General features: G+C 42.3%; 3 protein-coding genes and 3 long non-coding RNA genes across 6 annotated transcripts; 5 read left to right on the forward strand and 1 right to left on the reverse strand.

Annotated features, from left to right (window-relative positions):
• The first annotated feature begins 847 nt into the window (after positions 1 to 847).
• Positions 848 to 2463, forward strand: LOC117830471 (deleted in malignant brain tumors 1 protein-like). Its single transcript, XM_034708610.1, has 4 exons — positions 848 to 1046; positions 1147 to 1461; positions 1921 to 2239; positions 2319 to 2463. The coding sequence occupies exons 1-4, from the start codon at positions 848 to 850 to the stop codon at positions 2461 to 2463; spliced, it is 978 nt and encodes a 325-aa protein (XP_034564501.1).
• A 221-nt stretch (positions 2464 to 2684) lies between these two features.
• On the forward strand, positions 2685 to 3580 carry LOC117829715. The gene is made up of 3 exons (XR_004634677.1): positions 2685 to 2811; positions 3041 to 3216; positions 3369 to 3580. It is a non-coding gene; the product is annotated as an uncharacterized LOC117829715 (long non-coding RNA).
• Positions 3581 to 25312: 21732 nt separating this feature from the next.
• On the forward strand, positions 25313 to 26958 carry LOC117830411 (macrophage mannose receptor 1-like). The gene is made up of 3 exons (XM_034708519.1): positions 25313 to 25678; positions 25909 to 26084; positions 26241 to 26958. The coding sequence occupies exons 1-3, from the start codon at positions 25467 to 25469 to the stop codon at positions 26291 to 26293; spliced, it is 441 nt and encodes a 146-aa protein (XP_034564410.1). The 5' UTR covers positions 25313 to 25466; the 3' UTR covers positions 26294 to 26958.
• Positions 26959 to 45744: 18786 nt separating this feature from the next.
• LOC117830402 lies at positions 45745 to 46132 on the forward strand. Its single transcript, XR_004634777.1, has 2 exons — positions 45745 to 45858; positions 45969 to 46132. It is a non-coding gene; the product is annotated as an uncharacterized LOC117830402 (long non-coding RNA).
• A 4026-nt stretch (positions 46133 to 50158) lies between these two features.
• LOC117830472 (putative nuclease HARBI1) lies at positions 50159 to 51769 on the forward strand. The gene is made up of 4 exons (XM_034708612.1): positions 50159 to 50576; positions 50679 to 50791; positions 51198 to 51309; positions 51393 to 51769. The coding sequence occupies exons 1-4, from the start codon at positions 50216 to 50218 to the stop codon at positions 51767 to 51769; spliced, it is 963 nt and encodes a 320-aa protein (XP_034564503.1). The 5' UTR covers positions 50159 to 50215.
• A 416-nt stretch (positions 51770 to 52185) lies between these two features.
• Positions 52186 to 52551, reverse strand: LOC117830351. The gene is made up of 3 exons (XR_004634767.1): positions 52474 to 52551; positions 52337 to 52402; positions 52186 to 52213 (listed from the first exon to the last, which is right to left on the reverse strand). It is a non-coding gene; the product is annotated as an uncharacterized LOC117830351 (long non-coding RNA).
• Between the last annotated feature and the right edge of the window lie 19024 nt (positions 52552 to 71575).

Raw genomic sequence — 71575 nt, forward strand, 5'->3', positions numbered from 1 at the left:
AGCTGAACAGACTGGTGAAGAAGGCCAGCTCTGTCCTGGGCTGCCCGCTGGACCCTGTGGAGGTGGTGGCTGACAGGAGGATGATAGCAAAGCTATCTTCTCGGATGGACAACACGTCACACCCCCTCCAGGAGACCAGAACAACACTAAGTAGCTCATTCAGTGACAGACTTCTTCACCCGCGGTGTCTCACGGAGAGATACAGCAGGTCTTTTATTCCTGCAGTGGTCAGACTATATAACCCATAATATACCAATATACAATAACAACCACAACACAGGCCAGTCGAGACTGTGTCATCAGTCCATCACATCAGACACCATATAGAACTCTGAAAACTCTGTTTTTAGTGACCACAAACACAGTTCATGTGCAGACACAAGGGCGCAAGTTGATCTAAACTGTTTACTCCAGCCCTCTCACAGAGTTCTGGACAGGACTCTCTGTCTGTTGTTTCCCACTCCTATTAAGACTCTGTTCCAGCTCATGCACAATGACAGGAACATGAAGGATTTCAAAGTTATCTCTTTCTGGTTCACTGCATGTCACTCCCCATTCTCTCTCTCTTCAGCTGTCCTATCTCATCTAGGCAACCCCCAAAATTCACACACACACACACACACACACACACACACACACACACACACACACACACACACACACACACACACACACACACACACACACACACACACACACTAACCCCCCCATGTATGACTTGTCTCCTGAAGGTGTGCCTATCAGATTGACTGGTGTCGGGTCTGGTCAGTGTAAAGGGAGAGTAGAAATCTTTCATGAAAGGACCTGGGGAACAGTCTGCGGTGACGGATGGGACCTGAACGATGCCATGGTGGTGTGCAGACAGTTGGGCTGTGGTACAGCACTGAGCGCCCCTCTGTCGGCCCACTTTGGTGAAGGAAGCGGACCGATCTGGCTTGATGACGTTGCCTGTTCAGGAAGAGAGAGTTCTTTAACGGACTGTGGACACGGTGAATTCGGCCAACATGACTGTGATCACAGTGATGACGCTGGTGTGGTCTGTTCCGGTGAGACAATAGTAGAGCACATATCATTTAAAGCTGATACTTGTATTTGCTTTTAAAAACCCTTCACCTGGTCGATACTTGATTGATGCTTTGATTCTAGGCGATGACATCAGGTTAGCTGGGTCCAGGTCTACTCGATGCTCTGGAAGGGTTGAAATCTACCATGACCAGACCTGGGGAACAGTCTGTGATGACAGCTGGGACCTGAATGATGCAAACTTGGTGTGCAGACAGTTGGGCTGCGGCACAGCACTGAGTGCCCCTCGGTGGGCCCACTTTGGTGCAGGAAGCGGACCGATCTGGCTCGATGACGTTGCCTGTTCAAGAGAAGAGAGTTCTTTTTCTGACTGTGGACACGGTGGATTCGGCCAACATGACTGTGATCACAGTGACGACGCCGGTGTGGTCTGTTCAGGTGAGAACACTTTTTGATGACGTGTCGATGATCCCCCTCTGATCACAGCTGAGCGAGTTTCACACGAAGCACCTCAGTCCAGTTCAGTTGTATTTATCAAGATAAGCTTTGTGCTTGTTTTCTCTTTGTCATGAACAGAACCAAAGATGGAGGATGGTTTGTAGATGTTGTTGTAAAAGTGACGCTGAATAACCTGAGCAATGATAACTTCAGGGCTTCAGACAGTGTTGCTTTAAGAAGTCGTCATCAAGGGCTTTAGTCTCAGAAGAAGGAGACACTCATTTGCTTCGATGATAATTAAACGTAACCAAGCAATAACCTCCATGTTTATTTGGTTCTCTTGTGTATTACAAACTCTATCAAAGTCAAAGCAGTAGGAAAACCGACATCTTAAAATGTGAAACTGCTTTAAAATCGAACTGCATTGTATGACCTGCTTTTCATTTTGTCTGTACCCAGCTGCCTCTGCACCAAATGTGGCGCCAACTGGAACAGCATCTCAGTCAACAACATATAGTTATCTGTCACCAAGATTAGGAAGACTGTTAGTTGCTAATGCTTCATTAGCAATTGATGGGAATAAAAATCCAGAGCATTATGATGGCTCCTGCACCCATACATCACATGCATACACCCACTGGTGGAGTTTGCTCCTGCCAGCTGTTTACAGGATCACACACATCAGCATCACCAACAGAATGCTCTTTACTCAACGCATCAATGATGCTCAGATCCTCATCGGTACTTCCACAGAGAACAACGGCAACAACAACCCAAGGTAACACTGGAGAGTGTTGTTTACATATTATCAGTAAAACTAGCCGTTATAGTCCTTTAATATCTCTGTCCTTTACCAGATGTGACGGTGTATACGGCATCAACCCTGGAGCTACAAGAACTTTCAACTGTGGAGGAATGATCGGTCAGATGGTCACTGTGAATCTCAAAGGATCAAATAGTGCGTTGTCAATGTGTGAGTTGGAAGTGTATGGAGGTAAGTGACTCAGAACTTGTCCCAATCCAGGAGCTGCAGGCTTGGAGGGCTGCAGCCCCTAGATTGGGATGAAGTTCAGTTTGCTTGTTGCCCGTCTTAACTGTTGCATCTCCAAACCAAATCTGCTGTCGCTCATTTCCAGAAATGGCTGCTCCGTCCTTCAGCGCCGTGGTGATGGGTAGGAGCGTAGCAGTGGTGGAGAAGAAGCTGTGTTGTTCTGATGCTCTGTTCTACTGCAGAGACTTCTACTGGGACCTGCTCAGCATACGCAGTGAGGAGGAGCAGAGGGAGGTGGAGGAGGTGCTAAAGAGCGTCTCCTTCCCCCTCACTGAGCGTGTTTGGTTGGGCCTGCGCAGGTAACAGGACCGTTTCACAAAGGGTGAAGGATGTTCCTCATATTAGTTGTGTTCCTTGGACTATCATTTATTCATGGTATTTAATAAAATGTCTTTATGTTGCTGTCACGATTAAAATCACATCAAATACAGATTGAAAGTGCTTGAGCTCTGCTCAGGCTTGTATGAAAACCTGGTTCCAGTAGCTCTCATGCCACTTTAAAGCTCAGATGTCAAGGCCTCATTTTAGGGACTTGATGGGTGACACCTGGTTCTGGATGTCTGGTGATTCCATGGATTTCAACGACTTGAAGACTCAGTCCACCTGGGACAACACCAGTCCATGTGGTGCCATGGACAGCAGCGATGGCTTCCACTGGGGGGATCGTCCATGTGGAGAGCACCTTAATTTCGTCTGTTTGAAAGGTGAAGGTTCAGCCTTTGTTGTATTCAGACTGTACTTGAAGAGGGTCTGATGGTCTCTGTAGAACAAGGGGGTCAGGTGTAGTAGGAGTGTTTTTAATGAATCAGAATCCTCAGAGTTAGTTGACTTTTCACCTCTTCTTCTGTCTTCACAGACATCCAGAGAGACAACGAGAGATTGGAGTTCTACAGCAGCAGCAGACCATAAACGCAGCACCAAGAGAAAATCACTCTGCTGGACCGTACAACGACCTTTACTGATACGTCAATAATACACCTTCTTCTTTTTGACCTTTTGAAGGTCATAACTTTCTGTGATCATATAAAATGTGATAAAGTACGTCACATACAGAAACCATATAGTTTTGCTGTGGTGTAGCATAGGTTGATCTTGCCTTCAACACAAGCTGTGTCTTCAGTTTAGGATGGTGCGCCCCCCATATAACGGCAGGGAAAACACTGTCCGGTATCAGGCTGTATTCTAATGATGCGTTCACACCAAATGCGAATGATCGCTCGAATAAAGACGCTAGTATGTTTTGTGTTTACTCCCTCAATTCGTGCGTCACAATCGCGTGTAAACGAGTGCTCAAGACGCGAATATGTGCGAGAGGGAGGGGGGCTCCCATGCCGCAGCAGTCTGTTGTTATCAAACAAGGTTGAGCTTGACATTGAATGGGGAAGCTGGTTATGCTAAAGGTGGCAGAGCTAACTTCCTACTACAATTGATAGCTGGTTTCAAGTGACTGACAAAGTTTTTCACAACTCAGCAGATAATCCTCCTCACTCTCTGTCCTCACAGTGAGCTCCTGTTTATACCTGATCCCATAAAAACAGGTAGAGTCACAGAGTTCAGGAAGCTGCTCAGAGATAGAATCAAAGTGTCCCATATATTACAGATGAGTGAATCTCAGCTGGTCCATACGTCACACCTCGCATTACCGGGCGATCTGCATGCTGATTGGCTATCGCGTTGCGATGGAGTTGCTGGAGTTCAGATATTTCAACTTTCGTGAATCATTCGCGCGAATGAAATAAATATAAAATTGCATATTGTTCGGTTCATAGGGTGTATTGAACAGTGACCACTGTATCGAAAGGTTCAATGCAGATACACCTATTGTTGCACCCCTAATATATATATATATATATATATTTCCAAATCAGAGATCCAAATTAATATTCAAAAGTTCATCAGAATTCCTCCTGCTATCACCAAGCTATATATTAGTTGTCTGCTATTGGACATACACTTATCCATCTAGATCATATGTCATCATAACATCCTTCACTAAGTTGTCAGTAATCCATGCTCAAAGGTATCCTTGTCTGTTATTCATCTATTTTGTCTGTTATGCATGTAATCTGTTCATTATCTGTCATTATTATAATCTACTATTAATCATGTTGTTGAAATAAAACTTCATGTATCATCGTTGTCTGTATATTCACTTCAAAAGCAGATGGGCCAATGTGTTTGTCAAGAACTTAATTTAATGGTAATGAGACTGATTTAAATGATTCAACTAATCCGTTTGATTATAGAGGTAATTAAGTGTGATTAGTTCCTCTGATAGAGGTGGTGCCACAAGGTTTATACGAGGAAAAAGTCAATATTATTTTCATATTTGAATAACTGACATTACACAGGGTCCAGGTGTGGCGCAGAATATCCTCCATTCTCTCTATGTCATCAAGTGAAACATCTGTCTGTCATCCTACATCTGTAAAGAAATGTGGCAGGTGAGAAAGGGACAGATTTTCAAATGACTCTACACCATCACACTCAACACGGGCTCCCCACAGGGATGTGTCCTGAGCCCCCTGCTGTACACACTCCTCACATACATGACTGCTCTGCAAGGTACCCGAGCAATCACATAGGGAAGTTTGCAGATGACTGTGGTTGGACTGATCTCCAACAACAAGTCTTTGTACAGGCAGGAGGTGTAGGATCTTGAGGTCTTATGCAGATCTAACAATCTCAGCATCAGTGTGGGGATGACTAAGGAGAAGGTGGTGGATTTTAGGAAGAGAGGCCGCACCCCTCATCATCCCCTCTACCTTACATCAGAGGCGCAGCTGTGGAGACGGTGTCAACCTTCAAATACCTGGGCCTGCACATCTCCAATGACCTCACGTGGTCCACCAACACAGGCAGCACCATAAAGAAGGCCCACCAACGCCTGTACTCTCTGAGGAGGCTGAAGGGGGCTGGCCTCAGCCCTGCTGTCCTGACTTCTTTTTACCAGTGTGTGGTGGAGAGCACACTGACAGCATCCATCACTGTCTGGTATGGGAACTGCTCTGTTGCTGACAGGAAGGCTCTGCAGGGAGTGATCAAATCTGCTCCAAAAACTACAAACAGCAGCCTCCCTTCCCTGGAGGACATATATGTCAGCAGGTGCAGAGGCAGGGCGTCGCACATCACGGAGGACCCTAGCCATCCAGCACACAGACTGTTCACCCCCCTTCCCCTCAGGCAGAAGGCTGCACAGCCTAAAAGCCAGAACAACAAGGCTAAGGTGTAACTTCTTTCCAGAAGCTGTGAGACTTGTAAACTCTCTTTAGGTCTGTTCTCTGCACTTTACCACTGTGACTGCATGCACACATTACTGCACTTTCTCACTGTATTATTTGTGTTTGTTATTCATCAGTGAAAGCAGATATGTATTGTGTATTGTATTTATAGGTCTTTGTTTTTCTGAACTGAGTTGTTAATGTATTCTATTTTTATTAACCAGGATAAATATTATTGTTATTGACATTGTATTGTTTGTTCAGAGTTACTTTTATTCTTAAATAAATAAAATGTGTAAAATATAAATCTTTATCCCACTTTTCTTGAAGTTTATGAATATTGTGATTGGTGGTGGAGCTGACTGCAATACAAGGGGCACCAGCTAAAATTTTAGCCTAGGGCACCAAAGTGGTTTGGGCCGGCTCTGGATGGGAGACAGCCTGGGAATACCAGGAGCTGAAAGCTTTTTACTTCTCTTTACAGACAGCAGAGGGCGCTGCAGTTATTACAATATAAACAAAGCTAAGACACTCCAATAAAATATATTTTCTAATTCTAAAACATTTACATTTTATTGATTTAAGAGGCTATAGTAAAAATGGAATCAAGCTCTTGATTCACTTTCACTACATCTAACTAGAAATCTTTGTTACTCAGAACAAGATGACCTTAAAACAATAAAATATGATCTGACTTGTCACGTTTAAGGAAAGACTTGAGGACCAAAGTACAGATTTTAGGGAAAAAAAGTTTTAATAAACTAAAAGTACCAACAAAAAGTCCAAGAATAAATCCAAATAAAACACAGGGCTCACAAGAAAAGAACCAGAGAACACAGGTTAGACCAGGGGTGTCCAAACTTTTTTTCAAAGAGGGCCACATATGATGTTGTCAGAATACCTCAGGGCCAGTGGCTCCTACTGAGACTTAGGAATCCCAAAAGTTATATATGAAATATTCATTTAATAACAATCATTTAAAAATTTGTCTCAATAAATCAGTAACTAGATAGTCCTCAGTTCTCTACAAGCCATGTACACATGAGCAAACATTATCTTCTTCTGGAGGAAAACGTTTCTCATTAGGGTCGGGCAATGTGGGAAAAGTATTGTATCATTATTTCCCTATGGCAGGATCATGATCTAGATTTCATCACACTTCTTTTTTATGTGGTTTTTAAGACCTTTCTGACAAGCAGGCAACATTTTAAGAACAAAATAATTATTTTCCTGAGTTCTGAACATTTTTGATGCACCAAATTTTGCCTTTTCTGCACAATTTCATAATTTGATCATGTCTTGTGTCCTCTTTTGTGTCTTCTGAAGTTTTAGTGTTCATCAAGAACATTTTCACATCATGATAAAAACATTAATTCGAAAACTTGTCAGCTTTAAGAGTCCTTATGTTTCGTCTTTATTGCAGCCTTGCAGAATTCCCAGAGCTTTGGCTTTAGACAGGTAGTCCATATGAAGCTTTTTGAGACGTTTCTGGATTGACTTTAGTTTTGTTTGTAGAAAGAAACTGTGATGAATTTCTTTGCTATAAATAACACAATTTAAGATGGAAGCTTGGGGCCATAAATAAATGGACCTGGGGCCGCAATTGGCCCCCGGGCCGTACTTTGGACATCCCTGGGTTAGACGTAAAATGATCCAACAAAGGGACAGAGGAAACAGAGCAACTAAATACACCATGGCATGACTATTATTAAAGTCCTGTTTATTTGTTTATCTGTTTATTTGGATCCCAATTAGTTAAAACCAAGGTAGCAACTACTCTTCCTGAGGTCCACTCTTGCAAATATGTACAATCCACACACAAATTATATTAAAAATAAATCCAAGTCAAAAACAAAACAAAACAAAAACACATTACCACAATAATAACATACAATACAGTACAATACAATGCAATGTATGACCAAGCTTGAAAATACAATACTTTTTAATGAAAAGTCATACTATTAATACTCTGACCAAAACAATTAAATACTACCATTACTAATGATAACATCAATAATGACAACAACAATAACCACACCATCACTGTCACTCACTGTCTACCTTAACTTCATACATATATATAATATATAACAAATATATTTAAAGAGAGACTCTGCGACACAAGACACTGCTTTAAAGTCTTTTTTAAAACTTGTAACGGAGGTCCTGTCAGACTCCGTTACGTTAATATGTACCTGGGGAAATTGTTACCTAGACCCTGTTGTTGTGGCATGAGCCAAAGTAAATAATTACATGACATAACATGATTTATAAAATGATAATGCAGAGAAAGGATGCAAAGTTCTTTTATTGTATTCAGCCTGTATTCATGTGTGTGTGTGTGTGTGTGTGTGTGTGTTGACCCCGCAGGCGATCGGTGTGTGTCTGGTTGCCGGTGCGTGATTTGGCCGTACCAACTATGGGGAATAAACAGTGAACAGTAACAGAGTTTGGAGCAGTTATGGTGTTCTGTAGAATGTTTTAGTTGTGTAATTGATAAATGTATGATGGTAGTGATGTTACGAGATGTGCCGAGGCTTCGAAGCGTGTGTCGAGTAACGGAGGGGGCGTTTCCGTGAAGCGTGTATCGAGGCTTGTTTCATTGAGGGGAGGAGCCGAAAATGATGACGTCCGAAGCCTCGCTGCCCGGCTGTACCACGTGACTGCTTCGGCAAGTGGTTCAGATTTTGCTGCGAGGTTTGACAGCAATATAAACCCCTCAGGCTCCGTTCAAAATCTGGGTGTTTGATGGAGAGTTGCGGTCAGTTCAGACTTTGGATAGAGTTTTGATAGTTTGGATACTAGAGTTTTGACAGCGTTTATATAGTTTGGAGAGTTTAGAGAGAGAGAGAGAGAGAGAGAGAGAGATGGTTTGAAGATTTAGGAGTGAAAAGAGGACAGGTAAGACGGAGCCAGCTAGAAAGAGCGGAGTTAGGTGCGGACCTGTAGTCACTCTGGTGCGGTCTTGGCCTAATGGTTAAGTTGCACGCCTATGATACAATTGGCCCGGGTTCTAGCCCAGCCTGCAGCTTTTTCATCGCATTTTTCACCCACTCTTTCCCAGTTTCTACACTGTCCTCTCCTCTATAAATAAAATGAGTCAAAGCCCAAAAAATATAACTTAAAAAAGAAAGAAAGAGGAGGATTTCCCCTGTGTGGTAACATTTTGATTTAATAACTCCTAACTCCTAATAACACAAGCATATTCAGTGCCCTCTTCCTAGTTCCACAATCACTTTCACTGTCCTCTGTCTGCTTAAGCCAATCCCATTTTCCTAAAGTGACAGAAAAATATAATTACACAACCTGCCATATCATATGATACTACCATTTTGGGAAAATTTACACACACAGAATACATTCAAAAATATTGTATCATACACATATATAATAATTTATGTACAGAAATTATTTGGTCATACATTTTTTTGTAATTCATAGTCATTACCATAACAGAAACAAAAATGCAATGCATCACACATTATGTGTTTAAGATCCAGCAGCATGTAATGATAAACCTGGCCAGTAGGTGGTTTCGTGTGCACATGAAGCTTCGAGTAATGAACCCTTTCTCGAACCAATTGGCTCAAGTGGTTCGAAGCCTCATGAGGCTTCATCTCACCATCACTATATGATGGCAACAAACTTACCTGTACCGCTCTGTCTCCACTCCCAGGGTGCACGCGCAAAAGAGTCCCCGGGGAAACAGCAGCCTCTTTATTGTGTAGGGAGGGTTCCACCGGGAGATGTGTATGGGGGGTTGTTAGTGCCAGAGGCTTAGTTTGTTTTATGTCCTTTTTAGATTGTATTGAGGTTGTAAATGTATGGTAAGGACATAAGGGCATAAATAAAACTGGGGATTAATTAATCTTAATATTTGTTTGGTGTTTAGGTGAGTTTTAGAGTGTGTGTATTTTTAGCACCCCTCTTCATGGTAGCACCCAATTGGAGAGGGTATATAAGTGTGGGCTTTGTGTCTTGAGGGAGAGTCTGTCTGTCTTGGGCATGTGGCTGAGTACTCTGTTTTATTCGTGGTGTAAATTGTGCACAGAAAATAAATGCCCACAACTGGGTTTTTGCAATCTTCTGCCTCTGCCTCCTTATATGGTCGTGACCGCTCCGAGGTCTTTCTCACAAAACTGTTTTACTGGTTGAACTGGTAATAGCAGATAGAAGACCAATCCACATCTTCATACCTCTATATGGAACATTTGGGTCCGATACACAGAGTTCATTTTTCAGTGCCGATGGGCATATCTATTGTTTCTTTCTAAGCACCATGTGCAGTCTGCTGGGGCGCGACAGGAAACAAAGAGAGAGAGCAAGCATTGAGAGGAAGAGAGTGGAGTGAGAGATTTGAATGAGGGATAGAAAAAGGAGAGAGCAAAGCATATGGTTAGAGTAATAAAAGTAAGGAGCATTAAGTTACTAACCATGGACCTTTCTGGAGTCCCTGAGCTCCCTTGTCTCGTAGGTTCCTCTGAGCTGCCGTAGACGTCCTCCTGCTGCGGACGTTCCAGACTCCAGCTGATACAGACGTGCTGGACTCCAGCGGCAACAGCTACTACTACTCGTCTCATCACTATCACCTCTCCCTCTCTCTCTTATTCTCCTCTATCCCTCTTTCCAGACCCAACTCGGCTTCAGCAGGTGGCTGTCTAACATGAGTCTGGTTCTGCTCGAGGTTTCTGCCTGTTAAAGGAAATTTGTCCACTCCACTGTAACTAGCTAAATACTGTGAGGTGCAATGCTCATGGTGGATTAAGGTGGGGTCAGACTGAGTCTTATCCTGTCTTGGTGTTGGGTCTCTGTTCATAATTTTTCATAGAGTGGTCTAGACCTGCTCTGTTTGTAAAAGAGTCTTGAGATAACGTTTGTAGTGATTTGGCGCTATACAAATAAAGATTGATCGATTGATTAAGGTGGTTAGTGAGAGGGGAAGAGAACAGCAGGTGAAGTGGAGAAGGGTGTTTGATGGAGGACAAAGTAAGGACACTTCTTTGTGTTTGCTTATTACCTTTGTGAGAAAGTGTGTGTGAGATCTTGGTTCATCTTTTTCTAACAATATTGGTCTGTGGTTTGTTTTGGCAACAAATAAGCCAAGTTGCAGAAACTGTCAGAGGTTAGTTATATTCTAGCACGTAGCAAGAATTTACAACTAAACTTACGTTCTTATTAAGAACTAGACTGACACAGCAAACTAAACAGAACTGCACAGAGTAACTTGGGCTGTGCGATATATTGTTTAGGACGTGGAATATTAAGCACATGACCTGAACCATGTCATGATGCTGCTTGTTGGTTACTTATAATGCTGAGGGAAAATGTCTGGAGATTTACAGTTGAGGCCAAAATGATTAGCCCCCCCAGGAGTTATGGAACATTTTCATTTAATTCTGTCCAACGTTTGAATCATTGATAAAACTTGATATAATCAATCATTCACCGATGCTGTTTAGTAGCTTTGGTACATTTTGGAATGTGAAACACATTTTTAGGACAGCTTTATATCAAATATAGTGAAAAATGGGGTGGTCAAAAATACTAGCCCCATGTGAACTTTTGCTTTCAGAACACACCTGAGCAGTTGGTTTCCTAACATCACCTGTCGGTCAATTGGCCTCCTAACAACACCTGAGCATCCAATCAGCAATGAGCTTTACTTAAAGGACACCAAACAGAGCACTTGAACACGTTATTGAGAGAGACTACTCATACTAACCATGCCAAAGACAAAGGAATTCAGTCTTGAGCTCAGAAAGAAGATAAAGGAGGCTCATAATAAGGAGGAAGGCTATACTGTCATTTCCAGGTGTTTTACAGTGTCTAGAACAGCTGTATGTTGCATCAATGCAAAGTTCAAGGAGTCAAACTCTGTAAGAAACAAACCTAGGTGTGATAGAAAAACGCAAGATTTCAAGAACTCTGGAGAGGAAAGTAGTCAAAGATGTCACCAAGAAGCCCTGGACATCTGCCAAGATGATTGTTGCTGACCTGACCTCCTCTGGAGTTGATTTTTGAAGGAACACAGCTGTTGGGGATCTTCATCGCAGTGGGCTTCAGGTCCATCATCCCCTTCACTTAAAGAACGGCACATCCGGGCCAGACTGAGGTTTACCCGTAAACATTTGAAAGGTAAAGATGAGTTTTGGGAGTCTATACTTTAGTCTGATGGAACTGTTTGGGAACATGGATGGTGATTATGTTTGGTGAGGAAAGGGAGAGTCCTTCAACCCTAAGAACACCGTTCTCACAGTTAAACATGGTGGAGGGAGCATCACGCTACAAACAGACACATATCAGTGATCCAGGTCGACTTCAACAGGACTTTAAGATGATCACTGTGTCAGAAGGTAACAGGACTTTAAGATGATCACTGTGTCAGAAGGTAACAGGACTTTAAGATGATCACTGTGTCAGAAGGTAACAGGACTTTAAGATGATCACTGTGTCAGAAGGTAACAGGACTTTAAGATGATCACTGTGTCAGGAGGTAACAGGACTTTAAGATGATCACTGTGTCAGAAGGTAACAGGACTTTAAGATGATCACTGTGTCAGAAGGTAACAGGACTTTAAGAGGATCACTGTGTCAGAAGGTAACAGGACTTTAAGATGATCACTGTGTCAGAAGGTAACAGGACTTTAAGATGATCACTGAGTCAGAAGGTAACAGGACTTTAAGATGATCACTGTGTCAGAAGGTAACAGGACCTTAAGATGATCACTGTGTCAGAAGGTAACAGGACCTTAAGATGATCACTGTGTCAGAAGGTAACAGGACTTTAAGATGATCACTGAGTCAGAAGGTAACAGGACTTTAAGATGATCACTGTGTCAGAAGGTAACAGGACAACAAAATAGAGCATACTTATTATTAAACTCATCTAAACCTGCAAAAAGTAAACTTTATAGTTTTGTAGCATACTCAGTGATGATAGAAGTATTAAAGTAACATAATACTATCCAAATGAGCAGAAATTCAACCACAGAAAGGCTCTGTGACCCGTTGTTTGTATGAGGTTCTCTCTATGCTGGATCCAGCTGATCCTGGCCGGTCTGAGCTGGCACTACGCTCCAAACACACGTCCCGTGTACCCCCTGTGGTCCTTCGGGGTCTGAGCAGGCTTAGGTTGGCACTAGGTCTTCCAACAAGACAATGACCCAAAGCATACGTCAAAATCAGTCCAACAGTTCTAAAAGGACACTTAAACCAAGGTCCTGGATTCTCCTGCACAGAGCGTAGATCTAAATCCTGTGGAGACTCTGTGGCAGGTGCCCAAAGTGAATGTCCATGCTCAGAAACCATGTACTTTGGACCAGCTGGAACAATTTGCATTGGGAGAATGAGCCAAATCCCTCCAGAGACATGTGCTGACCTTGTAAAGAACTACTTGAAGAGGTTGTTGTCAGGTGTGGCTCAGACAGGGTGAACTATTGACTACTAATGGCCACTGGCTAATAATTTGGGACGTGTCATTTTTACCTTTTCTTGTTTCAATTCATTCCATCAATATAATATCCTAATCAAACATAGTGAACATTTTGACTTTGTTATTTTGTTTGTTTGTGTTGGTGTTTGTTTGTGTTCAAGGAAACTGAGGGCTGCTTTACATGACTTATGGAAATAAAGGGTAGAGGAAACCAAGACAGACACTGTTTGGTTTGTAAATAAATTAATCCTCTTTTTTTCATTTCACTTGCAAACAACCCCCAGTGATTTGCATGCCTTGCGTGTAGGGTTTCCACCTTGGATTTGTAAAATCTCTTCTGATCTTACAGTGTGTGGTGTGCACTACGGAGCACACCTGGCTTTGATCGTAAGGGGGGGATCAGGACAAAAATCAGCCCGATTATTCTGCAGTGTGTACTCGCCTTTAGGAGCAGGAAGCTTGCCAATCCGCGTTTGATTCATTTATCCACCTAATCACTAGCTCTCATTAAAATGGCCTTTTGTTATTTGTCTACTATTTAGATACTAATGTGGCTGATTGGTGGGGGAACCGGGATCCACTGCTGTTTTGCTGAACTACGGTTTTGCTGTTTCATTACACTGCACTGTAACAAATAGACTGTAGAATTTACAATAAACACCTGGCAAAAAAGTTGCCAATAAAGTCTTGTAAATTGTGTTGTTAATTACTGTAAAATAAATTACAGTATATTACAGGATACCTTTTACAGTTGTTTGTTGTATGTATATTACACCAATTTATTGTTTTCTTTTATACATTTTTTTTAATTGTAATCTAATTTACAACATTTTCTTGTGTTCTATTCAAATCACAGAAGTTACCTGGCAACTTAGTTGCCAATGAAAAGCTGTTAATACTTCATAATACCATATATTGCTGTACAATGGTTATAGTTAATTTTTGGTTATTTACATTGGCATATTGTGAAATGTTTTGAATAAGACAAGGCTTGCTGTTATTTTCTTTACCTGTTCAATAAAACCAAAAGTCAGAGCTTCTAAAATATAAAGGTTCTATTAAAACAACAACAGTTTTAAAACACATAATGCTTTCAGAAACGTTGTGTTACTTAAGTTACTGGAAAACAATGCTGCCACTCCAGCGAGGACATTTGGATGTGGTGGCACAACCACCTGACCCTCAATGCTCAGCATCCAAGTGGTTGCTCTGAGAACTTCACCTAAACATAAATGAACATATAGTTTATATGTAAAAATGTTGTTTGATGTCTTTCACATAAAAAATATCAACATGTTAAACTGTAAAGCTAATATACATGTCCTTCATATAGTTATGGTCTTTGCAATGCTTTAAAACAGATTTTTTTTAAATGTATACACTACCTAAGACAATGAGTCGTGGGGAGTCAGGAAGCGCCAGTGTTCCTTCCACATCAGCTGCTGTTGCCAACACCTAAAAGACAAAGAAAATGCATTCAAAATTGAAATAGTCCTTGACCTCAGCTCAACTGTTGAGGGTAACCAGGTCATACCAATGCTCGCTCTGCCTGCTCACAGGGTGAGCCGTGTGACTATGGAGAGAATATTGTGTCTTTAATATGCAATCAAAAATAATGGATTTGAGAACAAAAAACAATTTTGCAAACAAAATTATGATTTGAAAAATATGAAATAATGCTATGAATAAAGGAAATATATTTGTGATTAAAAATGTATCTTTATAAATCCACTCTTTTTTTTGTTACAAACAAAATTATTATTCTCACGAACCACAGATTCGTTTGCGTTTCCAGTTTTTACGTTTGCGTTTCCAGTTTTTGCATTTGCGTTTCTACATAACTGTCATGGGCGGGACCTCCCCTGAGAGATGCAAGAAGCCTCCTGATTGGTCAGTCTCACTCAGAGAGACGGTGTGACAACTTCCGCCCCAACAAGTTGTTGCCGCGAAGGGAGACATATCAACATGGAGAAACAGGTACGTTTTGCGTAACATACCTGTCTATTTTCTGTCTTATTGGTGCTATCAAGGTTACACTTGTCGTTCGTTCTTCCAGTGTTTTTTTCCCCTAACCGTTTTAGATGGCGGTATCAGACATTAACACCTAACACGCTGTGTGCTCGTCATAAGTGACTGACTTTATTACCGCCCGGCTTTAGTGACAGTTATCCTAATTTCATAGTTATCGGCCTGTTTATAAATAAATAAACAAACTTTTTCATTAGATATACTATCAGAACTAATCAGGAGGCGTGTGTGTGGATTGTTGAGGGGTCATTCCTCCTTTAAGTTAAGTAAAAATAAACTAAAAGCATAAAAGGGGCCATATTTTCACTGATCTTCAACCCTTAGGGTTTGATCATGTTTTATTTATCACTGTCGCTGGTACCAGAAAGCAGCATCAGGAAGCGGTTTACTGAGGTAACTGTTATTATGACTGTTTTCACTCATGGAGAATAATTTCCCTTGTCTTCACAGGAGGATGGAGAACCATCCTGAATCCTCATGATCAAACCCTAAGGGTTGAAGATCAGTGAAAATATGGCCCCTTTTATGCTTTTAGTTTCTTTTTACTTAACTTAAAGGAGGAATGACCCCTCAACAATCCACACACACGCCTCCTGATTTGTTCTGATAGTATATCTAATGTATTTTTAATCACAAATATATTTCCTTTATTCATAGCATCATAATTTTGTTTGCAAAATTGTTTTTTGTTCTCAAATCCATTATTTTTGATTGCATATTAAAGACACAATATTCTCTCCATATGTGACCCTGTCGCCGCCACCTGAAGGCTGGTGAGCAGTCTCTGGTGGGACCGCTGCAGACTGCTGCCCTTCCTCTGTGGCAACAAGTTGAGCTTGGACTATTGAACCCCTTTTTCCTGATTTGGAGCAAATGGACTCTGGGGGTTACTTCTTTGTTTTGATTATGTGTTTAACTCGTTTGAATTGAGTATTCCTTTGTCATGTTCATGTTAACTTGACAGAGTTATTTGAGTATTTTGTGTTACTGCCATTAGCATTGTTTTCATTTAATTTGTTTACCTGATTTACCATTTAAATAAGTTATTCAAGTGACTTACTTTTGGTTTAGTTATCTGAAGTTATTTTGGGCAGCTTCAGTATTTTCTGTTCATAATTAATTGATCTTATTTTCCTGTTTGCTGTCCATTATAGAGTTTTGGTTCTGAGTGATTTAGTTATTGTGTGTTTTTCAGTTCTATTAACTGTTTTCTTTTGTTTCTCTCTCTTCCAGTGACTGAGAGTCTGGTGGTGGTGCTGGTGATGTGGGTGGTGGTTCCCTTCTTTCTTTGTGTGCTGGGTGCCCCATTTGAGTTTTTCCACAAGAGTGTGTGTAGGTTCTTCACGTGTGTTTGGGGTGTTTTCAATTTGATTTTCCTCACTGGGATCCTTCTCCTCGACCCATCGCACCTGGTGAGCCTCAGCCACATCCCCTCTATCACCCCCATTTTTATGAATGGATGTTTTCTTCTTTGTTTCCTTATTTTAAAGAGTCATTTTAATAAAAAAAATAATAATAAAATAATTGTTTTATCGTGAACCACGCCTCAAGATCCTCTGTATGTATTTGTTGAACCAGTGCACAATTTATCTGTTTAAATTGTCTTTCATACTTCCCTGGGTGAAATTCCCAGGGTGGCGTTGCCCCAAATAGTGACCTACCCTTGTGCTGCCACACTTGTGAGTTCATGTAGAGCCTGCTGCAGCACTGCTTTCACAGACACACTCACCTCCATGATTGAGGCCTTCAGTGAAGCAAGGCGACTTCATGATCAGCAGCACTTTGTTTTGGTCCTGGTGAACATGCAGCTCATCATTAAAGCCAGAAATCCTCAGTTTTGGTGTTTGTTTGCGTACAAAGAAACTGAGGGCTGCTTTACATGACTTATGGAAATAAAGGGCAGAGGAAACGAAGACAGACACTTTTTGGTTTGCATGTAAACAACCTCCAGTGATTTGCATCCCTTGCGTGTCTCCTGTGTAATATATCTAAGAGCTTCAATTAATGACAGTCAATCTTTGTGCTTCGTGGTGTCAGCAGCATGGTCGGGCCGGAGACGTGCAAGAGTGTTTTCTGTGAGTATGATCTTTAAATGAAATGACAGAACAATCAGATGTGTCAGTGTTTAGTTAGACTGGATTCCTGGTTAACATTCAGAATAGTATAAATGTGTCTGCTGTAGAAAGAGTCCTCTTGAACTTGTTTTCTGTGGACACTAAATCCACACAACTTCACCTTCAGTGTAGCTTAAAGAAATATTCTGTAGACTTTAATATGAAAGTCCTGTTTGGAAATGTGTGCTTGTATCTCACTCTGTTCCACATGCTTCCTTCCTTGAATTTTGGGAACAGCTGTCGAGTAAAGGGAGATAACTAAACGCTCTTTTGAGACTTTATCATCAGATTTACTGTAAAATGATGTAACATGAGAGTGAATGCAAAGTTAATATCAGCTCTAATGGAGTTTTTTTTTCTGTTTTAAAGTTGTGTTCATCCATGTGTTGGTGGTCTCTAGCTTCACAGGTAAGACCCAGCCTATCTCAAAGAATAGAACCTGTATTTAAAGCTGATCTAAATGCTCTGCAGTCTGGTACGGAGGTCTGAGAGACTACAGAGTTAATAAACAGGGTAGGTCCACAGCTAGGGATCGTATATAACCACTTTAAGGTTTTTATACAAAGTACCCATGAGTCTTGAGGATTTAGTTCTGAGTTATTAAGACTCAGTCCACACAAACAGATATTCCTAAAAACTGATTTTTTTCCCTCTATGTTAAGAGATAAAAAAATCCTGTCCACACTAGCTGTGTTTTTGAGTGTTTCTCTGTCCACATGACACGGGTGAAAACACCTGTATAAGCAGGGCAGGGCTGGACTGGGACCAAAAATAGGCCCTGGCACTTTTGGCGATGGCGGCCCACCATGATTATTCACACGCTATGCGAAGGCACATGACATACCAGAGGATATATGTGCACATTGTGTTCATTCAAAAGTAAAAATAAATCACAGCAGCCTACATGGAAGAGAGTAACCATGTCAAAACGTTGATACGCTCTTTCACTACTCACAGAGACTTTCATCTTGGCAGAGACGGCCACAGTGTCACAACATGTCAGAAAGTTTGGCACATTTTGCTGCGTCCACTTGTAGCTTTTTAACCTTTTTTCTCGCAGCTTTTCTGCGAACCTCAGACTGTACTGGAAGAAGAAAATGATTTATAATATTGTATCGTCTGTCCGGACGCTGCAATGATGACGAGCCGATTCGTGAACACAAGAGCTTTATTAACTGGTAACCAACAAAACAAGAATGAATAAATGAATGAATGAATGAATGAACAACTTCTCCTGCGCTCTCACGTCCCTCAAGCTCACACACACTCTCACTCACACACCTCCGCCTCTCCCTCCTACAGCATTCTGTGCCGCTCCCAGCCTTCCTGATGCCTTCACTTACTGTCAACACTGTAGGAATTATGAACATCTGCACTGAACACATTTAACAAACAGTAGCTGTGACAAAACTTTTTTGGTGAAATGATGACAGCCCCAAAAAAGTGTGTCGGCCCACCGGGCATTGCCCTGCAGCCAGATGGCCTGTCCATGCCTGCTGTCAGGTGTAATTATAATTTCAATTCCTTTATGTTCAACTACTTGAGACGCCCCACCTCCTGCTTTCTCACCAAGATACCAGGTCCATTTGTGTTTTAAATTGTGATGTCTAGACCTCTTGAACCTCCTGCCTGGATACAAAACCCTGTCCCGGTGCCGATACCTGCAGCAGACAAAAGGGTGGGATCAAGCAGCAGTTCGGTCTCAAATATGTAGCCCATGCAGAAGTGTTTTAAACTGCAGTTCATCGAGCGTCCACTTGAGGCTGGCTGCAGAAACACAGGAAACCACATACACACCCATTCAAAGAAGACGATCTTTACAGCAGAAATGAACATGTTTACAGCCTGGGTCAAAAAACAGCTTGGGTCTATGCAGCTAATTTCTCTATCGGCACTAGGGATGGGTACCTTTCACATTTGAACCGATACGGTACCGATGCCCGGTACCTGGGAATCGGTACAGGTACTCAACGGTACCAATTTTCGGTACTTTTGTTTTTTATTTGGTAATAAATATTAATTAAAAAAAAAAAATTCTCAAGTTTGTTTAATTTAACATATTTATTTAATTTAACATGAAGTGAACAGAAACAGGATTATATAGGTGATTAGATATATTAGCTGACACGTGCTCGTGTCGTCTAATTGCTCTATCGGGAGTTCGTCCAATCATTCATTCGCCACCGAGCGCAATGATTGGCTGACCGGCCGGATGACCTGTGACCTGCCGAAAGACACACCTCCTGTTTACAGGAGTGCGCGTGACCTGACTGAGATCGTCATCAACAGGATGTTCACTAACACAGAACATCGGATAAACATGTCAGAGAGAGAGAAACCAACGTTATTAAACCAACTTCTGCCCTCAAGTTCTGCCGCTACATAGAGCAAGAAAAGGAAGACTGTGATGGAAAAGGAGACGACTTAAAAACACTGGATGAAGAGACAAACACGAGTCAATATTCGGGATGCATTTCTGCGACGGCTGAAGGATTTGAAGGGTCTCTAAAGCAACGCCATGGTTGCTGATTTTCTCCTGGACAGGTAATCATGTCATTTCATTTGTCTTTGTTCATTGTGTTGTTCATCTATGAGACAGCTAACGATAACTTCGGCTAATGCTATCGGCCGGCTAACAGCTTGTAGCTATGTTTATAGAGACCTGTCTACAGTCTGTTAGCTGGTAACTCTTTATCAAACCTGTATACAGTCTGTTAGCTGGTAGCTCTTCTGTTGCTCTGTATCAGACCTGTATACAGTCTGTTAGCTGGTAGCTCTTCTGTTGCTCTTTATCAGACCTGTGTACAGTCTGTTAGCTGGTAGCTCTTCTGTTGCTCTTTATCAGACCTGTACACAGTCTGTTAGCTGGTAGCTCTTCTGTTGCTCTTTATCAGACCTGTATACAGTCTGTTAGCTGGTAGCTCTTCTGTTGCTCTGTATCAGACCTGTATACAGTCTGTTAGCTGGTAGCTCTTCTGTTGCTCTGTATCAGACCTGTATACAGTCTGTTAGCTGGTAGCTCTTCTGTTGCTCTTTATCAGACCTGTATACAGTCTGTTAGCTGGTAGCTCTTCTGTTGCTCTTTATCAGACCTGTATACAGTCTGTTAGCTGGTAGCTCTTCTGTTGCTCTGTATCAGACCTGTATACAGTCTGTTAGCTGGTAGCTCTTCTGTTGCTCTGTATCAGACCTGTATACAGTCTGTTAGCTGGTAGCTCTTCTGTTGCTCTTTATCAGACCTGTGTACAGTCTGTTAGCTGGTAGCTCTTCTGTTGCTCTTTATCAGACCTGTGTACAGTCTGTTAGCTGGTAGCTCTTCTGTTGCTCTGTATCAGACCTGTATACAGTCTGTTAGCTGGTAGCTCTTCTGTTGCTCTGTATCAGACCTGTATACAGTCTGTTAGCTGGTAGCTCTTCTGTTGCTCTTTATCAGACCTGTATACAGTCTGTTAGCTGGTAGCTCTTCTGTTGCTCTGTATCAGACCTGTATACAGTCTGTTAGCTGGTAGCTCTTCTGTTGCTCTGTATCAGACCTGTATACAGTCTGTTAGCTGGTAGCTCTTCTGTTGCTATTTATCAGACCTGTATACAGTCTGTTAGCTGGTAGCTCTTCTGTTGCTCTTTATCAGACCTGTGTACAGTCTGTTAGCTGGTAGCTCTTCTGTTGCTCTGTATCAGACCTGTATACAGTCTGTTAGCTGGTAGCTCTTCTGTTGCTCTGTATCAGACCTGTATACAGTCTGTTAGCTGGTAGCTCTTCTGTTGCTCTGTATCAGACCTGTATACAGTCTGTTAGCTGGTAGCTCTTCTGTTGCTCTTTATCAGACCTGTATACAGTCTGTTAGCTGGTAGCTCTTCTGTTGCTCTTTATCAGACCTGTATACAGTCTGTTAGCTGGTAGCTCTTTATCAGACCTGTATACAGTCTGTTAGCTGGTAGCTCTTCTGTTGCTCTGTATCAGACCTGTATACAGTCTGTTAGCTGGTAGCTCTTCTGTTGCTCTTTATCAGACCTGTATACAGTCTGTTAGCTGGTAGCTCTTCTGTTGCTCTTTATCAGACCTGTATACAGTCTGTTAGCTGGTAGCTCTTCTGTTGCTCTTTATCAGACCTGTATACAGTCTGTTAGCTGGTAGCTCTTCTGTTGCTCTTTATCAGACCTGTGTACAGTCTGTTAGCTGGTAGCTCTTCTGTTGCTCTGTATCAGACCTGTATACAGTCTGTTAGCTGGTAGCTCTTCTGTTGCTCTGTATCAGACCTGTATACAGTCTGTTAGCTGGTAGCTCTTCTGTTGCTCTGTATCAGACCTGTATACAGTCTGTTAGCTGGTAGCTCTTCTGTTGCTCTGTATCAGACCTGTATACAGTCTGTTAGCTGGTAGCTCTTCTGTTGCTCTTTATCAGACCTGTATACAGTCTGTTAGCTGGTAGCTCTTCTGTTGCTCTTTATCAGACCTGTGTACAGTCTGTTAGCTGGTAGCTCTTCTGTTGCTCTGTATCAGACCTGTATACAGTCTGTTAGCTGGTAGCTCTTCTGTTGCTCTGTATCAGACCTGTATACAGTCTGTTAGCTGGTAGCTCTTCTGTTGCTCTGTATCAGACCTGTATACAGTCTGTTAGCTGGTAGCTCTTCTGTTGCTCTTTATCAGACCTGTGTACAGTCTGTTAGCTGGTAGCTCTTCTGTTGCTCTGTATCAGCATGAATGGGATGTTCATCTATGAGACAGCTAACGATAACTTCGGCTAATGCTAGCAGCCGGCTAACAGCTTGTAGCTATGTTTATAGAGACCTGTATACAGTCTGTTAGCTGGTAGCTCTTTATCAAACCTGTATACAGTCTGTTAGCTGGTAGCTCTTCTGTTGCTCTGTATCAGACCTGTATACAGTCTGTTAGCTGGTAGCTCTTTATCAGACCTGTATACAGTCTGTTAGCTGGTAGCTCTGTATCAGACCTGTATACAGTCTGTTAGCTGGTAGCTCTTCTGTTGCTCTGTATCAGACCTGTATACAGTCTGTTAGCTGGTAGCTCTTCTGTTGCTCTTTATCAGACCTGTATACAGTCTGTTAGCTGGTAGCTCTTCTGTTGCTCTTTATCAGACCTGTATACAGTCTGTTAGCTGGTAGCTCTTCTGTTGCTCTGTATCAGACCTGTATACAGTCTGTTAGCTGGTAGCTCTTCTGTTGCTCTGTATCAGACCTGTATACAGTCTGTTAGCTGGTAGCTCTTCTGTTGCTCTTTATCAGACCTGTATACAGTCTGTTAGCTGGTAGCTCTTCTGTTGCTCTTTATCAGACCTGTGTACAGTCTGTTAGCTGGTAGCTCTTCTGTTGCTCTGTATCAGCATGAATGGGATGTTGTACTAAGTCTAAATGCCGTCTTGTCTGTGTTTTCATAGCAACGAGAAGGAAACATGGACGTCCACACCGTTAAAACACGGGACGCAGAGGCTTGCGTGAGCTGGGGGGGATGCCAAAGAAGAGAACCAGGAGGCTGGATGATCCACGCCAACATGTTTACCTTCAACAGCCATTATGTTTATTTCTGTAATAAATACATTTTCTAATAAAAGTAAATGTAAAACAACTCTTTGATATTGTAATTATTTGTTTATAATGTTGTATGTTACTTGAAATGGATTTAATTATTTTGTAATTTGAAGAGAGAAGGCCAGTGTACATTTAAAGATTTATTTAACAAGTGTATACACAGCACACTCAAGTATTCTTTTACATGAAGATAAATATAAAATATATACAAAGGAACTAAAGGGTCACCATACAAGTATTGTATGTAATCATGTCATAGTTTCATTCACTCTCCACTGAAACCTTTATACTGTCCATGTGGATCTGGGTAAGGGTCATGGATTTTCCAGATACAGTAACAAGGTATTACTCCTCTATGACCTGCACCAAGTGCTCCATGCTGCCAGACAACAACCTGTCTGTGCAGCATGGCGGAACTTTCTGTTGCTGTCCCCAGGATCTGGAGCTCGTCCCCGGTCGTTGCTCTCCCTCTCGCTCGTCTGGCTCTGCCTTGCACTCGACCCCGGCCTCGTCCTCTCCGACCTGAGGTGCTTGGCTCAGGATCGTTATCAGCAGTCATCATGAGAGCTCTAACAAGCACAAAAAAACAGTCAATATGTTGTAGTTCCAACACGAAAATGAAGACTGTCAACAATGGTGAACACTAATAAATATATAGGCACTGTAGCCGTCAGTAACTAAACATCATGACATGCTAAATCAAAATAAACATGGCTAGCCGGAGTTATTAGCCCGGCAGCAACAACTTGCTCTAGCTGTATTTCAGATGATAAAAAACAAACACACGTAAAGCTAACATGCAGGCTATGCTGTGCATTCTAACTAATTACATTATTTTTTAATGTGGTAATATAAGCGGTTTACTTACATGGGAGATAGACGTGTTTTTCCTTTGATGAAAATAAAGTCAATCGCTCGCCGCTCCACAGCTAGCTATCGTGACGTCATCCTCCAGCTGGAGTCTGCCACAGCGCGTTCATGTGTTTGGAGGCGTGTCCCTCCCCTCTCCCTACAGGCTGCTCTGAAGTGAGGGGGAGGGCTCTGTTCGGCTGTGTGCTTTCAAAATCAAGCTAACTGCTGCGGCTTTCTCAGGATCTCCAACTCCAGCTTTAAGATTACAAGTTTTTGCCCAAATAAGGACATGACTGACTTGACTGACAGGCGGGAAAACATAGCTGTTGGGTAGGAGGCTCAAACTCCGCCTCTTTACGTCACACTCTTTTGGTTGATTTCCGCAATTCCAAGATGGCGTCTGCCGACGATTGGCTTCAAAACAGAGCTCAGAAACAGATGGGTGACATCACGGAGACTACGTCCATTATTTACACAGTCTATGAGTGTGACATTCTGAGTAGGGGTGCTGATACCTGCAGCAGACAAAAGGGGGTGAAACATACCTTAAGGGCGTACCTCAGGTATAAATGTTTAGGTCTCCCCATGTTCGGGGTCTTTCTTCATTCTGACCACTCGTGTGTTGATCGACCTTTTCAGCCCTCTCACAGAGTTCTGGACAGGACTCTCTGTCTGTTGTTTCCCACTCCTATTAAGACTCTGTTCCAGCTCATTCACAATGACAGTAACATGAAGGACTTCATCTGTCTATGCAGATGACACATCGCTCTTCTCTTTTACATCAACACTGATCTCTTGTTGAACTCAGGCCATTGAATCAGCAGACAAATTCTCCTTCTGGTTCACTGCATGTCACTCCCCATTCTCTCTCTCTTCAGTTGTCCTATCTCATCTAGGCAACCCCCCAAACACACACACACACACACACACACACACACACACACACACACACACACACACACACACACACTAACCCCCTCCCATGTATGACTTGTCTCCTGAAGGTGTGCCTATCAGATTGACTGGTGTCGGGTCTGGTCAGTGTAAAGGGAGAGTAGAAATCTTGCATGAAAGGACCTGGGGAACAGTCTGTGATGACGGATGGGACCTGAACGATACCATGGTGGTGTGCAGACAGTTGAGCTGTGGTCCAGCACTGAGCGCCCCTCCGTCGGCCCACTTTGGTGAAGGAAGTGGACCAATCTGGCTCGATAACGTTGCCTGTTCAGGAGGAGAGAGTTCTGTAACGGACTGTGGACACAATGGATTCGGCCAAGAAAATTGTGGTCACAGTGAAGACGCCGGTGTGGTCTGTTTAGGTGAGAAAACTTTTTGATGACGTGTCGATGATCCCCCTCTGATCACAGCTGAGCTAGTTTCACACGAAGCACCTCAGTCCAGTTCAGTTGTATTTATCAAGATAAGCTTTGTGCTTGTTTTATCTTTGTCATGAACAGAACCAAAGATGGAGGATGGTTTGTAGATGTTGCTGGAAAAGTGACGCTGAATACCCTGAGCATTGATAACTTCAGGGCTTCAGACAGTGTTGCTTTAAGAAGCCGCCATCAAGGGCTTTAGTCTCTAGTGCGTTGTCAATGTGTGAGTTGGAAGTGTATGGAGGTAAGTGACTCAGTCCCAATCCAGGGGCTGCAGGCTTGGAGGGCTGCAGCCCCTGGATTGGGATGAAGTTCAGTTTGTTTGTTGCCCGTCTTAACTGTTGCATCTCCAAACCAAATCTGCTGTCGCTCATTTCCAGAAATGGCTGCTCCGTCCTTCAGCGCCGTGGTGATGGGTAGGAGCGTAGCAGTGGTGGAGAAGAAGCTGTGTTGGTCTGATGCTCTGTTCTACTGCAGAGACTACTACTGGGACCTGCTCAGCATACGCAGTGAGGAGGAGCAGAGGGAGGTGGAGGAGGTGCTAAAGAGCGTCTCCTTCCCCCTCACTGAGCGTGTTTGGTTGGGCCTGCGCAGGTAACAGGACCGTTTCACAAAGGGTGAAGGATGTTCCTCATATTAGTTGTGTTCCTTGGACTATCATTTATTCATGGTATTTGATAAAATGTCTTTATGTTGCTGTCACGATTAAAATCACATCAAATATGGATTGAAAGTGCTTGAGCTCTGCTCAGGCTTGTATGAAAACCTGGTTCCAGTAGCTCTCATGCCACTTTAAAGCTCAGATGTCAAGGCCTCATTTTTAGGGACTTGATGGGTGACACCTGGTTCTGGATGTCTGGTGATCCCATGGATTTCAACTACTTGGAGACTCAGTCCACCTGGGAAATCACCAGTCCATGCGGTGCCATGGACAGCAGCGACAGCTACCACTGGGGGGATCGTCCATGTGGAGAGCACCTTCATTTCGTCTGTTTGAAAGGTGAAGGTTCAGCCTTTGTTGTATTCAGACTGTACTTGAAGAGGGTCTGGTGGTCTCTATCTGTAGAACAAGGGGGTCAGGTGTAGTAGGAGTGTTTTTAATGAATCAGAATCCTCAGAGTTAGTTGACTTTTCACCTCTTCTTCTGTCTTCACAGACATCCAGAGAGACAACGAGAGATTGGAGTTCTACAGCAGCAGCAGACCATAAACGCAGCACCAAGAGAAAATCACTCTGCTGGACCGTACAACGACCTTTACTGATACGTCAATAATACACCTTCTTCTTTTTGACCTTTTGAAGGTCATAACTTTCTGTGATCATATAAAATGTGATAAAGTACGTCACATGCAGAGACCATATAGTTTTGCTGTGGTGTAGCATAGGTTGATGTTGCCTTCAACACAAGCTGTGTCTTCAGTTTAGGATAGTTAGAAGATTGATTGATTGATTTGTTTATCTTTTGTTGTTGGTCTTCTCAGTCTCTGTTACAGGACTGTTGGGCTAAGGACTTGATGAAGCTTGAGTTGCTCATGATGTTTTTGTAGTGCACAAGTCAATGAACTTAAAAGATTGCACCTTTAAATAAACGTATGTGATTGATAAAATGATGATGCAGAGAAGTTTTAAGGTTAAGGCCCTGTGAGGAGTTTTGAACTGGCTGAGAAACAGACTGAAAATGATACTGATGCCTCTTTAGCACATTCAATAGCAATCAAGTCCATCAGCAGCAACACTGACACCTTCTCCGTTGTCATTTTTGATGCCTGAAACCTCCCTGAGGGGGTAGGTTTCAGGCCAGATGATGGACATCTCGCTTCAGAAACAGACTTTATTCCACTGTTTTCATGGAAAATATCACATTGCCTGATAAAGTCGACTGTTAAAAGACAACAGGAGGAGGTATTTGTTGAAAACACTACTTTTGCATGTATAGGACAAGAGATAAGAGGTATCGCTTTGTCCACAAGGGGGCACCAGAATCAATACAAAACAAAAGTTCCTCACAGCAGCTTTAAAGTACTTTCTTAGTTCTGCTTCTGTAAATCCTGTGTTTCCCACAGTTGTTAGTTCTGGTTAATATGGCCATACCACTTATACATATATACTATATATATACTCTACTCTCTCCATCTTTCTTTCTTTCAATTTTTCAGACTACTTAAAAAAGTATTTCTTTGTTTCTCTCTTTCTTTCTTTCTCCGTCTGTTAGGCAGGTCCTGTGTGCACTTGGTGAGGATGGTGTTTTAGAGGTAAAGGTTTGAAATGAGGAGTTATTGTTGAGTGGTAGTGGGTTGTGTTTGTGTGTGTGTGTGTTATTTATTCACTGTAAAAAATATTGAGATAGATTATTAAGTACTCTATTTTGGACTGTGGCATGAATAAAGTCTGAAAAAAAGTCTCTCTCCGTCTTTCTTTCTTTCTCATTCTGTGTCAAAGGTACAGTAAGAAAGATAAGTCAAAGTGTTAGCTGTTAAACTTCCTGATAGGTCAGGCCAAAATGGCCATTTACAGTTGAGGCCAAAATGATTTGCCCCCCTTGTGAAATGAGATAAAACCCTTGATTTCTCCATGAAAATGACCGTTAAGAACAAGTGTTTATAGTTTATTTGTTTCCAAAACAACAAAGTCAAAATGTTCACTATGTTTGATTAGGATATTATATTGATGTAATGAATTGAAACAAGAGAAGGTAAAAATGACATGTCCAAAATTATTAGCCCCCTGACCATTAGCAGTCAATAGTGCACCCTTTCTGAGCCACACCTGTAACAACCTCTTCAAGTAGTTCTTTACAAGGTTGGCACATGACTCTTTAGATATGCACATTACTTCGACTATGTGACACAAAAGGACAAGAATTTGACGGTGAAGTATAGACTGTGCCCAGGACAGAAACAACTGTCCACCGCAACAAACTCCACGTCCAATCTGTCCAAACACCTGCAGAGGCAACATGCTAATACAAAGCTGGTGGCTAAAGACCCCCCCGATCCAGAGTGATGCACAAGATAACAGCAAGACGCCGGTTAAGCAGCCCAGCCGGTTAACTTGTCCCCGTCGACAGTGGAGTCACCGACTTTTCGCAACATACTGGGCAAAATACAGGTAACCGGGAGCGGACGGGGGATGGCCTAACACCATCACAAACGAAGAGCTCTGGCAAACCACACAACAAGAACAAATAGAAACACAAATAAGACGCAGGAAATGGGGCTGGATCGGGCACACCTTGAGAAAACCATCCTCCAACACAACCAGGCAAGCCTTAACCTGGAACCCCCAGGGGAAAAGAAAGCCGGGAAGACCCAAAAACAGCTGGAAAAGGTCTGTCGAGGCAGAACTCAAGGAGAAAGGAACATCTTGGAAGGAAGCAGAGAAGATCGCTCAATGCCGAACCAGCTGGAAGAAGTTCATAAATGACCTATGCTCCCCCAAGAGCCAAAGGGTTTAAGTCAAGGGAGCGGACGGCCACCGTCAGAAGTAATCGACTATCTGAAGTCAGGGTCAGAGTTTGAGATCCTGCACCATTTCCCAACAATTAAGACTATATCCATGAAATATAACACAGCAACATCTTCGAGTGCACCAGTTGAAAGACTGTTTAGCCTGAGCAGTCTTGTGCTGACTCTGAGGAGGAGTAGGTTGTCTGAGAAAAGGTTTGAAAGACTCCTCCTCATGAGGTATAACCACTTCTTTGAGAAGCATGTTCAGTAAGAAGCCATGATTTGGTGAGTGAGCTACTGTATACGAGTGTTGAGCCTGTTAAATCGAAGTTAATGTTATTTCTCATATGCACAGCTTTTTTTCTTAAAAGGTCTCCTTGTTCAAAATTGTGATAGATGCCAGCATCTCTAATTGCATTGCAATTTTGGTTATTAACATTTCTAGCATATATTAATATGATGTTGCGTGTTTATAAAACAGGTGGTGATTTATTGTATTTTAAAGACACCATGTTTGAAGTTGCTTGTCTCGTGTTCTTAAACAAGAAACAGACATTTAAGAGTTTCCCATTTTTAAAATCATATTGTTTTGAGACCAGCCTACAGTGCCTGTAGCCTATATTTTGACTAGTGATGGCGAGATGAAGCCTCATGAGGCATCGAACCACTTGAGCCAATTGGTTCGAGAAAGGGTTCATTACTCGAAGCTTCATGTGCACACGACACCACCTACTGGCCAAGTGTATAATCGCAGGCAGCTGGATCTTAACCACATGTGTGATGCATTGAATTTGTGTGTCTGTTATGGGGATTACTATGAATTACAAAAAATGTATGACCAAATAATTCATCTACATAAATGATCATATATGTGTATGATAAAATATATTTTGAATGTATGCTGTGTGTAAATTTACCACAAATGGTAGTATCATATGATATGGCAGGTTGTGTAATAATGTTTTTCTGTCACTTTAGGCAGAGGATAGTGAAAGTGCTTGTGGAACTAGGAGAAATCTTCCTCTTCCTAGCTGGCTCCATCTTACCTGTCCTTCTCCCCTCACTCTCCTAAATCTCCAAACTCTCTCTCTCTCTCTCTCTCTCTCCAAACTATCTCCAAACTATATAAACGCTATCCAAACTCCAGTATCCAAACTATCAAAACTCTATCCAAACTCTCAACTGACCGCAACTCTCCTTCAACAACCCACATTTTGAATGGAGCCTGAGGGGTTTATATTGCTGTCAAACCTCCCGGCAAAATCTGAACCACTTCCCGAAGCAGTCACGTGGTACAGCCGTGCAGCGAGGCTTCGGACGTCATCATTTTCGGCTCCTCCCCTCAATGAAGCAAGCCTCGATACACGCTTCGCGGAAACGCCCCCTCCATTACTCGACACACGCTTCGAAGCCTCGGCACATCTCGTAACATCACTCATTTTGACCCATTTTTTCTGTCTAATGATGTTTGAACTGACAACTCTGCTGTTGCATTTATTATATATTAAGGAGCATAAGAGGTAGACCTTGTGTTTCCTTCTTTAACTAGTATTTGTGCTGATGAAGACATATGTAAGATTTAAGTTTATATGCATCTAAGGTCATTTTATGGATTATTGCAAACGTAATGTAACTAGTAGTGTAACTAGTTACTTTTAGCAGATAGTAACTAAGTAAAGTAATATATTACTTTTCTAAAAAGTAACTAGTAATATGTAATGCATTACTTTTTCTGAGTAACAACCCCAACACTGGTCCCGACAGGGTGGGTGGGTATGGTGGAGGTAGGGAAGGGGGGTGGTTTTGAATATAATTTTCCTCTGTTGTTGTTGTTTTTGTTCTTTTAGTGTTACTCGCTACATCTGTTGACTTGTATGTATCTGTGTGTTGTTGTTTTTTTCTTAATTTAATTGAAAAGGAGGAAAATATCTGTAACATTGAATGTTTTATTATTGCCACCTCAATAAAAAAAAATTCAACATAAACCAGCTGACTGCTCAGGTGTGTTTTGACCAAGGGAGAGGTTCCGGTGGCTGGTGGTGAGGCTTTCAGCAGTGTGACTGCCCCCTGGTGGCTGGCTGCAGTATAGGTCAAAAAATCTCCACACGACACTAGTCTGTTGTTATCAAAAAAGGATTGAGCACACGGACATTGAATTGGGAAGTCGGTTATGCTAAAGGGGTCAGAGCTAACTTCCTACTACAACCAAGGGAGAAGTTCCGTTGGCTGGTGGTGAGGCTTTCAGCAGAGTGTCTGCCCCCTGGTGGCTGGCTGCAGTATAGGTCAAAAAGTCAAACTTTAAAAAATAAATACACGTCGTACGAATGTCTCTCACATCCATATGCTGTGGTGATATGTAGTTAGTATCTGAGTGTTTTGTGTTCAAGGCCTCTTTTTCCTGAAAAGTTTATTTTTCGTTAGTTATTAGAGGTTAAAAAACGGGGTTTTACTTCCTGTTTCCTTTGATTCACAGCCGCCGTGGAGTGAAACTTCAAAGGACACACAGCGTCTTGTGATGTCACGCTGTAGGGCGGAGCTTATTACAGTGGCTTCACAGGCTCTGGCTGCACAATGGCGGCGCCCAGGAGCGGGATTTTTTGGCTTCAGAACCGTACAATGGGAAGAGGCGGTCTATGGTTTTGAAAGCAAAAATTCACATGGGGGCTAATATTTTTGACCACCCCGTTTTTCAATATATTTGATATAAAGCTTGCCTAAAAATGTATTTTACTTTCCAAAATGTACCAAAGCTACCAAATAGCACCTTTGAATTATTGATTATATAAAGTTTTATCAATGATGCAAACATTGGGCAGAATTTAAGGAAAATGTTCCATTATTTCTGGGGGGCTAATCATTTTGGCCTCGACTGTATATGAGCAGGAGGAACAGACTGGAGAGTTCTGTGGACACTGATGTCAGGCTGATTTTTTATTGGATGTTGAAAACCCGACTGAGAACAGATTTTAATTTCTACAGTCTGACACAGAAGCTTGACCAGTTTAAAGACACGTGGTGTCTGAATGATGTGCTGTGTTCAGTGGAGGAGGAGAAGCTGCTCTTTGGACATTTACTGAGTTCAACTTGATTTAAATGTTTATTTTGTAATGTGATGATTTTTTGAGCGCTTACTGTTACCACTACTGTTTTTTTGGACCTGTGAGCAAACAAAAGAGCTTTAAAAATAAAAAATCTTTCTTTCTTTCTTTCAAACATGTATTCATACTGCTCTGCTCCTTCAGGTAAAGGGTGTTGTTACTGTACACATTTCTCTTCTTCTACTTCTGAAGCTCACTCTATAAAACACTCAGCTTCCTCCATATGCCTTTCAATCAGTCTGACTTTGTCTCTTAGGGGGCGTGTCCACTGCTGGAGTTCTTAGCGCCAGTAGCGCCCACGACCTCATTTTCTGAGCGTTTCCTGTTGCTGGGTTACCAAAAGTTGCTTCAGGTCACTTCTCTTCTTTTGCAAAGACTTTAACAAAGTAAATGCAGTTACCAAACCTGATGCTGTGTTGACCAGGTTGGTTTGTCAAAGTTTGTAAGTAAGTTTGATCTTCTTAAAGGGTACTTGCGGGTTCCTCTGTCCCCTAGGGCAAAGGAGATCTCAGCTTTCATTACACCCTCTGGTTTGCTTTCCTATGAGGTAATGAGTTTTGGCCTGAGGAATTAATAATAATTATGTCATGTAAACATGTTCTTAAATAATAAAAAAGACTGTATGTTGCTTTATGGAATGCATAACATATGAAATGTAATACAATTATGATTGACATATCTCCAAATACCTTATGTACCTGCTGTATCAATTTTGATACACACATTTCAACATGGTTTGACTATAAATGAAGTAATGAAATATTAATTAGTTTAACATTGCATCAATCCAGTAATTATTCCTCTTGAAGTTTCAGAAACAATTTGAAAGTTTTTTTCTTCCAAACTTTTTTGAAAATTGGTAAAAATACCTGGAGTGGGTCTCTGATCCACAGCTGACATTTTGGATGTCTCTGTGACATCCTTCTGGTGCATGAATTACTCACACCTGGTGGATTATCCATGCACTGCATGTGTCTGATTGTATACATCAGATTTTTTCAGAAACAATATATCACACTGATGATGTAGAGGTCTCAAAAAACTGATGTATCAAATATGATATGCTTGGCGTTACAGGGTTAAGGCTGGAAACAAGTCTGCTGCAGCACTGCTTTCACAGACACACTCACCTCCATGATTGAGGCCTTCAGTGAAGCAAGGCGACTTCATGATCAGCAGCACTTTGTTTTGGTCCTGGTGAACACTGTGTGAACATGCAGCTCATCATTAAAGCCAGAATTCCTCAGTTTTGGTGTTTGTTTGTGTTCATAGAAACTGAGGGCTGCTTTACATGACTTATGGAAATAAAGGGCAGAGGAAACGAAGACAGAAACTTTTTGGTTTGCATTCAAACAACCCCCAGTGATTTGCATCCCTTGTGTGTCTCCTCTGTAATATATCCCTAAGAGCTTCAATTATTTACAGTCAACCTTTGTGCTTCGTGGTGTCAGCAGCATGGTCGGGCCAGAGACGTGCAAGAATGTTTTCTGTGAGTAAATCTTTAAATGAAATGACAGAACAATCAGATGTGTCAGTCTTTAGTTAGACTGGATTCAGAAACCTGGTGTTTGTTGAGGCGAGACTTAATATCCAGCAAGTTTGCCTAAAAGCAGGCATTACCAAACTGATAATCTGCAGGTTTTTGAGTCATCTCAACAAAAGAAAATTAAATAAAACAAAAAAAGATGAGTTAAAAACTGTAAAAGTAAATCTGTGAACTTCCTGGTTAACATTCAGAATAGTATAAATGTGTCTGCTGTAGAAAGAGTCCTCTTGAACTTGTTTTCTGTGGACACTAAATCCACACAACTTCACCTTCAGTGTAGCTTAAAGAAACATTCTGTAGACTTTAATATGAAAGTCCTGTTTGGAAATGTGTGCTTGTATCTCACTCTGTTCCACATGCTTCCTTCCTTGAATTTTGGGAACAGCTGTCGAGTAAAGGGAGATAACTAAACGCTCTTTTGAGACTTTATCATCAGATTTACTGTAAAATGATGTAACATGAGAGTGAATGCAAAGTTAATATCAGCTCTAATGGAGTCTTTTTTTTCTGTTTTAAAGTTGTGTTCATCCATGTGTTGGTGGTCTCTAGCTTCACAGGTAAGACCCAGCCTATCTCAAAGAATAGAACCTGTATTTAAAGCTGATCTAAATGCTCTGTAGTCTGGTACGGAGGTCTGAGAGACTACAGGGTTAATAAACAGGGTAGGTCCACAGCTAGGGATCGTATAAAACCACTTTAAGGTTTTTATACAAAGTACCCATGAGTCTTGAGGATTTGGTTCTGAGTTATTAAGACTCAGTCCACACAAACAGATATTCCTAAAAACTGATTTTTCCTCCTCTATGTTAAGAGAAAAAAAAATCCTGTCCACACTAGCTGTGTTTTTGAGTGTTTCTCTGTCCACACGACACGGGTGAAAACCAATACTTGTGGTTTTATCTTTTTTTTATAAATTTTGAATTGTAAATAAATCAATGTTTTCATCATATTTCTTCAATAACTTCCATGTTTCATGACAGATTGTCCTCAAATCAATATTTGTAATGAATACTCACTTGGAGGAATGAGACACACAAGCATTTGTCCAATATTTATGGTTTTATCTTTTTTTTTCTATAATTATTTAATTCTAAAAAACATTAATATTTTCATCATGTTTCTTCCATAACTTCCATGTTTTATGACTGACCGTGATCAAATCAATATTTAAAATACTCACTTTTCTCTACCTGGTTTCTCTGACTCTCCTGAATCTGTTACCTGTATGGGCGGGGCTTCAGAGTTAATAAAGGCGGCCAGCTCACCCGCTGCAAATCTTTTCGGAACAAGGGCGCTGACTGCAGCATGTGAATGCCCCTGTAGTCCTGATAGTTTGTGCTGTGTGCTTGAAATGTAAATGTCCTTTATTTAAAGCTGGGGTTGGTAATCAGATTTAGATCAACTTTTTGTTATACTGGTTAAAATGATCTTTATGTCCTGATGGCAATCAATACATAATGTGTTCTTAAAAAAGAGCGAAGAAAAGCTGCTATCTACAGCCGGAGTAAACCTGGGAAAACACCAACCAATCAGCTTTTTTGGGTGCCAAAATTTTAAACCATTCAAATCCCGTCCTGCCGTTCTGCCCGCCTCCTGCGTGTACTCCTCGTCCCCGTCTCCTGCCGCTGCTTCCCCTGCCTCTACTGACTGCCCCTCTCGCTCAACCTCGGGCCTGTCCCCTCCGACCAGATGAGGTGGTTTGTTTGGGACTGTAGTCCGGATCAGAGTCTAAAAAGCTCTCACCACGGGGGCTCTGACAAGCAGAAGAATTAATGACATTTACTAAGTCCTACAGAAATGTACATGTATTGTAGCGTCCGTCCGTACGCTGTAGGGATGACGAGCCGATTCGTGAACACGTTGATCTTTAATAACCGGTCACTGTCGGCCGTGATCACGACAACCAACAAAACAACAATCAATGTTTGAATGAATGAAGAACTTCTCCTCTTGTCTCTCCTCTCTCCCGCTCACACAATCTACACCTCTCCTGATGCCTTCACTGACTGTCAACACTGTAGGAATTAAGAACATCTACACTGAACAGGTTTAACAAACAGTAGATCTGTTACAGTATTATTTATGTGTTCTAACTTTTCTCCTGATATCGTGTCACTGGTACAACTGGATAATGCTAGCATGACAGTTGTGAGTGCTAACAGCAGCCATGTTTGTTTGTGTTTTTAACTTTCACTATGAGAATGTTTTGGTGAGGACCGGTTTTGAATCAGTCACCATCATATGGTTGAGAATCAGCGACGCTTGTGCATGTGAGCGGGGGGGGAGTCGTTTTGGAGGAGCTCCGAGGGAGGAGGGGAGGGGTTAGACGGAGTCATGAGGAAATGCTACATTCAAATTCATGCTAGTTTTCCGAGACTGCCAACCCCAGCTTTAAGCCATTTAAGTGACAGTTAATAGGTACATTTTTTCACTCTACTGGTTTACTTTGGTTTTGGTTAAGTCATGTCTTCAACCCTATATTTGCATTTTGATGATGAGAATTGGCATCTTATTTGTGATTTAACTTAACTTGGTGTCAAGATTGATAACCTTTGTTACTCTTCTCCCTTTGTCAGCAAACCAGTTGAACCTGGATAATAACAGGTTGGAATGGAAATCCAGATCTGTGCTCTTTTGTCTGTACCGACACACCATTGAGTTGTAATGATTTCTGGAACTGGTGTAGCCTCCTTACTCTTAAATATGATTCAGACTGTACATGTCTTTATACAGTCCATGTTATTAACACTAAAACAACGACAAAAGTCACCTTTAAAGCCTCTGGAAATGTAAATGGAATATTTAAAATTCATATAGAATATCAAAATGTAATGTTTAATCAAGCTTCAACAAAAATCTGAGTGAAAATAAACATCCACAACTCTGAAAAAACTCTGTTCATAAACATCTTATTTTACAGGTCAGAGCATTTGTCAGGACTGTGTGGGCGTGGCCTAACTCTTTGATTGACAGGTCAAGAGAGAGTTCACAGCCTGCATGTTTGAGCCGTCTGACTCTGAATCTAAAGACATCAAAACTCCAGAACCTGAAAATTATTCATGTACAATGGTCTCTGAGTGCTGAGTCACAAAATACTTCAGAATCAGGACTTCTATCATTTATTAGTTTTTCACTCCGTAGTCTCTGGGGCATCAGGACCATGTGATGCCTGGAGCAGCGGAGGCTGAAGTGTAGTATGTTCACGCAGAGGAGCTCGGCTCAGGGTGTCAGACGGAGCTGTTTGTCTAAACTCTGAGCTGTTTGGGGAAAGTTAGTGAACTGGTCCTGAGGAAAGTTAGTGGACCGGTCCTGGGGAAAGTTAGTGAACCAGACTGGGGAAAGTTAGTGGACTGGTCCTGGGGAAAGTTAGTGAACCGGTCCTGAGGAAAGTTAGTGGACCGGTCCTGGGGAAAGTTAGTGAACCTATCCTGGGGACAGTTAGTGAACTGGTCCTAGGGAAAGTTATGGCCCTTTTCCACTACACAGTTCCAGCCCTACTCGACTCGGCTCTACTAGACTCGACTCTTCTCAGTTTGGGTACCTTTTCCACCAGCCCGAGTACCGACTCAGGGTGGGCGGGGTCGTCATAACACAGCTACGCAAAACTGTGACACAAACACAACAATCACAAACAATGGAGGACATGTAGGCAATGGTGTACAGTATTGCTGCTCAGTCTGTGGCTTTTTTGTCGCAGACCGAGTGAAAGAGGAAAGCAAAAGAGTACTGGTGTCGTTTTTTTTTTAAATGGCTGGTTTTATTCCTGTGTTGGGCATCGGGCCCATGACTCTACGGTGACGACATTCTTAGACCAATCTGTGGACCCTTGGACCCCTGCAGGCTTGGACCCTTGGACCCCTGCAGGCTTGGACCCTTTGACCCCTGCAGGCTTGGACCCTTGGACTCTGCAGGCATGGACCCTTGGACCCCTGCAGGCTCGGACCCTTTGACCCCTGCAGGCTTGGTCCCTTGGACTTTGCAGGCATGGACCCTTGGACCCCTGCAGTCTTGGACCCTTGAACCCCTGCAGGCTTGGACGCTTGGATCCCTGCAGGCTTGGACCCTTAGACTCTGCAAGCATGGACCCTTGGACCCCTGCAGTCTTTTACCCTTGAACCCCTGCAGGCTTGGACCCTTGGACTCTGCAGGCATGGACCCTTGGACCCCTGCAGGCTTGGACCCTTTGACCCCTGCAGGCTTGGTCCCTTGGACTTTGCAGGCATGGACCCTTGGACCCCTGCAGTCTTGGACCCTTGAACCCCTGCAGGCTTGGACGCTTGGATCCCTGCAGGCTTGGACCCTTAGACTCTGCAAGCATGGACCCTTGGACCCCTGCAGTCTTTTACCCTTGAACCCCTGCAGGCTTGGACCCTTGCAGGCTTGGATCCTTTGACCCCTGCAGGCTTGGACCCTTGGACTCTGCAGGCATGGACCCTTGGACCCCTGCAGTCTTGGACCCTTGAACCCCTGCAGGCTTGGGCCCTTGGACCCCTGCAGGCTTGGACCCTTTGACCCCTGCAGGCTTGGACACCTGCAGGCTTGGACCCTTGGATCCCTGCAGTCTTGGAACCTGGACCCTTACAAGCTTTGACCCTTGGAACCCTGCAGGCTTGGACCCTTGGACTCTGCAGGCATGGACCCTTGGACCCCTGCAGTCTTGGACCCTTGAACCCCTGCAGGCTTGGACCCTTGGACCCCTGCAGGCTTGGACCCTTTGACCCCTGCAGGCTTGGACCCTTGGACCCCTGCAGTCTTGGACCTTTGGACCCTTGCAAGCTTTGACCCTTGGAACCCTGCAGGCTTGGACCCTTGGACTCTGCAGGCATGGACCCTTGGACCCCTGCAGTCTTGGACCTTTGAACCCCTGCAGGCTTGGACCCTTGGACCCCTGCAGGCTTGGACCCTTGGACCCCTGCAGGCTTGGACCCTTGGACCCCTGAACTCTGCCAGTGTTCTGAGCGGACTTATCTTTCTTTGGAAAAGGAACAGTTGTGGGAGCAGAGAAATATTTGGAACTGCCAGTGCAGGGTTTTCCCCGTCTCTCTTTGCCCAACTCTCCTGGGTTTAAGTGATGTCATTGGGTAGGCTCTGATTAACGAGGGGCAGTAGACATAGAGGCAAGAGGTTCTAGGGTGGCAATTTCTCTGGTGGTCAGTCTACTGGAATCATGATGTTGCATTTTTTTTCTCTGATGGCTTGAAGTGCTAGACTCAAGCCATCACTATCACTCTTATCATCATCACCTGGTTTCAGAATGTAGTCTATGTCACTGTCGCTGTCATACATCTCTTCTGCTTCCAAATCATCAACATCTTCATCACTGCTTTCCCTGAACAGAATCTCTTCTATTTCCTTCTGGGACATGTACTTCAATGCTAGCTATCTAGATAGATAACATAGCTCTTGGCTGAAAGAAATAATGTGCACAGTTAATTAGCTAGCTAGGTAACGTAGCTTTTAGCTCAATAAAGAAATCTAATCGGCTAACAATTGCCAAGTTGAACAAACCTTAGCTAAGTGTTTCTCACTAGCTGCACGCCTCCTCACCTGCACCCGCTCCAATGACAACATCACCCCCAACCTCCAACATCTTCATTGGCTACCCGTCCCCTACCGCATAAAGTTTAAAATCCTACTCCTCACCCACAAAGCCCTCTACCACCAGGCCCCTTCCTACCTCCCTGACCTCCTCAACCATCACACTCCTTCCCGTAACCTTCATTCCTCACATGCCAACCTCCTGTCTCCACCTCAAAGAACCAAGCACTGAACCTGGGGGGACAGAGCCTTCTCCATAGCCGCCCCCACCCTCTGGAACTCACTCGCAGGATGACAGCTGTAGGTGACAAGGGAAAGTAAAAATGGCAAGCCTGAATGTTGTCACCCTTGAAATGCAGCAAGATCGCCTGATTTTATACACTAACACTATCACCAGGTGAAACCCACCTGAAACCTACTTTACCCTCTATCACTATTGCCGGGTGAAAATCCGGGTGGGAGCTCAGGTTCAGAGTCTGAACTCTCCTCTTATCCGCTCCAGTGTCAGTCTGTCTTTCTTTGCCTGTCTGTCTGTAGAATTGTATCTCTGTCTGCCTCTCTTTGTGTAGATAATTCCTGTGTCAGCCAAATTCAATGTGTTGTCTCTTCCTTCAAGCATTGGTGACACGACCAGGCTTCCATAAGCAATCGTAAAAATGATCTCCGAGGACCACCAAGGTCCACAGCCTCTTCCTGCATCCCAAATCGTCAGAGAACTTGATGTGCATCTGGTACATGGGATTGTAAGACAGACGTTTGAAGACCCAAATGGCACCATCCAGAACTGAAGACCTATCCATGTTGAACTTGCATCTTTGGCTACTGTCAATTTGGGATGCAAGATCTAGGAGCACCTTGCGTGCCGGTTTTAAACTTGTGCATTCAGACACCCTGCAAGAAGACACACACACACACACACACACAAAGAAAAAACATCTTTCATCAGGAATGAGATAACAGAATACTTTCCAAACAATAAAACCAACATCGACTAAATGAAAGACTCAACTAGTGGAGGAATAACTTCACCTTTTCTCATCATTTCAGCCAACCACTTTCTAGACTATTTCCATCCATGGAGTTTGTGGTGTTACTTTTCTTCTTCCAGTGTATTTCATATATTTGGGTTTAGCACAAGCTAAAATAAAGCAACACTGGACCTTGCAAGCCAAGAAAAAATTGCACACTGCATACATTCTGACACACAGCATGTTAGTGAAGTCTGCAGCTCTTAAAATATAGTATTTAAAACCACAGGGCCACTTGCCCTGTTTTGATGTGAATGATGTAAAGGGAAAGCACCACATTTCCAGTCCCTACAGGAAGGTGTGATATCGCAACTATCAATGCAAATTCAAACAATCAGCACGATTTCTGTGCGGCCTTGTAATTTTATGCAATCACTGCAACTTTCCTGCAAATTTGACCAATCACCCGACAAGAAAAAAGCACAATTACCAACTAATATTTCCGCCAAATTTCGTGCAAGTCAGTTTCCTGATGTTTTACATGAAAGCGGGGGTAAACTGTTTTGCAAGGCGCGCAATATTGTGGTGGAACATAAACGTAAGTCCTCTGATGATCGGCACTTTTCAACAGCAAAACATGCACGGAGAACAGGTGAAAAGACAAGTGACGATGACAACGTTGTTATTTATAGATACTCAAATACCCTTACAGTATTAAGCTGGGGTTGGTAATCAGATTTAGATACACTTTTTGTTATACTGGTTAAAATGTTCTTTATGTCCTGATGGCGATCAATACATAATGTGTTCTTACAAAAGAATGAAAAAAAAAACTGCTATCTACAGCCGGAGTAAACCTGGGAAAACACCAACCAATCACCGTTTTTTGGATTTCAGACACAATACTGAGCACACGATGTCATTCACGTGGAACATGTACAGACTGATGAGTCATACAAATATCTTGGAACTGCGTTTGATTCTAAATTGAAGTTTGATGTCAACATGGAGTCTATCGCCAAGAGAAGCCAGCAGAGGATTTACCTGTTGAGGAAGCTGAACTCTTTTAATGTCAGTAAGAGGATTTTAATCAATGTTTATTGTTCTTTTATTGAAAGTCTTTTAACCTATTTATTTTCTCTGCTGGTTCAATGGCTTACCCATTAAGGAGAAGAACAGCCTGCGGAGCATTGTAAAGGTTTGTTCCAAGATCAGGGGACTCAAACAATGAGACTTGTGTCCCCTCTGGGAGAATCAGGTGGTGAAAAAAGCTCAAAACATTATCAGCCAGCCATCACATGTTCTTTCTACTGAGTTGGTACTGATGCCTTCAGCCCGCTGTTTTTATGCACCCCTGAGGAGAACTAATAGTCACTCCAAATCTTCTATCCCGTCTGCTATCAGACTTTTAAACTCAGACAGTAGTCATTTTAAATAACATTGGTAAGACACAGTAGATCATATTGTATTTGAATCTTTATCTTATCTTACTGTTATTTATTACTTTAACTTATTGCTGTCCTTCACAGACCCACTGGTCTCATGTACAGATCCAGTGCTTGACTTGTGACTTGTAGCATGTGTTGCGGCAACACTGTCCAGAGTATGGGGGTGTGGCTGTCGAGCTACAAGTGGGCGGACCTTCCTGGTCACGTGACCAATTGATCAATGAGGCGGTGACGTTGTGGTCTTGATTAGCTCAGGCAGACACCTGCTGGAGAGGCAAGAAGAAAGAGACGCCGTTGTCAGAAGCCGTCGAGAGACATTCTTGTGAAGTTTTCCCCTTTTTTCCGTTAAGTTTTGTCGTGTGTTGTATATGTTAACTTAAATATGAACTGTCATCGGAAACCCTGAGGGGTAACGAGAAGGAAGCAGCGTGAGCTGGTCCCGGGGCTGTGCATGGTGTCCTGGAAAGAAGTCAGCACAGGTAAGGTCCGCCTTTTCCCTTTGCCTTTTGCTCGACAGCTACCTGATTCCTTCTTTAGTATGGCACGGGCAACCAACGCTTGGATGCCCTAGACCGAGCTCGTGCCAGGGTTGTGTTGCCGTGACACATGTTTATATGGTGGATGTGTTGTAAATGTTAAATGTTGGATGGTAAGATATAAATGAATTGCCCTTCTTGGGATCAATAAAGTTGTCTGAATCTGAATCTAAACCCCCTTACGGTGACTAACAGGCCTGAGACTGAATCAAGAAACATGCAAAGATCGAACAGCCTGAGAGTATTCATGCAAGTTACAGCTCTGGATTTACAGTTACAAACATACATGCTCAGAGTGACCTTTTCACTTTACCCCTTGCCGACTGCTTTAGTGTTGTGTCCTTTGGTTTTGTTGTGTCCTCTTCTGGGACTTCTGGGCTTTCATCGTCATCACTAATATCTGGGTTTTCCTCTTCCTCATCATCACTGCTATCTGTGTTTTCCCCAATCTTTGCAGTAGGAGTCCATTCCTCTTCCTCCTCCTCCTCATCATCACCATCTTCCCCTAGCTGCTCCATGTCACTTGAATTCCCATCCATAATCATTTTCAGAGCATCTTCAGCACTGTATTTTTTTGCCATCTAAAAACACACATGCACACAAAAACAGATTGTGATTTTATTTGAATTGGTCAGTTTTTAGTGAAAAGCAGTAAGCAAAAGCAAGTTACAAGCAATCGTATCATGGCAACACCGAACTAGTCATCAATCATCATGATACAGCAAGTTACATATCTAGTTTTTTACTCTAAATGTACCAAATTATGTCATTTAAAAATAAAAAGACTGTTGCTTGATGTTATATATAATGCATGAAATACAATAAAATGACAATTGACTGATTTAGAGTAAAATGACCTTATATACCTGCTGTATCAAATTTGATACGTCATTTTCAACACGGTTTTACTAAAACATAGATTATGAAATTTTAAGTATTTTCACATTGCATCAACCCAGTAACTGTTCCTATTGATTTTTCAGTAAAAAAATTAATGCTTTTCTTACCTTAACCTTTTCAAACTTGGCAAAGTTCTTCTTCAAAAACCACCTCGAACAGCCTGAGAGTATTCATGCAAGTTACAGCTCTGGATTTACAGTTACAAACATACATGCTCAGAGTGTCCGACCATCAGCTTACAGTATCGGTTTATGAATGCTACGGTAACAGTGTGACGTGTGTTACGCTAAAAACGATTCCAAGCTCAAACTCTGTATGACCTAACAAGGAAATTAAAGGGATATTTCAGTTTTTTTGGAGTGGGGTTGTATGAGTTACAGTACACTATTGATCCTGCTAGCCACAATGAGTGCTGGTGAGCTCTTCCCATCTTTAATGAGAAAATTCCCAGAGGACCTGCCGGCAAGATATGCTACAATTCTCTGCGGACGGGGCCTCCTATTTTGCGTAATTTCGCCAAAGTTAAGAAATATGTTCCAGGCACTCATCACGGTGCAAATGCATGAACCAGTAGAAAAAATTTGGAGCTATTCAGTTTGCCGTCAGAACCCCCCCCCCCCTTTGTTTTGGCACTATTTTCGGACGCACCTCGCAGACCGGTGTTCTTCCACTGCATGAGCACGGATACACGCCGATCAGCGATTCTGACAGCGACGATGACGTTCTGTTTACTGTGGATACAAGAGGATTTCTCTATGAACCAGAGTTTATAGAGGAAGAACTCCACATGCAGACCCAACATACCAACGAAGAAGACCACTTCTTGCGTGCCTTGAAGACATCAAGGCATGGATGGCTTTGAACTTTCTAAACTTCAATGAAAAAAAGACAGAAGTAATGGTGTTTGGTCCCAGTGGCCCTTGTGAACTCCCTCCGGTTGATCTGGGCCCTTTGGCCGTCTATTTTAAGTCGAAAGTCTCAAACTTGGGTTTTAAGCTTGACAGTGATTTTAAGATGGATCAGCAGATCAGCTCTATAGTAAAGTCCAGCTTTTTTCACATTAGGCAGCTGGCAAAGGTGAAGCCTTTCCTTGCACGACAGCACTTTGAAACAGTAATCCATGCCTTTGTCACATCCCGGCTGGATTACTGCAATGCACTTTATTTAGGAATCAGTCAGTCCTCCCTCGCACGTCTCCAGTTGGTCCAGAATGCAGCCGCTCGCCTTTTAATTGGAGCACGTAAAAGGGAGCACATAACGCCCATTTTAGCCTCCCTCCACTGGTTGCCTGTGCATTTTAGAGTCCATTTTAAGATTATTTTATTTGTTTTTAAATCTTTAAATGGTCTCGCCCCGCCCTACCTCTCTGAGCTGATCCATCTCTATGCCCCTGCTCGGTGCCTCAGGTCAGCTGATCAGCTGCTCCTGGAGGTACGGAGGTCCAAGGGGAAGCTCAGGGGGATAGGGCTTTTTCTGTCACTGCTCCCAAACTGTGGAACGATCTTCCTTTAGCCGTCAGACAAGCCCCCTCACTGTCCACTTTTAAAACTCGTCTTAAATCCCATTTTTATTCCCTGGCTTTCGACTCAGCATGAGACCCTGCTCTTGTTTCAGTGCCTTTTTATTTTTATTTTTCAACTTTATTTTATCTTATTGTTCTTATTGATTTTATGATTTTATTGTTTGTTTTTATCCATTATGTTTCTGTACAGCACTTTGTGTCCGACTGCTGTTGTTCTTAAAGTGCTTTATAAATAAAGTTGAGTTGAGTTGAGTTGAGAAAGTTCTGTGCTAACGAGTGAGCAGGAGAGATCCCACGTTACCTGGTAGTGCCGGTGTGTAAACTGTGAGCCCATGCCAATGAACCCAGAGAGCTTCTGCTGTCAGGAGAGGGACTTAGTGACAACAATACTTCAGTCTGCATCACTCGTCATCCAGAGTTCCCTGCCTTTCAGGAGGTTTGCTTGTTTGAACAGCCGGGATAAAAACAGGTACGTCCCATGTTTTAGGACCATGTTTTCTTAACTTTGGGGAAATTACGCAAAACAGGAGGCCCCATCAGCAGGGAAAATAGCCCAGCTTGCCGGCCGGTCCTCTGGGAATTTTCTCATTAACGGGGAAGAGCTCACCGGCACTCATTGTGGCTAACAGGAGCAATAGTGTACTGTAACTCATACGACCCCACTTAAAAAAAAACTAAAATATATATTTAAGATGCAACGCAAACATAATCCTAGCTGATTGCCCATTTGTCAGCAGGGCTCAAATCAACCATTCTTAATCTGTGTTAATCATGCTCACCTTAAAGTTATTGAAACTTTTTTATCCGTCTTACCTTTTCTTCTCCTTTCTTTCTTTTCTTTTTGGTATCCTGATGTTTCTTGGGGGAGAGGTGCAGCATCAGTCACAGGGCTCATCACAGCAGTTCAATTGCATCTGTAAACTGGCAGACTAAACCTTTTTGTGCTCATAGCAGGGTGAGAGGGTCCGCTCTGAGTGACCACACAGTTTCAATTTGAGAGTTTCTTATTTTGCTCATATGTTAATCTGATCTTACTTTTCTTGTGACACTTCTAAGTCAGAGAAAATCATTTTAAACCAACAGTACATTTCCAGTTCAGACCCATGAAGCCCCCCTCCTCTGATTGGTCAGTCCCACTGTCCCCTCACTGCAGGATCAGTGGCATTTTTGCATTAAGGGCTGATGCCAATACGTCCCCACCAGAGGGCGCTGTCATGCAAAAGATGAACTTTTCTATTCTAGATGCAGTGCTGTCTTGAATTCATGTTAACAGTAAACTCACCTTGGTTTACTCTATGACATGTTTGCAGTTGTAACATCCTAAATGCAATTTTATATCAAGAAAACCTTAAAAGTGTAGTAGTGTGTGAATTTGTCTTTGTGCCTAATGCAGCTTGTCTGTTTCCACTCCATGGAGCGGATCTGGTCTTGCACCTGCAGTGTCGTGGACTAAACAAACTGCTGCAAATGTATGCATGTGCTCCATTATTGCAAGAGGGGCCTGAAAGCCAGAGGCACCAGAGGCATTCTCGCTGGGTGATTTGACTTGTGTACGGGTGGGCACAGTGTGGTGATTGCAACATGTTTTTGGCTTTAAGTTGGCATTTTTGGAAGTGGTTTTCTTGTGTGGTGTCTCTCTCTCTCTCTTCCTCACAGAGATTGGGCGGCTCCACCTGCACCTTCACACCTGCACCAGATTACTGCAATCACCACCTGCATTTAAGCCTTCTGTGAGGCTTCTCCAGTGCCAGATTATTCCTGCATCTGATGTGGTATTTAGGCCTGTTCTCTAGAGTTCTCTCATGAATGTTCAATTGTTTGAGCTTTCCAGCTTTGTGTGTTTTGTAAGAGTGACTAACTCTGCTGTCGTTCATTCTTCTAGTGCCTCAACGAGACCCCCACGCTGCCACACTCTCTCCCTGGATTCACTCACCAGCCTCCTCCTCCAGCCCTCACGTCTCCTCGTATTCCCTCCTCACTCCTTGGACCCCGGATCCCTTCCCTCCACCCTTTTTTCCCCTTCAATAAATTCACTTAACTGCTTCATCTGCCTCCGGTTGTGCTTTTGGGTCCACATTTAAATACCTGGTTCTTCTAACCGCCACACAATGAGCAGGTCATGCTAGCTCTGTTAGCTAACAAGGGACACATATTTAGTTAATTAACATTAAAGTGCTTCATGATGAGTTGTGTGGACTTTTTAACACTGTGCTATAAATCACTTTCACCATTCAAAGGAGCACAAGAAATAAAACACAGGACCAAATCAGGCAGATGACTTCATCATATCACAAGATGGAAAAGAGAAACGAGATCATTGAACCAGGAGGGATTCAAAAACTCAGCAACAGCTAGCACATCAATAAAGCTGCTCTGCTTTTCATGTCTTCTGTTTGGAGAGGAAACATCATCCAGAAGGGCTGGTATAACAGGACAGTTCAATCACATGTCAATGAGTCTGATTTATTGTTGTTCTAAAGCAGGGGTTCCCAAAGTGTGGGCCGGGACCCCCTGGGGGGTCGTGAGATGTCTTCCAGAATGTATTTTTTAAAAGTTTATTTACCTTGTTTTCTTATGTTTATCTTCCTTCTTGTTTGTACTTTTAATTATTGTTATTTCTTTATAATTATTATTATTTTGTATTTTTTTTTTCTTCTTTTTGCTGGTTTTGTGTTACTTATATATAATTTAACTTTTGGTGAACAAAGAAATACTGAAAAAAATGCAGTAAAATAAGTTGGCCTCTGAAAATATTACATTTTACCCATCCATCCATCCATTGTCTGGACCGCTTATCCCATCGGGGGTCACGGGGGGCTGGAGCCTATCCCACCTGGCTTCTGATAGAAGGCAGGGTACACCCTGGACAAGTCACCAACCTATCACAGGGAGACAGACAACCATTCAAACACACACTCACACCTACAGGCAATTTAGAGTGATCAATTAACCTGGTGAGCATGTTTTTGGACTGTGGGAGGAAGCCGGAGTACCCAGAGAGAACCCACGCGTGCATGGGGAACACATACAAACTCCACACAGAAGGGCACCTGGGATTTGAACCAGGAGCCTTCTAGCCCTGTAAAGCCCAAACCATTAAATAATTGACAGAAAATTCCAATTCCTTGAACTTGGAGCCTTTATTGGTCCCTCTGAACAAACAAACAAAAAAAAATTCAAATATAATTTTCCATATATGAGTTTCATTTTGTATCAGATTATTTTTTCCTGAACAAACAAAAACATAATAAAACACAAACAAATCCAACAAATTGTTTTAAAAATGTGGTGTTCCTTTACAAATAATGCTATCTTCTAAGTTGTTTATCAGATCCAGATGTAAATACCTGGAAATAAAAGCTGAAATGTTCATCTCTTGTCTCATGTTCATCTCTTGGTGTCAAACCCAAATGTTTCCAGTCTACAGCAAAAATAAGGGAATTGGCCTCACTGTTCCAATACTTTTGGAGGGGACTGTGTTTTGGGGGTTGCAGGCTGAAAAGTTTGGGAACCCCTGCTCTAAAGTGTTCAGTATCTGCTGCTGAACTGAGCCTTTGAGCACGACACTGGTCTGAAACACAGGTAGTCAGAAGGTGATCTTAAAGGACTTGTGCAGAGTTAATGATGCGGTTTGCATTTTGATTAGATTTTATAGTTTATTTGTATACTTGCTGGCAGTAAAGCACTCCCTTGTGTGTATGTGTATGTGTCTCTGTGTGTGTGTGTGTCCCTGAAGGAGCTGTTTACCTCTCTGTGGTTCATATATAGATGTTTTATCGTGGAGCACGGTGTTTGGTGGCCTCGTGTATTGAGTTTTATGTTCAGGCTGTGCTTCATTCACTGCATGAGAATGCATCGTCTGCATATTTTGCACATACTGGCCTCATTAGCACTCCTCCCTTGGTGGTGCTGTCAACATGGTAGGATATTGTCGTTACTTGTTGTTTTAGAAGGGATTAGTCAGCTTGAACTTGACCATCACTGGTGTTGTGACCTCCTCTATCACTTACACACAGTTTATTTTCGTGTAATGATGGTTTAAAGTAAAATACGGTATGTTTGGATCATAAGATTTTCTTGTAGGAGTATTTCATGGCCCCACCAAAACTTAACATTACATTCTGGGGTCCGTTTCACAAAGCAGGTTTAGTGAAAACTCTGAGTCTGTTAACCCTGAAATGAGGGAAACTCTGAGTTTTCCGTTTCACAAAGGGAGGTAACTCAAACCAGAGAAAGAGGGGTAACTCTAGCCTGTTTCACAGAGGGAGGTAACTTAAACTCTCGGTCAGTTACCGTAGTAACAGACTTTATGGGCCCAATCTACTAAAGGTTTGCGTGTATAAAAACACGTGCAAACTTGATAGCGCACGCAAAGCTGACGTGCTAACCGGGAGCACCGAGGATTGCGTCTTTCAAATGAGCAAAATAGCACTCGCAAATCATTTAGCGTGTTTGCCTTCATGAATATGCAGAATACATGCAGATCATGAGAACGCGCAAAATACTGGGAGGAGGAGATGCAAATGTAATCATTTAGCACACGCAATGTGATCTATCAAACCTGAAGCAGATAGCGCACGCTGTATTTGCGTCTATATTTAGCACGTTTGAAAGGCAGGTGCAAACTGGCACAGCGTTACGCACACATGGCTGCGGTCACTGTAAAGCTCATCATAACATCGCTTTACAACATGCCCGCAAAAGCTGGGCTTACAAGCATTACTACATGTTTTAGTCAATCAAACCAAGAGAACAAAATAATAATAATAAAACAACACAAATTCAAAGCAGTTCAGCACCACGGATAGCGACCGCATCATTCTGACACCCACTTTAACTTTTTCATATAATGAGAGCACAGTAGGTCACTGTATCAACAGATATAAAGTTTAGTCAAATTGGCACAGCAGCCCACATGTTCACATACAAACAAAAAAACAATATGAAGTACTCGGCCTACTCACCACTGTTTGGACGAGCCTTAAGCTCCGCGGACTTGTCCATGATGCGCTGTATGTCCATTTTCTTTGATCTGTCATTCTCAATAGATAACATGACATGTCCACTCAGTCTCTCCTGTCCCATCGTGCTCATCAAGGGGTTTTTAGTTAGTTTTAACTTGGAGAATGAGCGCTCACTGAGCTGCGCCAGGCAGCTCTGCGTAACTCCTCATCTCGTGCTTGCAGCAGTGTGTTGGGGTGAATTGACTCAAACATGTTCCCAGTTCCATTTAAGATGGTGAATCTTTGGGACAGTTGCTGGATGATGATATCAGGCATTGAAAACGTTCACCCGAAAGTTGCTCCCTGGGACAGTGAGGCGACTGTCTTCATCCAAGTGACGCCTAACTTTTCTAGAGCAAGAGTGGCAGACTAAGCCTCATCAAATCGCTCTCTAAACTCCATCAAAACACTGATTGTGTTTTGGAGTAGAGTAGATGCGTTTATTTCATCGGCAGATCTTCTGTTTTTTCTCACATCATTCACCTTTTCACAGATGACCTCCCAAATCGTGTTTCTAACACTGAGATGTCTCTGCTGGAGTTCACCGATGTGTTTATTTCCCTCCTCCACAAAGACCTCCAACTCCATGTCTTCAAACTTCATTTATCACTTAAGGCCACTCTGTTCTCTCAAACTCTCCATGGTGACAGCCGATAGCACACGCAAAATCCTCATTAAAATAGGGCGGTCCGCACCACTTTTGCACTCGTTATCATTTGCGCACGCAGTCTTAGTAGATCACCCGCAACACGCCCAGAAATAACACATGCAAAAGAATTATTTGCACACGCAAATTAGCGCTCGTTATTTGGGATCTTAGTAGATCAGGCCCAAAGAACCTAATCTGGTTGGGACCAGGTTTTTCTCAATGAACCTCGAGTTTCTCTCAGTCTCCGCCCCCTTTCAGCCACACACAGTATTTGATTTCCTCATTCATTCAGTCGGCAGGCGAGTTTTGGCGTAGCGTATTTCTGCCGTCTGTTATTTGAAAAAATAATTCAGAAATCAATCAGTAGGCCGATATTAGGTGCCAACTTTTTTCACTAAAATGACATGTCCTTTTGTTAATGATCCCGTGGATGAAGGTGCAGCATTATTGCGCAGATAATTAAATATTCGTCGGGAGATGATAATCAGACTGTGCATAGATGTTTTAGCATTTCTGGACAATGATCTTTTTGAGCGGTACCGTTTCACTTCACAGTCGCTCATCTACATACACAACCTAATCCGTCCGTACATTTGCAACATTACCCACCGTAGTCGTGCTCTTACATCCCAGCAGATATTGTGTGTTGCTCTGCGTTTATTTGCAAATGGGAGTTTTTTGTATAATGTTGGAGATGCAGAGCACTTAAGTAAGGCCACTGTATGCAGGGCGGTCAGAAAAGTGTGCCTCGCCCTGAAACGGCTACTGAACACCTTCATCGTTTTCCCTGGACATAAACCGGTCAGAGTCATCAAGGAGGAGTTCCACAGGATTGCAGGTGAATGGTGTAGAGATCTATTAAATTCATTTTAAATTACATTCTGTTAATGACATTGTGCTGCAACCTCAGACTGGGATTAGTAATTTTAATTTATTTTAGGATTTCCCAGTGTGATTGGCTGCATAGATGGCACACAAATCCCCATCACGGCTCCCTCACATAATGAGGCGGATTATGTTAACAGGAAGTCCATTCACAGCATAAATGTGCAGGTAAATGTAGACTGACTACTGTTTCGAAATGTTAAGAAGAAAGGTACTTTATTGATCCCCAGGGGGAAAATTAAATTTTTTCACTCATGCTATATTGGACATGCTACACATACAGTTTTTTTGGTATATACATACAAATGCACACACATGCAGTGAACATGCTTAGGGAGAGATGTCAGAGTGAGGATACTGCCGTCAACCAGCGCACCCCGAGCAGTTGGGGGTTCGGTGCCTTGCTCAAGGGCACCTCGGCAGTGCCCAGGCAGGTCAACCAGCACCTCTCCAGCCACCAGTCCACTTGCCATGCTTCGTCCATGCTAGGACTCGAACCGGCGACCCTTCGGTTCCCAAGCCAAGTCCCTATGGACTGAGCTACTGCCGCCCCCTGAATCATCTGTCATTCAAGATCATATGTGATGCTGCCTACATCATTTCCAATGTGGAGGCCAAGTGGCCTGGGTCTGTTCACAACTCAAGGATGTATCGTGAGTCTAACCTGAGCAACAGACTGCAACGTGATAAGCAGTCTAAAGATTTGCACAATATAATTCATTTGTCTCCCTCTTTTAATATACTCTAATGTATCCACTATACATTACAGGAGAGTTTGATGGCCTTCTGCTGGGTGACAGGGGTTACCCATGCCAACCAAGGCTGCTGACCCCTTACCCTGACCCTGAACCAGGCCCCCAACAGAACTTCAACCGGGTTCACTGCAGGACGAGAGCCCGGGTGGAGATGACCATAGGCCTGTTGAAAGCCTGTTTCCAGTGCCTACGTCCCCTCAGGGTGACCCCTGAGAGGGCCTGTGATATTATTGTGGCATGTGTTGTTCTTCTTAATATTGCCACTATTCAAGGAGAGCAACACCCTGCCCTACAAATAGAAGCTGATGATGACCACCCCATCCACCTGCCAGCTATGCAGGACGGCAGAGCAGTCAGAGACACCATATCCTGCAATCACTTCAGAGATTAAGACAACATCATCACCACTACCACCACCAACACAGCAGCAGTCAAATAAAAACATAATACAAATTTCATTTGGTCTTCTTTATTTCCTACAAATACAAGAGATAGTTTAGTTAATGTTCTCGTAGTTAACATAATTAACATAATTCACCTGTGACCATGCACCCACCTCTAACTTGTGCTCTAGTAATTCAATTTTGAGATCTGCCCTTCTCATCTGGCGGTCCAAGAACTGCATTTCTTTGTTGTTTTTTTCCATTTTTTTCAGAAGAAATATTTTATAGATGACTTTCTCTGGTAACTGGGAATACATAAGGAGGACATTAAATTATACAGTTGCACATGAATTCCACAGAATGAACCTCTGGTGTTTACTGAACATCCATCTCACTGTGTCAATCTGTGCAGTTGAAGTTGAAAGACCCTCCTGCTGCTGCCCAGCCATGCCCTGTTAAAAAGGATGAGAATGTGTTAATACTTCAGTGTAGGCTAAATGTCACACTCTATTTTACACCAGAATGTTAAGAAATGTGAATGGGAAGAGAACTAGCAATAACATATCAAATGTTACCTCTACAGGCCTTTCTGGTTCCCCCTCTGTGAAGGCAGCAGACAAAGTCTCCTCGCACTCTTCATCCTAGATGAGTGATATGTCTCAGTATACTTAAACCACCATTTGGCAAAATCTTTGGAGTATTCCCTACTTACAGTTACAAGGTCTGTTGTGGCGTGAGGGGGCTCCACCAGGCAGATAGCACCATCAGAATATGTTGGGAGAAAAAAAAAGACATGAAAGGGAAATAAATATTTGTATGAATGGGCTTAAAAAAAGATATATAGGCCTAAGAATAGTACATGTTATAAAGGCACTTGTGTCTCGGGGGGTGGGCTCAGAGGATGAGCTCCCTCCAGGGATTCCCTCAGTCGCTGGCCTTCCAAAATCTGCCTCCGTTAGAGGTGGCGGTGCTCGGCCGCCACCCGTTTTACGGGCATCTGCTTTCTTCCTGTTGGCTGAGTAGAAGTCTGTGTTAGTTTAAATAGGCTTAATTATTTAACAGAACATGATATAGATGAAAATACATGCATGTGTGTGAAAACAGCATTATGTTGGGGATAAAACAACTGCACAGTCAAACAGCCACTTAATATTTACTTTACAATGTAAAACATGATCAAAATGAGGTACCCCCATGATATTATGCCGAGGTCTTACCTGTTAGAACAATGTTTTTATATTTCCATCTTAAGCTGCTGCCAGGTGCGCTTCTCCCCCGCGGGATTGCACCTAAATGAAATAAATGAATAGGCTACCATTCAAGCAGTTTCCCCCTGTGATTTCAAAGGACTACATTTAAACGTACGCATTGACCCGAGCCGCAATGTTCTCCCATGCCGTCTCCCTCTGTTTGGCACCTGCAGCGGTGTTTTTAAAAACATGCTCAAACTCGCCATATGAGCGAATAAGGATGTCCAGTTCCAGTGGGGTGAAAAATGCCGCCCTCTTCTTCTCCATTGCCATGGTGACTTGTTGAATCGGGGCTCCATTGATGATGTCTTTTTAAAGTTGTGTTGCACACACTTAACCCCAGGTGAAGCTACTCCAAGTTGATTTAACTAACTCAAATCAGCTGTTGTGGAACCGAAAACACAGAGTTTGCTATCTCAGAGTAGATCAACTCAGAGTTCAGGGTTAGACTCAGAGTTTGTTGAACCTGCTTTGTGAAACGGACCCCTGATTGATCCTGTCTGGAGATATAAATGGTCAATGAAGCTGTGTTGTGTGTAAATGTGCTCTGCAGCTCTCTTAATGAGGAGATGCAACTACCTGGGCCCGTATGTACGTCCAGCCATTAGCAATGAAAACGGGCCGTTTGTACTAATGATGAAAAAATAATGGATTAGCGGTCTGCATGAGCCAGATTAACACCCCAACACAGCATTACATTTAATGGAGGTAGACCCACCATTACAGGTGCTAACGGCAGGATTACTGCAACTGCTGTTTAAAGGATGGAGGACATCGTGCTCATGTGTTACCATTTAAGACCAAATATGAGAAGAAAACAAATATTTAGGGATCAAAGGAATCCTTTGGAAAAGTATGAAGATGTTGAAACATACAGCAAATTTAGATTTAGGAGACACAACATCATTCTTAGGTAACCTACCAGCAACACCGTGAAGTGAATCCTTCCCAAACAACTCTGTTAACAAGTCCTCATCCTTCAATGGGGGGACAGGTGGTCCTCCACCTGGACCACGTTGGTGGAGGTGCTTGTTGCTCAAAGCCTCTTTCATGTTGCTGGTTTTATTTTGTAGGTCTTCTACTGTGCGCTCAGAAACATCACACGCATTTACCCGGTTCAAGATCTGAAGCCAAACTTTCCCTTTCTCCTTGTTTGTGATCTTTGAGGATTGACTTGCTGATAACAGCTGTTTGTTTATTCTAGATTCTTCTAATAACATGTCCATTTCTTCTTTATCTTCTCTCAGTTACAGCGGTACCTCTCGCCATGTTTATTGTTGTTTATGTGTAGTAGGCATGCGCAGTTAGAATTTGTTGGATAGAGGTTTTCCAGAAGGTTCCCTGGACATATGACGTTTTGCACCAGCCTCACTTTCATGGCGCAATTAGTTAATTGGCCAATTATTTGCAGTCGTGCATGCGGCTAACGCTACGGCCAAATGGGCCGTTCCATAACGGTATGTTAAGACTAATGGTCTGGACCTGCATACAGCCCAGGTCTTTCTCTATACATACGTTAGAGTCCTCCTCTCTATCTTCTGAGTCCGTAAGTTGTCAATGCTCGAGTCCAAGTAAAGTCATGAGAGTCATGGACTTTAGTGCTACAGCACCTTTGTAGCCTCAGGAGGAGATAATCCTTAACAAGAGGTGATAACTAATAAAGTGTGATCTATTATCTGAATGATTTTCTTAAAAACAAGGAAACTGTTTTTCTGTAGTGTTGGTCTGACATCAGACTTCCACCAGATCCGTGTCCAGTCCGTCTCCAATCCGCTGCAGTCTGGCTCCATGCTCTCTTGTCCGTCAACACCCACCAGTTGCATTTTCAGAATGCAGCACGGAGTAGGATATCCGGACAGCTGGAGTCATGTGACCAAGGTTTTCCTGCAGTAATCACTGAATCAAGGATTCTCCTCCTCCTCTCCTCATGCATGTTGTCTTTCTGGTCCTCTGAAAACCTCTGACCTGTTGACTCCAGGCCTGACTCCGCTCATCATGACTTTGGTTTGTTGTTGTAGTTAAGTGAAATACGATCTGGTGATAACACAGAGTGTTTTATCCTGAAAATTAACCGGATGTTTTGATTTTGTTTTGGTGAAACCTGACTTCCTTGATGGGTCGTGCTCCAGCATCCGGCAAAAATAGAAGTCTTGAGTATCTGATCCGGAGGGCTCCGACCTGCCAGATCAGAGACGCAGCCGGAACGCTATGGAGCGGATCCAGTGAAAGTTAACACATTGACTAGAATAGAAACCTATCAGATCCGGTGCCGTGACGGATCAGAGATGGACCGGACACGGATCTGATGGAATTGGCTGTAACACGAGTCATTTGTGTTTTTCAGGGACTATTTTCAGATAAAAATACATTTATATTCTCAGGTGAGAATTTCCTGCAGTAGTTCAGGGTATGTTAGTTTGACTCACAATGACCTTCATTGCCCATTACCTTCCTAATGAGTTAGAAAGTTGTGTGATGGTAAAATCCATGGACCCAAATTACCCCTAAAGCTGTTCGGTGTGTGTGAGTGTGTGAGTGTGAATTAAGTAAATGCCGTTAAATGCAAAGTGATCTGGGTGAGTTCAGGCTTTATACAGACTCATTGTTTATACATTAAAGGTTTGTTTTGGTCCATTCATAACATTTTAAGATAAGAAAAATTCAAGTAGATCACCAGACATCCCCTGTGTGTTATTGTTGATGTGTAACTGTATAAAAAGAATTCCCCTGTAGTGCACCTCGCCTCTCCTCAGAGCTCTGTAATGTTTAACCTGAGTGACATTCAGAGAGCTGCTCCTGAATACTTTATGTTTCTCTTTTTATCTCGTACTTTGCCTCCAGACTGGAAGTCTAGGAGAAAATTATTCAGGACTGTGCCACTTTGACTTATCAACTCCATTCATTATTTCATGTTTCAGGAGACATGGCCTGCTTATGTCCATTATTGAAATGCACTCTCGCAGCGGGACACACAGCTTGGTTCTGCAAGCCTCTCTGGTATTCAGCAGATCAAATGACAGACAAGCTGCTGCTGCTGTGTCCTTCCTGCTTTGTGAAGTTGGACTTTCAATGTTCCAAGAGTTGTTTAATGGATGCATCCTGATGCATCTATCTGACAGAGACTGGTGTCTGAAGCAGTTAGGTGAGGGTCCATGAAGTGGCTTTGACAGGCCGATCAGATGTGCCTTCATGATGTGCACTGTGTGTATTATTAGAGTGGAAAGGCACACCTTAGATCAAAACATTTGCTCTGTCATAAGTGACAAAGATGAGCCAAAATATGTAAATACAGAGGAATCGTACCATCTGTTGAGAGTCCTAATGTGGTCTGGGGCTTTCCTACACTGAACTAAAATATAAACACAACACTTTTGTTTTTGCTCCCATGTTTCATGAGCTGAAATCAAAGATATACGACTTTTTCTGCTTACACTAAAGGACTATTTCTCTCAAATATTTTTCACTAATGTGTCTAAATCTGTGTTAGTGAGCACTTCTTCTTTAATAAGATAATCCATCCACCTCACAGGTGTGGCATATCAAGATGCTGATTAGACAGCATGATTAGTGCACAGGTGTGCCTTAGGCTGGCCACAATAAAAGGACACTCTAACATGTGCAGTTTTATCACACAGCATGATGCCACAGATGTCACAATTTTTGAGGGAGCGTGCAATTGGCATGCTGATCACAGGAATGTCCACCAGAGCTGTTGCCCGTGAATTGAATGTTCGTTTCTCTGCCATAAGCCATCTCCAAAGGCCTTTCAGAGAATCTGGCAGTACATCCAACCGTCCACACCAGCCCAGGACCTCCACTGAGGAACAATTTACAGAAAACTTTAAAACTGTTCAACTACGTCTCAAAATCAGCCTTCAGAGACTCCCTCATGGACTCTCTTAAACACACCTGCACCTGCTTTTAATCCTGGACTCCTGCTGTTGCTGTGGGTTATTTGCTCTGTTCTGTCCTCTCATGTTTAATTTGTCTTTGAAGTTTTTTAACCTTGTGTTTGTTTCTGTCATTACTGTTATCCCTGACCCTTTATCCCTCAAAAGGCTGTTCCTTTTGCCAGGTCGTCACTGTAAATAAGAATTTGTTCTTAATGACTCACCTGGTTAAATCAAGGTTATCGAGAGCATCCTTACCAACTGCACAGTTTGGTACAGGAACTGCTCTGTCTCAGATTGGAAAGCGTTGCAGGAGGTGGTGAAAACCGCCTAACTCATCACTGGAGCCTCACTTTGGGCCATTGGGGACACCTACAGCAAGCGCTGTCTCAGGAGAGCTGGGAACATCACCAAAGACTCCCGTCACCCAGACCATGGTCTGTTTAACCTCCTGCCCTCTGGGAGGCGCTACAGGAGCCTAAGGACCAAAACCACCAGGTTCAGGAACAGCTTCTTCCCCACATCTGTCTGAACTCTGTCCCCCGACGCCCCACCCCCCTTCACTCACATATACACACAATGGCTGTTTCCAAAACCGCCTACTATACTAGCAGTACGTACTGATCTGGATGTCTATTGATTTGAGAAAATTTCAGAGTATGCATCGTACCAGTCTGCCTCACGTACTGTTTCCCATAATGCACAGCGCTCATTCCACTTTTTCTTTTTCCTTCTTTTTTGACGGGGGGAAATCTGTTTTGAGGTAATGTGAAAGTTATTGAATTCCTTACAAACCACTTCTCAACTTTTTAAATCATAAGTGATGCTAGAGAAGCAGTTTCTCTATCAGCTTGTCCGTTGTTTACTTCCATTGTTTGAAACCGGAAATCCAGTGACGTCTGGCCCAGCATGCTGCATGACAGATCGAACAGAACAGTCATACTACAGACTAAATTCAAACACAGTATGTAGTAGGCTGTACCCACTGCCTGCTATATTAGTAAGTAATATGTAGCAGGCCGTTTCGGAAACAGCCAAACACACTCACCAACCATCTCAGGACTGAACCACCACTGCACCACTAACTGCACTTACCATCCTGTACATTCATTAATTCATACGGCACACACTGTGAAATGTACATACTGTAACAATAATGTAAATCTCCTATAATCCCTTTGCACTACTGCACTGTATAGTCTAAAACTGTATACCATAACCATAGTCATAGCCTGTTCATAGCCTGTACATACCTGTAGCAATAGTCAATAGTCACTCATGTAGATGTTATTATATTATATTTATTCATTCATAACTCTGTATATTCTGTATTATTTAATTTACTGCTAAAGCACTTCTAGTTAGATGCAATCTATATTTCATTGCTTGTACCTGTGACATGCCCAATGATAATGAATTTAATCTAATCTAATCTGAATAAAATAAAACCTCCATGATGGTCTGAGACCGTCCACCCAGACAGCTGCTGCAACAATCGGTTTGCATAACCAAAGAATTTCTGCACAAACTGTCAGAAAGCGTCTCAGGGAAGCTCATCTGCATGCTCGTCGTCCTCATCGGGGTCTCCACCTGACTGCAGTTCGTCGTCGTAACCGACTTGAGTGGCCAAATGCTCACATTCGATGGCGTCTGGCACTTTGGAGAGGTGTTTTCTTCATGGATGAGTCCCGGATTTCACTTTACAGGGCAGATGGCAGACAGCGTGTGTGGCGTCCTGTGGGTGAGCTGTTTGCTGATGTCAGCGTTGTGAATGGAGTTGTCCATGGCAGCGGTGGGGTTATGGTATGGCCAGGCGCATGTTATGGACAAGGAACACAGGTGCATTTTATTGATGGCAGTGTGAATGCACAGAGATACCGTGACGAGATCCTGAGGCCCGTTGTTGTGCCATTCATCCACGACCACCACCACAGGTTGCACGGCATGTTGCAAGGATCTGTACACAGGAAGCTGAAAACATCCCAGTTCTTACATGGCCAGAATACTCACCGGACATGTCACCCATTGAGCATGTTTGGGATGCTCTGGATCGGCGTATATGACAGCGTGTTCCAGTTCCTGCAGATATCCAGCAACTTGGCTCATTGAAGTCGAGTGGACCAACACTCCACAGGCCACAATCAACAACCTCATCAACTCTATGCCGAGGAGATGTGTTGCACTGCGTGAGGCAAATGGTGGTCACACCAGATACTGACTGATTTTCTGCCCCCCGGATCCCCCAATACAGGAAGACTGCACATTTTAGAGTGTCCTTTTATTGTGGCCAGCCTAAGGCACACCTGTGCAATAATCATGCTGTCCAATCAGCAATCCCTCTTATCAGGCTGCCCCAATAAGTCTCTAAAGATTCTTCAGCTGGTTCAAAACGCAGCAGCTCGAGTATTGACTAAAACTAGGAAGAGGGAGCACATTTCTCCAGTGTTAGCTTCTCTTCACTGGCTCCCAATAAAATATAGAATAGAATTTAAAATCCTTCTTTTAACCTATAAAGCCCTTAAAAATCAGACACCCTCATATCTTAAAGAGCTCATAGTGCCCTATTACCCCTCTAGAACTCTACGCTCCCAGCATGCAGGCCTGCTAGTTGTACCTAAAATCTCTAAAAGTAGTATGGGAGGTAGAACCTTCAGTTATCAGGCCCCTCTCCTTTGGAATCATCTACCAGTCAGGGTCCAGGAGGCAGACACCCTCTCCACTTTTAAGAGTAGGCTTAAAACTTTCCTTTTTGATAAAGCTTATAGTTAGAGCTGGATCAGGCTTGGACCAGCTTTTGTCATGCTGCTATAGGCCTAGACTGCTGGGGGAACTGGCACACTGACACACTGGGAACCTAGCTCACCCCCTTCCCCCCAACCCCCTCATCACTTACTTTAACTCTGCCTGTCCCATTAAAGTGACTAACCATAGACCTTTCTGGAGTCCCTGAGCTCCCTTGTCTTGTAGGTTCCTCTGAGCTGCCGTAGGCGTCCTCCTGCTGCGGACGATCTGGACTCCAGCTGATACGGACGTGCTGGACTCCAGCGGCAACAGCTACTACTACTCGTCTCATCACTATCACCTCTCTCTCTTACTCCCCTCTATCTGTCTTTCCAGACCCAACTCGGTCGAGGCATGATGGCTGTCTAACATGAGTCTGGTCCTGCCTGAGGTTTCTTCCTGTTAAAAGGAAGTTTTTCCTCACCACTGTAACTAGCTAAATACTGCGATGTGCAATGCTCATGATGGATTAAGGTGGGGTCAGACTGAGTCTTACCCTGTCTGGAAGTTGGGTCTCTGTTCATAATTTAACATAGAGTGGTCTAGACCTCTTATGTTTGTAAAAGCGTCTTGAGATAACGTTTGTTGTGATTTGGCGCTATACAAATAAAGGTTGATTAATTGATTGATTGATCTTGATATGCCACACCTGTGAGGTGGATGGATTATCTGGGCAAAGGAGAAGTGCTCATTAACACAGATTTAGACACATTAGTGAACAATATTTGAGATAAATAGTCCTTTAGTAGAAAAAGTCCAAGATTTTTAATTCAGATAATGAAACATGGGAGCAAAAACAAAAGTGTTCATATTTTTGTTCAGTATATACAAGGAGGGCTGCCATGTAAAAGCTGGATACATTTCTCAGCTGCAGACAAGCAGATGCTCCTGAACTGGAAGAAAGCAAACACCAGGAGCGAGCCAAGTAACATACACAAGACACGCCTCTATGATTTTAAAATAAAGCCCTTGATGGATTTGCCTCCTGCCGTCAAACTCTGCCTTTTAAAGCCTGACTGACAGCAAATGTATCAATGCCTCTTTTCTGTTCTTCTATTGTTAAAATACCTCCTGCAGCTCTCAACCAACATTTGATTTCTCTGATTTAGTTCCTCTGTGCCCCATCCTGTGTTGGATCATTGTACGTCTTCCCTGTGTTCTCTGTGTTTCTTTTCTTGTGGTCCCTGTGTTTTATTTTGGTTTATTCTTGAAAGTTTTGTTGGTACCTTTAGTTTATTAAAACCTTTTTATTTTAAAGCTGCACTTGGGTCCTCCTTCAGTCTTTCCCCCAACGTGACATCCCCTAGGTGAGCTGCCCCAGGCAGAGAGGTACTCTGTGGCACTTGTAGTGTCTTGCTCTCCATACATCTCCCCAAAACAGATCCTGCATACACGCAGCATCAACAAGGGCCAAAAGCACAATAGAAAATGTCTTTTCAGCGGTGGTGCTTGGATGACATGTTTGCCATCAAGTGCTCCGAGGCAATTTGGAATGTTCCATTCATACCAGAAGCGTAGTGCCACTTCCTTCAAGCAGTGGCGGCTGGTGGAGTTTCTCCAGGGGGGGGGGGTATAACTTCAAAATAGACATAATACCAAAAAGCAAGGAAACATGTATGAAGGTATCAAACCAGTGTATTTGGGCTGCTGATTAATGATGTTCTGCTGATCGGGTCGGCACTCTTTCACGTTTAATTTCTCTTTCTCCATTCTGCATCTCTGTCCGATCGTCTCCAACTCCCGCGGATTGACTTGTCAGTCAGCCGCACATTATGACAGACGGCTGGGCTGTGACGTCAGCCCCATGGCGGGAGGGTGGTGGCATGTAAATCCAGCTGCATTCAGCTCTGGACGCAGGGAAGGTGCTGACATGGTGCTACATCTTGTATTGAAGAGGAGCTACTGCACATGTACAACTTTTAACAAGAGTCTATGACCAAAGACAACACAGATGAACAAAACAACTTTACTCATCATTAACTTTATAATATTTCTCTCGCTCATCTAAAAATATATATACAAACAGCTCAGAATATTATTTTATTTCATTTTTATTATAATTTTTTTAAGTCTTATTGAAGGTAATGTGGTGGGTGGTGGGGCAGCACCCTAGCGCCCTCTATTTGCCAGCCGCCACTGCCTTCAAGGTGTCTGGGGTTGGTCTGGGTAGGAACTTCTCCATCATCACCTTTTCTATGGCTGCACACACCATACAGATGGTGTTGATGACTGTTGTGTGGCAAGGCTGATCAGGGAGTCCCCAGACACCAAGAACCTATGAGGGAATAAAAGAAAAAACAGAAGTTACATGTGAGATTTATTTATTAACATCTCTCTTTTCTTCTTTTCAGTTGATATTTGCAAAGCGAACACTGCGGATGCCCCCAGGAGGACTTGGAAGTATGCAGATATAATGTCCTTCTCCTTCCCCACATACAGCTTAGGAGGTGTGTATGAAGTTATAGAACAAAAACTGTGATAATGGCATTGATGACAATATTGACTATTTAATAATTGTTAATTGCACAAATAAAGATTATTCATATATTATAATTATGCACAAAGTTCCTATTATTAAATAGGATGGAGTTAATTTTTATGGGGGGGGGGCAAAAGCAACAGAGACCACCATCTTCTTTTTTTTTTTTCTTTTATCTTTCTTCTCTTTCTTTCCTCTTGTCTGCATATATATTTCTGGTTTGTGTCATGTTTGTCACAAACTGTCAAATATTAATGCAATTTATTCTTGCAGCAAAAGAAAAGAAAGAAAACCTTTTTCTTCTGTGCTTGTGACTGTGTGCATGAGACCATCACCATCCCTCTTAGAGCTCTGGCCTATCTTTTATTGACAGCTAATATCATGTTCTGTAAAAGAGGGCGTGCACACCTAGGTGGACCAAAAAAAATAAAAAAAATAAGAGAAAGTGAAAGAAAGATTACATAAGGATATACAAAGGGACAGGGAGAGAGAAGGAGAGAGAGACCTAACACACTTAGATGGAGAGGGACCATCTCACCATGATGCCAAAAAAACTCCGTGCGGTGATACTAATGATTAAGCAACCCTTAGTGTCCACAATCATTACTGAAGCTTGGGTCGCAGAGGGTTGCCGCCGTGCTGTGTTCTATTTGTGTAACAAGACCACCACTGGTGCAGATGATACCACTTGGGTCAGATCAGCTGAGCGGTCCGGCCCAGCACCCGGGCCGCGAGAGCAGTCAGACCGAAGGACCCAACCCGCTGCGGGAGACCCAGGCCAGGGGACAAGCCAAGGACCCAGACCGGAAGCAAACAGGTACCGCCGGAGCACCAAGGACGACCCCCAGGTCACCCAGCAGGAGGAAAGGGGGGCGAGGGGTCTCGAGGGGTCATTCATTTGAATGGGGGAGCAGTCAAACTTTAAAAAATAAATACATGTCGTGCAAATGTTTCTCACATCCGTATGCTGTGGTGATATGTAGTTAGTATTTGACTGTTTTGTGTTCAAGGCCTCTTTTTTCTGAAAAGTTTATTTTCTGTTAGTTATTAGAGTTTAAAAAACGGGGTTTTACTTCCTTCCTTCCTTCACAGCCGCCGTAGAGGGAAGGACACGCACCAGGTGCACACCAGTCGTACTGTCGCAGCCAAACACTTCACCCGGAAGTGACACAGAAAAGGGCGCAAAAGGAGGAAACAGGGGAAAGTCGCTGCTTAAAGCTAGGGTTGGTAGCCACGAAAAACTAGCATGAATTTGAATGCAGCATTTCCTCAGGACTCTGTCTAACCCCTCCCCCCCTCCCCTCGGAGCTCCTCCAAAACGACGCCCCCGCTCACATGCACGAGCGCTGCTGATTCGAGACCACATGATGGTGACTGATTCAAAACCGGTCCTCAGCACATCCCATAGGAAAAGAAACTTAGAGAGGAGATCTCAAAAGTGTTTAATTTCTGTCTCCTAGACAACAGTGAGATCTGTTTGAAAGAAAAATGAGACTATAGCTTATGTCTCCTGTTTCTCATTCTTGCCTCCAGAAAAAAAGTTGTAAAAAGTCTCAGCTTAGTCTCCCTTTCAGTTCAAAAGGAGATCTGGTCAGAATCTGAAATGATTCTCAGGTACTTCTCAAGTGTTGTGACTCCTTTTGAGCTCAGGTGGAGAAATCAGGGAGCTCTCTCAACTGTCTCAATCTAACCTCATCCATTTGTTTCTGTCAGACTCAGTTTTTGTGTCTCAAGTTGAGCTCAGATGGAGCAAAGAAAGAGCCTGAGCTCATCTTTTCATGAACATTTATAGTGCCCTGCAAAATTAACATTTCAATGTAATTGTCCACAAAATTACAATTCTCATTAAAACATTTGAACCACTTCAAGATCAGCTATTTAGATGTCAAAGGATCTCTTCTTTGACTTCACAATATGGTCCTTCCTTTACAAGGCTGAAAACAAAACAACTTCACAAAGATTTAGTGGATTTGAGAGAAATTGTAAAAGATAGAGATTTCATACAACAGGTATGACAGACCATTTATTTAAAATATGGGCCGCAAAAGGGCTGTCCAGATTTAGCCAGATTGTTACAATTAAAGGGGTGGATTCTTTTGTGCGCTGGTGGCCTAGCAGTCTAAGCGTCCCAAATACAGAGGCTACAGTCCTCTCTCATGAGATCTCTCATTTAAGTCTCAAATAAGACTCATGTCATGGTCTCAACTATTTCTCCTAGTGAATTTTAGGAGAAACTAACGAGAAACCAATGAGAACAATTTGAAACTTGAATGAGGCTGAAGTGAGAATCTCAGTTTTGTCTCTGGAGACTTAGAAGAGAAAGCCTTGAGCAGTAAAATGTTCCTCTGGGATGGTTTGTGTTTTGCACTACGTCAACTCATGTCTCACTCTGCGGTAAGAAAACACCAAAACATTCTCATAGTGAAAGTTTAAAACACAAACAAACAGGAAATGTACGCTCTGCAGGAGGCGGGCAGAACGGCAGGACGGGATTTGATTGGTTTCATCATTTGGCTCCTGACGGCAGGGATTGGTTGGTGTTTTCCCAGGTTTACTCCGGCTGTAGATAGCAGCTTTTTTTTTACCTCTTTTTTAAGAACACATTATGTATTGATTACCATCGGGACATAAAGATCATTTTAACCAGTGGATCTGGAAGTGGATCTAAATCTGACTACCAACCCCAGCTTTAAGTGAAGCAGCACACTGCATGAAGAAATAATAATATATATAAAATAATATATTTCTATGCTGCCATGCAACCATTTCTCCTCATTTTGTCTTTCTTCTTGTTTCACTTTAAACTTGTTATGAGAAAAAATGTGATCTGATTACTTTGAGATGTTAAAGTTTACTTTTCTTTTTAATGACTGCCATCATTATCACCTCCCATAACCAGTGTAAACTACATAAAACAAATCAAAAGGAGCCTGAACCTGCTATCAGGAGCATGATTTGAATAAATGATCAAACCCTGTCCCAGCAGAGAAAACCACTGACTCATCACCTATCAGAGGAATGACGTCACCGGCTCGTTATAACAGAGCAACTCTTTTACACATCCTTCTTACTCTGCCAAGACGGGTGTGTGTACGTGTGTGTGCGTGTGTTTGCACAGTGGGTGTGGCCCTCGCCCTTCATCTGATTGTATCTCGCGTCTCCTTCCTGTCATCTCCTGCATTCATCGCCCCTTCCCTTCTTTGGTCCTCTGGTCCCCCTAACAGGAACAACAGATGGAGCAGATAGTGCAGCTGCTGGAACATTGTATGCTTCTCTCTTTGCGCCATGAATAAAATACTACAGTAAAATAAAACATGACTTTTTATCTGAAGTTATAACTTTAGAATCTCATTAATCTGGCAGTAATCCTCCCAGGTGTTTGAAGGAGTGTGTGTGACGTGTGTGTGAGTGCATCAAACAAAGATCTGCTGAAGAATGCAGACTCTTTAAGGAGTGACATCACACCAACACAAAAACGTGTGTGTCTCTCTCTGTGTTTGTGTGCGTGTGTGTGTGTGTGTGTATTGGGTATAAAGGAAGATTTACAGCCCTCTTCTCAGTACTGGAGAAAAAGATGACCTGCACACACACACAAACACACACACATACACACACACACACAGATCCTTCCTCCTCTGACAGCAGAAACAGCCTCTTTACTTTCCTTATGTTACGTCCAGCTCAGGAGACTGAGGATTACAAAAGATCATCTGTCTCTCAGCCGCTCTACCATTAACCTTTTAACTAATACTGATCTATGTTTGTCACATTATGTACTGGCTTACACACTTCTCTATCATCTGTCAGACTCCTAGTCCCTCCCTATACGAGTCCTGACAAAAAACAAAAACAATGACCACATTACTCCAGTTTGAAAATCCTTACACTGACTTCCTGTCAATCAGAGGATAGATTTTAAAGTCTATCTGCCGGTGTATAAGTCTCTCTGTGGCTCAGCGCCAACATGCATCTCTGACATGCTTGTGTCATATGAACCCACGAGGACGCTACGAACATCTGGGGCTTCCCTACTGACCGTCCCAAGAGTCAGAACAAAGCATAAAGAAGCAGCATTTTGTTATTATGCAGCATAGACCTGGAATAATCTCCCAGAGAGTATTACAGTCATGGCCAAAAGTTTTGAGAATGACACAACTATTAATTTTCACAAAGTCTGCTGTTTCAGTTTTTATAATGGTAATTTGCATATACTCCAGAATGTTATGAGGAGTGATCAGCTCAACTGCAATTAATTGCAAAGTCCCTCTTTGCCTTGAAAATGAACTTTATCACCAAAAACACATTTCCACTGCATTTCAGCCCTGCCACAAAAGGACCAGCTAACATCATTTCAATGACACACAGGTGTCACACACATTAACACAGGTGTGGGTGTTGATGAGGACAAGGCTGGCGATCAATCTGTCATGATTGAGTGACTGGACACTTTAAAAGGAAGATGGTGCATGACACCATTGTTCCTCATCTGTTAGCAATGGTTACCTGCAAGGAAACACGTGCAGCCATCATTGCATTGCACAAAAAGGGCCTAACAGGGAAGTTTATAGCAGCGAGTAAGATTGCACCTCAGTCAACCGTCTATCCAATTATCAAGAACTTCAAGGAGAGAGGTTCAATTGTTGCCAAACAGGCTCCAGGGCGCCCAAGAAAGTCCAGCAAGCGCCAGGACCATCTCCTGAAGGTGTTACAGCTGCAAAGAAGCCACTTCTCTCCAGTAAAAACATCAGGGACAGACTGATATTCTGCAGAAGGTACAGGGACTGGACTGCCGAGGACTGGGGTAAAGTCATTTTCTCTGATGAATCCCCTTTCCGATTGTTTGGGGCATCTGGAGGAAGGCTTGTTCGGAGAAGACGAGGTGAGCGCTACCATCAGTCCTGTCTCTTGCCAACAGTGAAGCATCCTGAGACCATTCATGTGTGGGGTTGCTTTTTGGTCAAGGGAGTGGGCTCTCTCACAATCTTGCCTAAAAACACAGCCATGAATAAAGAATGGTACCAGAACGTCCTCCGAGAGCAACTTCTCCCAACCATCCGAGGGCAGTTTGGTGATGAAGAATGCCTTTTCCAGCATGATGGAGCACCTTGCCATAAAGCAAAAGTCATAACAAAATGGCTCGGGGAACAAAACATTAAGATTTTGGGCCCTTGGCCAGGAAACTTGTGGTCAATCCTCAAGAGGCGGGTGGACAATCAAAAACCCACAAATTCTGACAAACTCCAAGCATTGATTATGCAAGAATGGACTGCCATCAGTCAGGATTTGGTCCAGAAGTTGATTGACAGCATGCCAGGGAGAATTGCAGAGGTCTTGAAAAAGAAGGGTCAACACTGCAAATATTGACTTATTGCATGAATTCTGTGTAATTCTCAATAAAAGCTTTTGATACTTATGAAATGCTTCTAATTGTATTTCATTATACCATAGAAACATCTGACAAAAACACCTACAAACCCTGAAGCAGCAGACTTTGTGAAAATGTAATATTTGTGTCATTCTCAAAACTTTTGGCCATGACTGTACAGAAGCCCTGACTCTGACCACTTTTTAAGTCCAGACTAAAAAGGTTCCTCTTTCATGCTGCTTACACTGCTCAATAATGGAAGCAAACCCATTTTTAAACCTTTAAACTAATTTGACGTTCTTTCTTTCTTGAACTCATACTTTTAAATATTTTATTTTTAAATGTCTATGTTTGTTTAATGTCATATTTAACAATAAGATATTTTTTATTTTTTATTATTGATGTTTTCCCTGAATATTGCAGTGACATTTTTTGTGAGCACTTTTTGTCCATGATCATCATCAGGTGAAAATCTGATATCAGACAACCCGAGTATGAACCACAGGAAGAAGAGTTGTCAATGCGGGAATAACTTATGGGGATCCTGTCCTGAGAGAGTTAGGGAATGAATGAATGAATGAATGAATAAATAAATAAATAAATAAATAAAAAAACAGATAAATAAATAGATAAAACAATAAAATAGACAGATAAATAAATAAACAGATACATAAATAAATAGATAAATAAATAAACAGATAAATAAATAGATAAATAAATAAGCAGAAAAATAAATGAATTAACAGATAAATAAACACATAAATAAACACATACATAAATAAACAGATAAATAAATAAATAGATAAATAAATAAACAGATACATAAATAAATAGATAAACAGATAAATAAATAAATACATAAATAAACAAATACATAAATAAACAGATAAATAGATAAACAGATAAATAAATAAATACATAAATAAACAAATACATAAATAATAAGGATAAATAAATAGATAAATAAATAAGCAGAAAAATAAATGAATTAACAGATGAATGAACACATAAATAAACACATACATAAATAAACAGATAAATAAATAAATAGATACATAAATAAACAAATACATAAATAAACAGATAAATAGATAAACAGATAAATAAATAAATAGATACATAAATAAACAAATACATAAATAAACAGATAAATAAATAAATACATAAATAAACAAATACATAAATAAACAGATAAATAGATACACAGATAAATAAATAAATACATAAATAAACAAATACATAAATAAACAGATAAATAGATAAACAGATAAATAAATAGATAAAGAAATAAAGAGATACATAAATCAATAGATAAACAGATAAATAGATAAATACATTAATAAACAAATACATAAATAAACAGATAAATAGATAAACAGATAAATAAATAAATAAATAGATAAATAAACAAATACATAAATAAACAGATAAACAGATAAATAAATAAATACATAAATAAACAAATACATAAACAAATACATAAATAAACAGATAAATAGATAAACAGATAAATAAATTAATACATAAATAAACAAATACATAAATAAACAGATAAATAGATAAATAAATAAATATTTAATTAAACAGATTTTAGCAGATTTATTTTTGATTTTCAGCTCCAGTTATCCAGATTAACCCAAAAGTCCTCTAATCCAACATTCCCCTTTCATCACTGGTTCAGTTAACATCAAACCGCTCTTACAGCTCAAACTGTGACCACTGTAACCCTTCACCATGGCTCAAAGAGTGGCTCCCTGCTTGACGTAGCCGAGGATATTCACACTTATTGCACTGAGAAGAGCACTGAGGGCACACTCAGGCTTATCAGAGGAGAGGTAAGACGGGCGCTGCACCCAAAGGAGAAGATGAGACTCCAGGAGAGAGCATTCACCGATGACGAAGGTACTGAGCCGAGTCCCCGCAGACTGTTTCTGACATCAGAGAAACAAATAAAGAAAAGTTTTTTTACAGTCACACTGAGCTCAACAGTGGATATGAAAGTTAGAAGTGAGGGGGTTACCAGGCGGCCATGGAGAGATAAATAAATCACATTCAGAGCCTGAAAACAATCTGCTTCTTTTACATTTCTCCCTGTGCTTTCTCTCTCCTTCTTACGTTTCCTCGCCTACAGATCCAGCCTGGGGCGTTCGATGCCCTCACAGCCGAAGCACTCTGACACATCTCACCCATTCGTTTCATCTCAGTGTGTTGATACAGCAGGTTAAGGGCGGCCTGTCAGCTGCTGCAGGAGGGTTTGTCTGAGCCGTTCTGGTACACCAAACCAAGCCTCCCTCTTATTGAGCAATGACAGTGAATACCAATAAAACACTCTCTGACTGAGCTCACTGAAGACTTCACCAACAAGAGTGAGGAAAGAAAAAGAAAGATGACGGGTGTTTGTGGATCTGTGTGGGCTTCAGAGTGTCATCTTGGGTGTTGCAAAGAAAGTATTTCTTCATTTAAGCTTTTTGGCAAAAGTAAAATGTGATTTAGTGACTTTCTGCTCTGATTAACTTAGTGTGTATGACTTTGTATGCTTGTAACTTTGTACTTAGAAAGTGGGGGAGTTCAAGTATCTTGGGGTCTTGTTCACGAGTGGGGGTACATTGGAGCGTGAGATCGACAGGCGGATTGGTACAGCGTCAGCAGTTATTTAATATTATTATTATGTTATTAAAAATGTAAAGTTTTTATTTATTTATTTTATTTAACCTTTATTTAACCAGATAAGTCCCATTGAGATCAAGACCTCATTTTCAGGGGCGACCTGGCCAAGAGGTCAGCAGCACACGTCTGAATAAATGGCACAACTCAACAACATGGAACATATATGCAGACAGTATGTAGAAGCAAACAATAATAATTTAAAAGTGCAACTTATTTTCAAGTAAAGTGCAGTTTGTGATTACAAAACAGCATTTAAAAACACAGGCACTGTTCTGGGGTCTGTCTTTCATTTAAAGGTGACATATCACGCTTTTTTCATCAATATATATTGGTCTAAGAGGTCCCCAAAACATGTCTTTAAAGTTTATGCTCAAAAAAACACTTTGAAATCAGATTTTGGCATGCCTGAAAAACCCTCTTCTTCAGTCCTCCTCAGAACACTCTGTTTTCTCTCTGACCACGCCCCCTCAGGAAGTGGATGTGCCTCGGCTCTCCAGCACGTTGATCTAATGTTTACATGTTGGCTGAATATACACGGCTGCTCACAGATCGCATACTTCAACCCTCTGAATCTGATCCAGAATCACCGGACTTTACAACTTTCCAAAATTTCTTTGGGTTGTTTAGATTTTTAGTAGTTTCAGAAAGATAATAATCTGATTTGGCTCTCTTAATTAGGGAAGTACATTTGTTTCGCAGCTGTCGAAAGGAGAGATTGTCTCCCTCTGTTTTAGACTTTCTTGCCCTGGACCAAGCGTCATCCCTTTCTTTAAGAAGATCGCCGATCACAGGGGTAAACCAAGGATTGTTTCTTCCTTTCACCCTGAATCTACGAAAAGGAGCATGTTTGTCAATTAAGCCCAACAATCCATCATAAAAATAGTTCCTGGCCATCTCTACATCATGAAAGAGAGAAACTCTGGTCCAATCAAAATGAGCTACATCGTGCAGGAAAGCCTGCTCATGGAATTGTTTAAAATCTCATTTGACCAGCAGTCGAGGCTTACTCTTTGGGAGTTATGGTGGCATCTGTTTATTGACTGCTCAATCATAGTGCCAATCTACCAAAACATAGCTTTTGGAATAAACTTACCCTGGGTTGGTGAACCATAGGGCTTCGTCTTCTGATTTCTGATTGGTTAACCCCTCACCCCACCTCTCACCCCCCTACCACCGACCCCTACTCACTTTGAAATGTGAGAAAGCACATTTGTGAAGTTACAGGGACCAATTCGAGAGGTTGTGATCACTGAGTTGTGGTTGTAAATGTCAATCTACACATGTGTGAATATTTTGTGACTTCACATTCAGAACACGGTTGTATGAATATTTTGTACAAGTGAAAATGATCAAAATACAAGTTCACATTTTTTCCACAAGCT

The sequence above is a fragment of the Notolabrus celidotus genome, chromosome 18 (genome assembly GCF_009762535.1).
Source record: "Notolabrus celidotus isolate fNotCel1 chromosome 18, fNotCel1.pri, whole genome shotgun sequence".
In the NCBI taxonomy this organism is placed as follows: domain Eukaryota; kingdom Metazoa; phylum Chordata; class Actinopteri; order Labriformes; family Labridae; genus Notolabrus; species Notolabrus celidotus.

What these genes read in the sequence shown, in the direction of transcription:
- LOC117830411 (XM_034708519.1), top strand. Translation starts at nt 25,467, where the DNA reads ATGGCTGCTCCGTCCTTCAGCGCCGTGGTGATGGGTAGGAGCGTAGCA. An exon ending in GTTTGGTTGGGCCTGCGCAG is followed by an intron (nt 25,679 to 25,908) that starts GTAACAGGACCG and finishes CCTCATTTTTAG; the next exon opens with GGACTTGATGGGTGACACCT. An exon ending in TCATTTCGTCTGTTTGAAAG is followed by an intron (nt 26,085 to 26,240) that starts GTGAAGGTTCAG and finishes CTGTCTTCACAG; the next exon opens with ACATCCAGAGAGACAACGAG.
- LOC117830472 (XM_034708612.1), top strand. Translation starts at nt 50,216, where the DNA reads ATGATAATCAGACTGTGCATAGATGTTTTAGCATTTCTGGACAATGAT. An exon ending in TTCACAGCATAAATGTGCAG is followed by an intron (nt 50,792 to 51,197) that starts GTAAATGTAGAC and finishes CTGTCATTCAAG; the next exon opens with ATCATATGTGATGCTGCCTA. An exon ending in GAGCAACAGACTGCAACGTG is followed by an intron (nt 51,310 to 51,392) that starts ATAAGCAGTCTA and finishes TATACATTACAG; the next exon opens with GAGAGTTTGATGGCCTTCTG.
- LOC117830471 (XM_034708610.1), top strand. Translation starts at nt 848, where the DNA reads ATGGTGGTGTGCAGACAGTTGGGCTGTGGTACAGCACTGAGCGCCCCT. An exon ending in CGCTGGTGTGGTCTGTTCCG is followed by an intron (nt 1,047 to 1,146) that starts GTGAGACAATAG and finishes CTTTGATTCTAG; the next exon opens with GCGATGACATCAGGTTAGCT. An exon ending in CGCCGGTGTGGTCTGTTCAG is followed by an intron (nt 1,462 to 1,920) that starts GTGAGAACACTT and finishes GTCTGTACCCAG; the next exon opens with CTGCCTCTGCACCAAATGTG.